General features: G+C 45.4%; 1 protein-coding gene across 7 annotated transcripts; it reads left to right on the top strand.

Annotated features, from left to right (window-relative positions):
- Nucleotides 1-10,627: 10,627 nt before the first annotated feature.
- STAMBPL1 (STAM binding protein like 1) lies at nt 10,628-59,478 on the top strand. Of its 7 annotated transcripts, none has more exons than XM_032312607.1 (11): nt 10,628-10,867; nt 36,154-36,236; nt 40,801-41,018; nt 43,968-44,043; nt 46,953-47,048; nt 49,099-49,456; nt 50,300-50,424; nt 52,669-52,812; nt 57,162-57,274; nt 58,325-58,424; nt 59,158-59,478. In XM_032312607.1, exons 2-11 carry the CDS (start codon nt 36,207-36,209, stop codon nt 59,212-59,214), a joined length of 1,317 nt encoding a protein of 438 aa, XP_032168498.1. In that variant the 5' UTR covers nt 10,628-10,867; nt 36,154-36,206; the 3' UTR covers nt 59,215-59,478. The 7 variants fall into 7 exon arrangements, with proteins under 7 accessions (XP_032168498.1, XP_032168502.1, XP_032168496.1 ...); XM_032312605.1 differs by lacking the exon at nt 10,628-10,867 and adding an exon at nt 11,304-11,671; XM_032312610.1 differs by lacking the exon at nt 10,628-10,867 and adding an exon at nt 11,307-11,671 and having other exon boundaries at nt 52,669-52,806.
- The last annotated feature ends 1,860 nt before the right edge of the window (nt 59,479-61,338 follow it).

Raw genomic sequence — 61,338 nt, 5'->3', positions numbered from 1 at the left:
TATGCCCACATGCTTGCCTCCAGGTCCTCCCTTCTCCAAATCTTCTTGAACACAGTGGTCCGACTCTCCTTGCACACTGGCTTTTTACACTGGTGTGTTAGTAAGACAGGAGATGTATTTCCTTCATAACCTTTAAGTTTGTACGATCACACAAGTAATAGATGTTCTTTGCAGGAAGGTTAGGAAAAATAATATAATTAGAAAAATTACAAAGGAAGATGGGGCGCCAGGGTGGCTCAGTGGATTAAAGCCTCTACCTTCGGCTCAGGTCATGATCCCAGGGTCCTGGGATCGAGCCCCACATCAGGCTCTCTGCTCAGTGGGGAGCCTGCTTCCTCCTCCTCTCTCTCTGCCTGCCTCTCTGCCTACTTGTGATCTCCATCTGTCAAATAAATAAACAAAATCTTAAAAAAGAAAAAAAAAAGAAAAATTACAAAGGATGAGAGGAAAGCAAAGATGACACACAAATCTGTTCTCCACCATCCAGGCACGTCTGGAATTGAAATCGTTCTCTAGGCACTGACGTAACGCTAGGGGATGTTATTTCCCTTGCAACAGCTTCTGTAGGCCAGGTCAATCTAGATTTTAATCAAGCTAAGTCAGAGCTTAATGAAACATCTGCTGAAAGATGCATTTTGTCTCCTGAGTCTAGCCTGCATTGCAGACATCACTTTCTGGCTCTGATATTGGGGCTGAAAGATGAACCAGGGCTTCTAAGAAGAGCACAACATTTTCTAGGAAAGGCTGCTTGGGTATCTGCATGCTAAATGGCCTGTAAGGGCAGAGACAGGGAGGCAGACTCTGTCTCCCCCATCTTTTTCCTCGCCCAGCACACATAGCTTTGTATCACCATGTGGCTAATGAACTTGCAGGACAGCTCAGGGAGGTCTCTCCAGGTGACTCTACCCATCTATCCGACTTACTAATCGGAAATTCTCTTTTACCACTAGCCGTAATGGTTTATTTATTTATTTGAGAATTGGAGAGAAAGAGGAGGAGAGAGACCCTAAGCAGGGGGAGGGGCAGAGGGAGAGAATCTCAAGCAGACTCAGCATTCAGCTCAGAGCCTGATATGGGGCTCTGTCTCCTGACCCTGAGATCATGACCTGGGCTGAAATTAAGAGTCAGACGCCCAACTGACTGAGCCACCCAGGCATCCCTGACAATCCCTGTTTTATAGAGAGGAAAACTCAAATTCAGAGGAGTTAACTTAATGGCTCAAAGGTCACAGGGCTGCAAAGTGCTGGAACCAAGATTCGAACCAAGTCTGTCTCACTCTAAACCTATTCTCTTAACTGATCTACTTAGCAGACCCTCTCTTAGTAAATAAACTCACATTCTACAGACATGGTTCGTGTTCATGATGCTAATGGTAGAAGTACAGAGGAAAAACCTTGGACCAATACAGTGTAAGGGGTCATCCATTCAAACCTGATCTCCCTAAAGATCCTAAAATCCAATGCTGTGAAGTCAGTAACTGCTGTTTGGCTGAACACAGATGACTGTTGAATTTTTATATTTGGTAAGACAGCTCCTGGCTCCGGGAAGCACTTCTACCTTATGGAATATCAAACAAAAGAACTTCATTTGGGGGTGGTTACAATGTATCTTTGACTCCATACTTTTCATTCTTTCCTAATGTCTCAGATGAATGGTATGTGACAAGGATGCAAGTTCCTATAGGTTCTCAGGCTTCCACCATTTTCTCAGAGTTGGAGAGGTAATGGGAGGTGCTGAAAGGACCCTTGCTTGCTAAGTTAATCCTGGTTTCTCTTCCTTTGGAAGGAATCTGGGTAATGTGAGAACAGATCAGTAGGAAGAATCTAGGAAGCCTTACAGATTTAAAATAAAGAGAAGGGGCCTTGGAACAAAAGCCTTGGAATGACTGCCATTTAGAAGACAAGGGAAAAAAGGGGAAAAAATTAACATTATGAAAGCAACACTTTCAACATTTTTGTGACACACACAGCAAGGCTTTAAAATTGACATCTAAAGTTTGGATGCTGGGGCACCTGGGTGACTCAGTCAGTGAAGCCTCTGACTCTTGATTTTAGTTCAAGCCCTGATCTCAGGGTCATGAGACTGAACCCTGCACTTGGCTCTGAACTCACTGTGGGCCTGCTTGAGGTTCTCTCTCTCCTCTCCCTCTGTCCCTCCTCCTGCTCTGAATAAATACATAAAATCTTTAAAAATTTAAAAATAAAAGTTTGGATGCTGAATGGATTTTTCTTTGAATGCAAAAGATTGCTGAGAAGGAGTTACAAAGCAGGAGAACATGACTCATTTTGGTCTTCTTCCTCCTGAAAATGAATCTTCACACCTGCATTCTTGATCTCAGCCTGTCCGGATCCCTTCAGGATCTTACTCTTTTCTCTATGTCGTTCCATACTCCACAGTCTTTCATTTTCTTTTTACCACATCCTTTTTCTGCTGCCCCACCTTGGAGGCAGAAGCTGCCCGGGCTCTGAGGACCCCCGGACCCCATCTATTTCTTGCCTTCTGTTGGGCTACCTGGTCCATAGTGGGCATCCCAGCCCTGCCCCAGCATTCAGCCATTCCCGTAACCTGGTGTATGTGCTCACTCCTCTTCTGGAAACACAGCCACCTTCTGCAGCCCAGGACACGTGGACATTCATTGAGGCTCAATCTTTGGTGCTCAGGACTTTCCCGTTCACTGTCCTTCAGGCTTTCATCCATCTTCTGGGTTGTACTCATCACTCCTCAGAAGAGGACCCTAAGGTCTACATCTCAAGATTAATTTCATGGGATTACTAGGTCGACATTTCCATCTGGCTCTTCACCATCTTACTCCAACCTCCATTATTGCTTGGTTCGGCATCCCTTCTTGTGCTAGACACCGTGCTACATGCTTTCTAGATGTGATTTCATTTACTCTTCATAAGAACTTTACTGTATTTACTAGTTAAGAAACTCGGGTTTGGGAGAAGTAATCAACTTCCCTTTGAAGTCCAATCTGTCCAACTCTAAGTACCCCCATTCTTTGTGATCAATGACTTTGCCACCCAAATAGTCCACTTCCACAAACTGACTTAGCCCTTTATAATATGTAACTGATGCCCATTTGTTTCTAGGTGGCATCTGAGTCCCATTTTAACCCTGACCTTTACTGTTCCCTCGTTTGCAGATCTGCACTCTTCTCCCCATTCCTTTCTGTGTATCATTTCTAGAAAACAAGCCTTCATCCTTTGCCCTTACACAAGGCCTTCCTTTCACAGGATTGTGAAGAGAACCAATTGGCATAATGCTTGGGAAAGGACGTACGACCAATAAAGGTAAAATCTAGTCACACTAGCTCGTAGCGAGCTAATCAGTCTCCTAGCTATAATGGAACAGCCCCGTGTAGGCAACAGTGACCTTGACAGCACACCACCACCTTCTAAGATTTCCCTTTCCTCTTCTGTGAACTAAGGAGGTTGGGTCAGCTGATATCTGTGGTACCTTCTGATTCTAGAACTTGAAGATTCTCCTTGTTCAGAATGCACTCTATCTCCCACCTCAAAGAATGATAGGTTTTTCTGATTAAAAAAAAATAATAATTAAGTAAGAGAAAGGCAATATCTTCAAGCTTTTAGAATTTCTCCTTTCTGGGCACGTGCACCTGAATATTTATAGCAGCAATGTCCACAAGAGCCAAACTATGGAAAGAACCTAGATGTCCATCAACAGATGAATGGATAAAGAAGATGTGGTATGTATATATATACAATGGTAGCCTATGCAGCCATCTAAAGAAACGAAATCTTGCCATTTGCAACAAAATGGATGGAACTAGAGGATATTATGCTGAGCAAAATAAGTCGATCAGAGAAAGATAATTATCATATGCCCTCCCTGATATGAGGAAGTTGAGAGGCAACGTGGAAGGTTTGGGGGGTAGGAAAGGAATAAATGAAACAAGATGGGATTGGGAGGAAGACAAACCATAAGAGACTCTTAATCTCACAAAACAAACTGAGGGTGGCCGGGGGGAGGGGATAAGGAAGAGGGTGTTCGGGTTATGGACTTTGGGGAAGGTATGTGCTATGGTGAGTGCTATGAAGTATGTAAACCTAGCGATTCACAGACCTGTACCCCTGGGGCTAATAATACATTATATGTTAATTAAAAAAATTAAAAAAATCTGAAAGAATTTCCCCCTTCTCTTTCTGGAGGAAGGGGTATTTCCTTGGGTTCATCTGAGTCTCTCAAAACTAAGTCATGTGCTATGACAGAGTACCTATGATGGCAAAGTTTTGACATTTAGTCAGAGAAACTGAATAAATCATTGTGTGTTATGACACACTCATGATTATTTTGTCCCTTGGAGTACAATGAATCCTGTAGTTTCTAAGAGACACATAGGAAACTATAAGGTTTCATTCGTGGTTTATTTTGTACTTATGTTTAAACAGCAAATAAGATCTATGGATCATTCCCCCCGAATCTCACATGTTGATGGTCTAACTCCCAGTATGACCATATTTGGAGCAGGATTCCAGGAGATAATCGAGTTTAAATAAGGTCATGAGGTTGGGGTCCTAATCCTACAGGGTTGGTGGCCTTATAAGAAGAGAAGGAGATGGGTTGGGATGCCTGGCTGGCTCAGTCGATGGCATGTGTGACTCTTAATCTCAAGGTTGTGGGTTCGAGCCCCACGCTGGGTATAGAGATTACTTAAAAATAAAATAAAATCTGGGATGTTTCGGTGGCTCGATCGGTTAAGGGCTTGACTCTTGGTTTCGTCTGTCCTGGTCTCAGCATTGTGAGATCGAGCCCCACAGCAGGCTCTGCACTTAGCAGGGATCTCCTTGAGACTCTCTCTCTTCCTCTCTCCTCCTGCCCCTCCCCCTGCTGGCATGCTCTCTCTCTCTCTTTCTCCCTCTTTCTCTAAAATACATAAATAAATCTTAAAAAAAAAAAAGTTAAATAAAATCTTAAAAAATAAACAAGAGGAAGATAGAGATCTTCCCCAGTCCCCACCCATGTGAGGACACAGTAAGAAGCCAGGAGGAGAGCTCCCGGCAGGAAAGCAATCAGCCGGCCCCTTGACTGTGACTTCCAGTCTCCAGATCAGGTAGAAAAAAAATTCTGTTGTTTAAAGCCATGCAGTCTGGGTATTTGGTGGGGGCAGCCTGAGCAGGCTCAGACGTACATGTTAGCCACATTACGAGCCTGAGTTTTAAGCCCAGTAGCCCATGCCCCAATATATATTTACAGATCTGCTATTTAAACTATGTGTCCTTGGAAAAGGTCATGTCTTTGTCTACAGAGCCACACATTTAAGAAGTGTATTGTATTTTATTTTTTTTTTTAAGATTTTATTTATTTGACAGAGAGAGACACACAGAGGGAACAGAAGCAGGCAGAGTGGGACAGGGAGAAGCAGGCTTCCTGCCAAGCAGGGAGCCCAACACGGGGCTCGGTCCCAGGAACCTGGAATCATGACCTGAGCCAAAGGCAGACACTGAATGAGCCACCCAGGTACCCCAAGAATTGTATTTTAAAACAGTGTTATTCACTCTGGTAAAAACCTTAGTGGGCACTTTTTTTTCCCCCTATAACAGAAGATGACCTTCTTTCTCTGCTGACCAAAGAGATTTTTAAATTTAAAGAACCAATATCACACCATCTTGTGTGTTTTGCACTTTCTCTTTCAAAGGGATGCCCCTTGGACCTACTGAATAGCTCTTAAATAATAGTTAAAGCCTACCATGGAAGGATTTCTATTGCGTGGGAGCAGTCCCAGGGGAGATGTGACTGTTCTAGGACATGTTTTGACGGTGAAGGTCAGATGCTGTTCTATCATTAGCCTCCTCTCCCCGTTTCTGGACTTCCCCACAACCTGCAAAAAAAGATCTGTAGAAAAAAGTCCAGCAACACCCCAAACACTATTCATACACCCAACCTGGGGCTCAAACTCACAAACCCTTGATAAAGAGTCACAGGCTCTCCCCACTGAGCCCGCCAGGCGTCCCTATTAACACGTCTCTCATTTATCCACATGTCACGGGCCTAAATCCAAGGCATCAAATAGTATCAGCTCAAGAGAGAATTTACATCTTCATCACATGTCTGCCTGGGTGTTGAAATGTTTGATAGTAGCAAGTCTTCTATCTTCCAAGCACACGTGAGTTTGCAAAATGCTTGCATATTAATTCGCCTCATGACCACCTGGAGAGCTATCCGGAGCCATCATTCTTGTGTTTCTAGGGGGAAAAATGGGCTCAGGGAGATGGCTGGTAGGAGAAGACACAGCTGCAGCAATTCTGAAGCCTCACGCAGTGTACTGGCTACAGGAACACGGTGGACATAAAGTAATCCGAGCCTAGAGTAACTAACAGGAAGGGAGCACTAAAATGAATCTCACAAATGGAAAAAGTCAAAGGTGTCTGTTTTTGGAGCACTTTTGAACGCACTTCCTGTGTTCAGTGACGCGGACTAGTTGCCATAGTTATGATGAAATTCCTCAAAGAACAGGTCATTTAGAACTTACTAGCTCCATAATAGCCTAGACTGGTGGTTTGCAAACTTTTTGGTCTTGGGGGTTTTTTACACTCTTCAAATGATCTTAAAAACTATGGAGGCCCCCAGAGAGCTTCTGTTTATGTGACTTCTAACTACCCATTTGTACTGTATTAGAAAATAAAATTTTAAAATTTTAAATACCTTACTAATTTATTAAAAAATAAGAAACTGATCACATGTGAAAAGGAATATCTCATTTTCATTACAACATAACGCTGTTTTCCCAAGCAAAACAAAAATTGGTGAGAAATTGGGCGTTGTTATATACTTTTAGAAATCTCTTTCACATCTGGCTTCAGAGATCTGGCTGCATTCTCTGGTCTGGGTCTGTGTTCCAGCTGTGGTGACATCATACCTGTAGCTCTGGAAAATTCCATGGGAAGCCTATGAGAGAAGGAGAGTGAAGAAGTCAAACGATGTATTCATGTGTTTAAGAAAATCATTTTGGGGATGCCTGTGTGGCTCAGTCGGTTGGGTGGCTGCCTTCGGCTCAGGTCATGGTCCCAGCGTCCTGGGACTGAGTCCCACACTGGGCTCCTTGCTCCGCGGGAAGCCTGCTTCTCCCTCTGCCTCTGCCTGCCACTCCGCCTGCCTGTACTCTCTCTATCTCTCTGACAAATAAATAAATAAAATCTTAGAAAAAAAAAGAAAATCGTTTTGATCTTGAAATCCGTCTGAAAGGAGGTGCGGGGTCACTGAGCCATAGTTGGAGAACTATTGGAATGAACAACAGCAAACCCCTAATTTTAAGAACACATGTTTTTAAGATACAGCCTTTTTAAGCACACAATCTCTGAGATGAATATTCCTTGCAATAGAATCAACTGGGTCTTTCCCTCGACTTTAAAGATAATCCAGAGCCAGGAAACTGTAAACAAACAAGGACTCCAGTCCATCTAAACTCAGCAAGGACCACGAGTGAGGAGGTTATTACCCCAGGGACCGTCACTTTATGTGCAAACACCAAACAATTACTGGAGTCTACGAATGTAATTTTGGTCTCCTGACTTACGTAAATTCAACCCGGTCCACTTAATCCTTGTACCGTGAGTGCCAGCAAATAAGATTCTCTTAGGATGTCAACAGATGGGCTGATTAGAGGCTGTTCCAAACTCTTGGACTTTTGGAACCCCAAAGCGAAGGGCAGACCTCCATATGGCGGCCAGTCAGAGGCAAAAGGGGGCCTCCTTGTCGTGCGCACGGAGACCCTGTGGTTCTTTCACTTTCTCGGATCTCTCTCTGATGTCTGGGGACAGGAAAAAGGCTGAGCACCGGTTCCGTGTTACTCCTCCCATGAGAAAGACATTCAATGTTTTGGGGTTTTTTCCCTAAGATTTTATTTATTTATTTGACAAAGAGAGAGAGAGAGAGAGAGAGAGATCACAAGTAGGCAGAGAGGCAGGCAGAGAGAAAGAGAAGGAAGCAGGTTCCCCACTGAGCAGAGAGCCCAACGCAGGGCTCCATCCCAGGACCCTGAGGTCATGACCTGAGCTGAAGTCAGAGGTTTAACCCACTGAGTCACCCAGGCGCCCAACATTCAATGTTTTGCCACACACCACAACTGGGAAACACTTAAATGCAGTGTGACTTAATAAAGCAACTTAGGGGGCGCCTAGGGGGTATCTGCCTTCAGCTCAGGTCATGATCTCAGAGTCTTGGGATCGAGCCCCATGTTGGGCTCTGTGTTCAGCAGGGAGTCTGCTTCTCCCTCTCTCTTTGGCCCTCTTCCTGCCCATGCTCTCTCCCTCTCTCAAATAAATAAAACCTTAAAAAAATAAAATAAAGCAATTTAGAATGCACTGCCTTGTTTCTATATATGCCATCAACTAAGCGAATGACAGAGTAATTACAATCCCTTAGTTCACTGTTCTTTGTGAAACAATGTGACCCTCTTCTTTTCCTCCTTCCCTCCCTTCGTTCTTACCTTAAATATTGATTATGTACCCAGTATGAACAAGGCACTGTGTTCTGGCTACCAATTCTGTATATTTGTCATTGTTAAATATTCTTTTTTCCTAAGTAAGAATGCCCAGTATAAGACATTAAAATTATAGTAAAATGTAAAGAAGGCAAGTATAATTGTCAATAGCTAATTTCTAGGAATAATTTTAATAAATTCTAGATTTTTTCCCTGTGGTTTCACCTAGTTGAGATTATATGTGGACACCATTTTATACCCTGATTTGTTTAACATTGGATCACACTGGATCACCAGCAGCTTCAATGTTATTTAAAACTCATCATAAACCTAACTTTAATGCCTAAAGGTGATGATCAACATCTCAGTGGAGAAATCCTACTTCTCACTTCAGAATTCCTGAGAACCAGCTCCCTCCTGGAGGTGGAATTACTTGGGGGGAAAGGCTATATTTCATAGCTTCTGTTAACACACTGAAGAATTCCTTTCCTTGGCTGTGTATAAAATGATACCACAGACAAAGGGGTCATTTCATGGCACCCTCACTGGTATTGAGGGCAATGGTTATTAAAACACAATCTTTGCTAATATGATTAGTAAGGGGGGAAAATCCTATCTTTTTAAAAAAATTGTACATTGGATTCATAGTAAAATAAAATCTTTAAAAGTGTTAGTAAAGGGCCACCTGAGTGGACCAGTGAATTGAGCATCTGACTTCTGCTCTGGCTGGTTGTGGTCCTGAGCTCAGGGCTGGGAATCTGCCGGATTCATTGGGGGGTGTAGAGGGTGATCTGCTTGTCCCTCTTCCTCTGCCCCTTCCCCTGCCTGGCTCGTGGCTCATGTAAAATCTTTTTTTTTTTTTTTAAGTGCAGATAAAATTATAGCACACTTAAAAATTCCAAGATAAAAGCAGAATGAAGACACTGGTGCCCACTTTTCATTAATTCAATTAGTGAAAGGAAGACAGACCTGGATCGTCCCAAAAGTCCCTAGATCAGAGTTTTGGTGGCAAACACTGAAACCAATTCTGATCACTTAATCGGAAGAGAGATGTCTCGGAAGGCCAGCAGGTAGCAAACCAAAAGAGACAGGAAGGCTGAAGAATCAAGTCCATCAAACAGGTAGGGTAGTTGGTATTGCCACTGGACATGTCCAACTGTCAGCTCTGGCCCTTGCTGCCTATGACCACAAACATCACTTCATAGAGAATGACATTATTTTTAGAATGTCTCCTGTTTGTGTCACAGACCTCTGAACTGAAGTCATAGGATGATTCCGGGGATGCCAGAGGGTGGAGACAGTGAGTACTGGGACATTTTGGCTTTTATGAGAGTTTGGATTCTAGGTAGATCTTTTATCAATGATCTTATTATCATAGATCTTTATCAATGACCACCATAAATGCTCACATGAAATTCTTTGTTTCATAGTATTTTTAGGAACCTGGTTGATCTTCTTAACTACAACTGAATTTTTAGATTGTCTAGTAGGTCATGAGATTATCTAGTCTGGAACTGCACACTCCAATGTCTATCCTATCTTCAAAGGTCAGTGGGGTGGGGGCATACGGGAGTGGTGGGGACTATGGAAAACTGAAGAGCATCATCCCAGGGTCAAAGGGACACCTCCGACTTGGCTCCAGCTGATGGGTGCTGGAACCCACCATGAACCAAACGTTGCCAGTTCTTTCAACTTCTCAGAACGCACCAAAAGTCTGCGTTTCCCTTAAATTTCCTGATTTTAAACTTGGGAACTAAATTCAAAGTGAGATAAACAATGACACCATCGCTTTTCAAAAATCAGAGCTGCAGGCCGCCTTCAAGAGTCAAACCTTTTCATCCCGAAACACCAACACAAGGAGAGGAGAGACCTAAGAAGGTGGGACATGCCGAGGCCCAGCAGCTCAGCTGGGGGCAGAGCCAGGACCGGAAGTTTGGTCTCCCCAAGAAAAGCAGGTTAAGAAAAGTCTAACCTTTTCTCACTCCCCATCTCTGCAATCACTTCTCTTGGAAATAGCCTCCTCCCTAAATTGTGGAACAGTGTCTGTGGTGGTTCAGCAGCAGCAGTGTTTGTAAGATGTTTATAAATTCGTAAAACCTGCCGGGCCCACAGAAAGAAATACCGCGTAGTGACGTCATCTCAGAATTTAAATCTTAACTTGTACTACTTTCTAAGTGGGTACCCGGGGACAAATTGTTTCTCCGGGTCGCAGTCGTGGGAACCGTGAGAGCCCTTTTCATCAGGCTGTGGAGAGGATAAAATAAGATTTCATACCGAGGGTGCCCGGCACCCTGCGCCAGGACCATACTAAGAAACACTGCCCAGGATAATAACACGATACCCAGAAGGTGGCTGACTCGATCGCGTCACCCGAGTACGCGAGGCAGGGAGGGGAGGAAGAGGACTAACGTGTTGCACGGTGGGGTGAGTTGTGCATGAACCTCCAGGCGGAATATCTAACACGAGGACGAGTGGGTTTTGCACCCACGCGCCGGCCTTCCTCGGACTCCAGTGCGAGTTTCACGGCCACGGCCAGCTGCATGGGGCGCGCGTGCACCGCGCCGTTCGGAGCCACCCTCTCGGGGCCATCGGTGAAGCTGATGGTGGAGCGCACGCCGGTCCCAGGGGCTCCAGGCTAGGGAGGGGACGCGCAGCGTTTCAGAGGAGAAAGTGGCAGCGGGCGGTTTCCCCGGCGCTCTAGGCCGCCGCGGGGACTCGCTGCCACCTGCGAGCTTTCTCTGCAGAATGCGGGAGCCCGCGCGGCGGAGGAGGGGCGGAGGCAGGGGCGGAGGCTGCCCCCGGGGGCCGGGGCCGGGGAGGCCGGGACCATCGCAGAGCCAATTTCTGTTACGGCAGCAGCGGCGGCGGGGACGCCTGCAGGCTCGGGTCGGCCGGCCTGCGCGCGGGTTCTCCGGGGACCTGCTCGGCGCTGCTTCTGGGGAGCGCGGCCGCCGAGGGGCGGAGGAGGAGAGGGAGAGCCGGGCGCGGGCTCGGCGCAAGCGGACGGAGCAGGGACACCGTGCCGCGCGGCGGAGCAGCGTGGCGGGCACGGCCCAGGCCGGCGAGCGGGCGCTCCTGGCGCATCACCCGGCCGCAGGGCCTTCCAGCGACAGCCACCGCGGCCTGGGCTGCAGCGGCCAGACGGATGCCAAGGCCACACGGCAGGCAGGCGCGGGGACAGCCGCCGCAGCCGCCGTCCCACGCGGGCTCCGGACACCGGGGTTGCTGGTGAGTGTGAGCGCGCGCTTGAGTGTGAGCGCGCTCCGGCCCGGGCGAAGGTGCACGCCGGGTGCCTGTGGCCGCAGGCCCCCTCTCCCGCCGGCTGCCTCCGGCCGCGGGCTTCGCTCGGCGGGAGAAGAGGCGCGCTGCCGGGGCTCACTTCCTTCCTGCCGGTGCGCGGCCCCCGCCGGCCCCTAGGGGTTACTTTCACCTTGATGGGGAAGGCAGGAAGCGGCGGCTCCCGGTGGCGGGGCGGGACTCCGGCGGCGACCTAGGCGCGTGGGCTTCTGATTCCCACTCGGGGTGCAGCTCTGGCGAGGGTGCCGGCGCTCGGAAGGACCCCCGCTCGGCTTCTGGGGCGCGCGGGGCGGGGCAGGCGGGGCAGGCGACGCGAGGGCAGGACAAACAGACCTTCACCCCTGCGGGACGCGGGACGCGCTTTTCTAGGTGGTGTTGACTTTTGTGCCTTCTCTGCGCGACTCTTAAGACGCGTCCCCTCTCCTGGAGCATGGAAGCCTTAACCCAACCCTTTTAATGAAGTCCACAAAGGAAGTGGAATGTCGCCAAGACATAATTTTCCAAAACTCTCTAACACAACCCCCGCTGCTGATCCAAGAGCCGAAGGTGCTCTAATTACTGAAGAAAAAAAAATTACAATTGTATAAGTAGTACATTGTTTAGGAAGCAGAACCAGATTGAGAGAATTGAAGAAAGTCTTGTGTTTGGGCGGCGTGGGGGTGGGGACGGCTTTCTGGAAATCAGTGTTTGATGTAAGTACAACAGACATCATTCAAAGGAAGCTCCCGCGAGCGCCCTGCTTTGCAAACATCCTGCTAATCTCTAAGAATGAAAATGAAGTGCTAGGTTTTAGGGGTGTCCAAAATGATCGAGGCTATCACTAGGGTGCGGATTTGTGATCTCCTGATTCAAGGCCCTGTCAAGGTCAATATGGCAGGTGTGTTCCAGCAGTTAAATTACACCTGTATGTTTGATTTCCTTTTCTAAGATTGGGGGAGGGGAGGTAAAGCTGCTTTTTCTGTGGTTGTTTCACACAGAGATGAAGCCACTGTGTTGTTTCTTTCCAGAGCTTGTTTCCGTTTGCAGTCTTGTATTTGTCGCGTGGATGCTCATTTAAACTTAACAGGTGTGCTCGGCCAGTGCATCCTAGCCGGGGTCCTGTAGTCACCCTCTAAACACCTCTGCTTCTTTCTAGTACACGTTAGTGCCTTTGAGAGAGAGTCCCCTCTTGTTTATCATTTTCTCCAACCCGTGTCTTCATTCAAAGACATGAAATGTTCTGGAGTCTTCCTAGAAAATGAACGGGCTGCTTTTTTTTTCTGTCCAAGCATATAGATGGCACATAGTTTGCTGCTTGGGAAGCTGCTTTTGCATACGCTTCAGCTGTCCTTTCTGTAGGAGCCGGTTCTTGGGAATTTGAAGAAGAAATGTGTTGTCTTATGCTGTTTTGTAAGGTAAGTACTATTGAATTGATCAGGCAGAGAACCCTAGCCCTTTATTCATATTGCCAGCTTCTGGGGGCCAGTTTCTTGCCTACTTTGGGGCCTTTGGGGAGGATCATTAGGAGTGAGAGGCCTTCTTGTCTGATCTCAGATGCTAAGCAGGGTCGGTCCTGGTTAGTACTCGGATGGGAGAAGTGAGAGGCTTGAAGGAAGAAATGGTAGAATCATGGCCCCAGGGCATCTTCCGCAGAGAGGTTTCTTTTGGAGAGGAGAATGTCTCTGGGTTTGGGTCCTGAGAAGACTGTTAAAAATAGTTAAGGAATTGTTAATAATAGCTACTTCTTTTTACACACAGCACATAGCTTGATTCGTATTCCTCCTCTAAGGACCCTTCCCAAGCCTACTTACATTTACAATCCAGAAAGTGAGAATGCCCTTTACAGGGAAGAAAACCCTGGTACTTCATGCTCAGAATATGAGGGGGCAGGAGGAATGTGAGAGGAGCCCAGGAATCCCAGCTGCCTACCTGGAAGGATACATTTACCAATTAGACTACATTTTAATCCACTGGGTTTATGATTGTGTCCAAGGCGCTGTAGGGGATTTGTAAGTCACTTGGGTTGAAACTATGAGAAATGACTCATGGTCATCCTTGAGAATATGTGAGTCAGCTTTTGGTCCCTTAGGCTAATGGATTGCAGCTGCCCAATGAATATTTGTTACATGAATAGCAATTCTAAAATGTTTATCTTCCCAACTTAGCTCCTCTATCCATGTCTAGTATGACGTATTTTTAGCCATAACTTGTTATGAATATTCAATCATTTCATCCAGTCAAAGCCCAGTGGGTACATTCAACCAAGACTGATTTCCTCAACCAAAGGAATGGTAAAAGTGCCTCCAAAACAAAACGGAAACAAACAAACAGCATTGTGTTGGCACCTGTTGACTCGCTCAGGCCAGCTATCAGAATTGTCCAGTCGGACATGTGAGTGGACATTCAGAAACCCTGAGTTGACAGCAGAATGTTCAGCTCAGGAATACTCTGGATGTAGCTGTATCCAGACGTGGCTTTTGTCAGATATGACTGGCATTTCTAAGCAAATCCCGTGAACTTCTGGCACATTCCTCTATCTCCTCATGCTAAGTGGAGGAGCCAATTAAACATTTGGCAAATTGCTAAATCTTCAGAGCACGTGTTGATTTTTTAAGTTTTAAATTAAATCTGTGTTATGTTTGTCCATTAATGTGATTGACTTAGAGGTTATTAATTTGGCCTGCTGGTTACTAAGTAACTTAGAGTTATTAAAATCTAGCCACTGGATATAAATACAAATAATTCATATGTTCTGATTTGCTCTAGCAAATTAGCCTCTCAAGGTACTCTTGGAAACGGGTGCATTCGCTGATACTGAATATTAAGGATATTATACCTTTCTTTTCTTTCATTTTTTTTTCTTTTAATACAGTGACTTTCCATCCCTAGTCATTAGAAGTTTAACCTGTGGTTCATGATCCAGTTTCAGGATGAGAGATTAGAAAGCCACCTGAAATTTACCTGGATATTAACATGAGAGTGCACATTAATAATGCACATATTCTCTTTGATATCCTTCCCTTTATGTCTTTCAGTCAAGCTCATTTCATTCTGAACAAAAGTCAGATGAGATCCTTCAACATTTAAAATTTTTTTAATTGGGCTATGTTAAAAATCAATGTATAAAATAAAACATGGCTTATTACTGTTTTGAAGTAACATCAACACTGCTATTCTCTGCATAATGAAGCATGGTCATGCTTATTGGGGTCATTCTTATTGGGGATTTGTTTAGTAAGTAGGCACGTGAGCCTTTGAACCTGACTTAAAGGCGTGTCTGGTCCATGTCTTACTAAGGCCTCTTGTTAAGCCAGGGTGTACAGTTCCGATTAGATGAGGTGGCCAGTTCTAGGTAGGTTCCTTAAAAGGAGTAAGTGTCAAAAGTGTCCTTTTAGAAGAGTTTTTGGCACTTGGCTGTTTGGCACTTGATTGGATTCGTAGAAGGGAGTTGGGATGGAATCTATTGTCGGCTAACGATGGCCTGACCAGGGAGCATCACAGTGACACTGAATGGAGAAGGAAGAATGTCAGGCAGGCAGACCGATGTCATTATGTGGAAGAGGGTCAGTGCACTTGACCGTGACCATGACCATGACCGCTCCCTTGTTCCCCATCCAGTGGGTCACAACGTCCGCTCCTGCCGAACCCTGGTGTAACCTCAGAGTCTTGCACACACTGGCTAGATATTAATTAATTAATTATTATATTATTTATAATATATATTAATTAATAAATATTAGTTCTTTTGTACAGTACCAGACACTGTACAAAAACTTACAAAACCTTAACACGTGTTATCTGATGGATGACAGAGTGGTTAGGAGCATGGGTTCTTTATGCCATTGACGAGCTGTGTGTCCTCGGGCAAGTCCACTGATTTCTCTGGGCCTTGGTTTCTTCCTTTTTCAGTTGGGATATTCATTTCTGTCTCATAAGGTTTGGAGCAGGCTTAAATGGATAAAGTAGGTATAAATGAAAAGTGGTTGGAAGTTTCAGGCAAAAACATTAAGAGCTGTATGTTTTGTTATTATTACTTCATAAAACAACTTCATGCAATAGGTATCATTTTTTGCAGAGTAAAAATTGAGTGCAAAGAGGGTCGTGGTCGTAGCTGGGAGTGAAACACAGACTCTGGTACCTGTTTTCCTAACGTGTACGCAGGGCCGTCTGCTATACCGTGTACGCGGTGCTAGGAACGCTGCTTGGGGCAGGAAACGTGAGCGCTGGTCCCATGTCGATTCAGGGCGCCAGTCATTTCCAGTGTGGAACTGGCTATCTCCAATAGAGAATGAGTAACCAGATCGTCCTACAAAATTTTTGCTCATTTTCCTGGATGTTGTGCTCTTTTGCAGATTGTGTTTTTCATGAAGTTCTTTATTAAGAAGGGTTCCAGTTTTTGTTTTCACATGTGCATGAGAAACACGCTGTTTTTTTGTTTCTGACCGTTGACATACGTAGTGCATATCCATTTGGTACATCTCCTTATACTCATCGTTCTTTGCTGGAGGCAGAGAGGATATGTCTCCCTAATGAATGCATAATACCCGACTATATCCATTATATATTATTTATGTACTGTAATACTGTGTATTTTTTTAACATAGGGTATACAAGGTTTGTACAACGTACATAGTATATATATTATAAGACATGTATTATACATTTCTATACGTTATATAATATATATTATATCATACATTATGTCAGGGAGACGCAGTATATGTAAGGAGTCACTGGGTATGAGGAGAGATGTCACTGATGTGTATGTGTATATTGCATTATTGAGTAAATATCAGCATTCTATTAAACGCCATCCACCATCTATGCCATACACCTCTCTCTACACCCCCAGAGTCTCACATGTCTTTCATTCCTGAGCCATCATGGACTTATGATGACATTTCATAGCCAGGGTTGTTCAGGGGACCTCTGGGGAGCTCAGTTGGTTAAGTGTCTGGCTCAGATCATGATCTCAGGGTCCTGGGCTCGAGCCCAGCATCAGGCTCCGTCCATGCTTAGCACTGAGTCTGTTTGAGATTCTCTCTGCTCCTCTCCCTCACCCACTGGCTCTCTCTCACTCTAAAATCAATCAGTCTTTAAAACAATAACCATTTTTATTCAGAGCATCTTCCAGAATAACGGCAAAAAATTTTTAGCTATTTCCTGACTTGTTGAAGTAATTATGTTTAATTATAAGAGGCCACATTTTAATTTTTGGTGGAAAACTGCCAGAGCAACAAAGAGGAAAAAATCCAGAATTCCGCCAGAGCTTCTTTCAGGGGGAACATGTCGTCACTGACTTCAATATTTTACCATTACGTTCGTTCTCGTAATTCTTTGTTCTCATAATTCTTTGTTCTCCTACGTAGCTTCCAGAAGTCTGTAACTGGTATTGCTTTTTTCTTTTTCTTTTTTTTAAATTTTTTATTTTTTATAAACATATATTTTTATCCCCAGGGGTACAGGTCTGTGAATCACCAGGTTTACACACTTCACAGCACTCACCAAAGCACATACCCTCCCCAATGTCCATAATCCCACCCCCTTCTCCCAAACCCCCTCCCCCCAGCAACCCTCAGTTTGTTTTGTGAGATTAAGAGTCACTTATGGTTTGTCTCCCTCCCAATCCCATCTTGTTTCATTGATTCTTCTCCTACCCACTTAAGCCCCCATGTTGCATCACCACTTCCTCATATCAGGGAGATCATATGGATATTGCTTTTTTCTAAGGAGGTAAAAGCTTTCCCTGGTCTTGTGAAAAGTTAATGGGTTGAGAATTTTTAAATTTCGTCTTTAAAAAAAAATTGTCTGCATTCTTCGATTTAATTTTTCGTAGTAATTACACATTATTGTTTAACTAAAGTTCAATGCCTTTTAAAGGAGCTGTTTTTAAATTTTGTGAGTTTAAACCTGGTTTAAAGAAAATACAGATGGGATCTCCCAAAGGTCTCCAGCCATGGCCGTGCTCAGCCTGGAAGGCTTCCTACTGTGGTTTGATCCCGGGGAGCCCTGTGGGTTGGGAGGAGCTGGACAGGTGCATGCTTTGTTCCTCACCACACCTGCCCTCCTGTTTCTAACACATTCAGTAGGCGTGAATCGTGGACCAGGCTGGCTTCTCCATCCCTCTTTCAGTAGCTTAGGGTTATCAAGCAAGTCAGGAGGTTGAGCGAGATGCCCTGTGGCCCTATTCCCCAGGGGAGTGTAAGAGCACCAGAGAAAAATGTTTTCTAAATTTAAAGAAAAAAAAAAAAAAGGTCCTTATTAAAAGAATTTGAGTTGCAGTGGATTTGGTGTTTTGTTTTTTAAACCTTTGCTACACCTTCGTCTCAGTGGGATCATAGTAACCAAACGAGAGGTTCAACTCAGCCTCCTACAAGAGGTATCTGTTCAGGGACACGTCAGGAATTACTCATTTCGATTGTTTGACTTGATGAAATTTCTGGGTAATTTGGAAACAGGAGGCCAGTGAGGACTCATTATTAACCCTTCATGGCTCGGAGTGAACATGGCCAATCTGTTTTCCTTGGTGGGTGCTCAGGAAGCAACTGCAGTGCGGGTCTCTTATGAGAGAGTAACATTTCTGACGCGAGTGGCTTGGGACAGCAATCAGCTGTGCCTTTTAGTTAAAGGCAGCAAGAAAACTAGAACCAGTAATCGCCATTATGGTTGCATTTAGCTCATCTAAGGACCATGTGCTTCTATTCATCCTGTGGCTAGACCAGAGCTTTTAACACCGGAAATGTGCATTTCAACCACAAAGGAGAGATGTAGAGAGAGGCGTAAAGCCCGTGGGTTCATGCTGCCATCTTCTGATAGGTTGACTCAGGTTCTTTCTCCCATCTTTCGTCCTTGAAAGGCTGGCTTATGAACTGTTCCCCAAGATCAGTTTTCTTTATTAGACGCAAATAGACATGATGGGTGGAATAAAATTAGAAGGGAGAGGCCTGAAATCAGTGCTTTTTTGTAAAATTGGGTCAGAGAAATGGCTCCTTGAATCAAGCGAGTACCAAACAAAAAAGATTATCACTTGGAATCATGAGTGGGGGTGGAACTTTGTTTTTCTAATTAATAGAAAATCCATGAGATTAAAATACAGGTTTGTAGACATGTAGATGGGTGTCCCGTTCTTATGGCATAAAGGTCATTTTTCTGTTGCCAAGTATAAGGTTACTGAAAGATTTAGAGAGATAACTGGGGGAGGCGTCTCCAACCAGTCTCCCAAAACCAAAGGCCTCCAGCCCCCAATTTATAATTCAGGAAATTTGGGTGGGGTCGGGGAGCCTTCATTTTAACCACCTTTGCAGAGGATTCTGATGTGCAAGCGGTCAGTAAACCACACTTGGAGAGAAAAGAAACCCAAAGAGCTAGATCTGATTTCATATTCAGATTTGTGTTTCTAGTTTTAAGTAATAACAGATACAGGAAGGCCGTCTTGGAGTTTTTATAATGGCACTATATCCTGTGTTTTGTTTTCTCACTAATTTTGGACGATGGAATCAGAAGACTGTGGGATTGATGGGCGTGTCTAGAAGGAGCTTCACACGTCCTGAGTGTCAGGTGTTGGCATGGAGCAGAGAGGGTTTGATCAAAGAGGGAAGTAGGGGGGAAACAGACACTGGGGGGCAACGGAATACAAAGTCTCTTTGTGCCCAAGAAAAGGGATCAGCACATCTCTGGCCCTCGAGTGCCTCCAAGGAAAGGTGTTTAGACCTCTTCTGGTAGGCACGAGGTTACCAGTGTGCCTTGTTGAGCAGGGGGCTAACCTGATGCAGACAAGTGTGACACGCGCGATCCCGACACACAGCGTCTGGTCCGGAAACAGAGGGTTAAGGGAGAGATGGGCCAAGCCAACTGGTTTGTCACCATAACGGCAGAAGGGAGTAAGGGGGGGGGGGCGCTTAGGGTCTTGAACTTGGCAGAACTGACACTAAAGGTTTATGCAGCAGGTTCTCTGGGTTTCTGGAGGTCTGTAGCCAGTTCCCTCCTCTTTGCAGCAGCTCCGTGTGATGTGTGTAACCCTGAGCTCCCCCAGCTCCGCCATCATGCCAGACCAGCTCCTCTGGATTTAGAAGGCCTCTGAGTAACTACTACAGTTATCCACTGCCTTAGAAATATTGTGCACGAAGAAGGACACAATGAAGCTCTGTTTGGACCGGAGGAACAGATTCAGAGAGTAATTTACCAAAATTTGCACATCTGCAACCTGGCAGGGCGAGGGTTAAAATCTGGAGCTAGCTACTCAACATTGATAGGTATCATGAAAGTCTAACTTGTCAGGTTATGAAGGGATACCTCCCAGGAACAAACTGTACAGAAATGAATGAATGGAACGTGAAAGACCTTCATGATCCCGTCCTCGAGAGAACAGCTGGGAGAAATTCAGTGTATGTGTTGTTCAGACTTTTTTCTTGCCAATGTCGGTCTACATCAACTGCTTAAGTGTGAGTGTCACAAGGACGGAGTCATGCTTTGTATGCTACTCTACTGCAATTGTCTTTTTCCCACTTAATAATGCTAGCTCTTAGACATCTTCTTGGGGTGGTGTATGTAGATGTAAGCCCTTTCTAATGGCTTCATCAACTAGAGATAGTCTTTATTTTAAGTAACACCCTTTTGATGGCTATTTTTACTTCCTAAATTTTCATATTTTTAAACCATGCTGAGATATGAGAGAGAGAGAGAGAGGAATGTGTGTGTGTGTGTGTGTGTGTGTGTGACATTATTTGGCCCAAGGGGAAATCTCAGATATGGAATTGCTTGGTTAACAGGAACGCATATTATTTAAAAAATGACAATTTTTCTTCCAATCCTCATTACCATTTAGTATCAATCCTGTAAACTTTCTTCAATCCAATAAATGAAGATACCTTGTTCAGATGTGTGGTTTCTTAATTAATAGTCAAATGAAGCATTTTTCACATTACTTAGTCCTTTATGTTCCTCTTGTGATTTGTTTATTCCATTTGCTTATTTTTATTGAACTCCGTCTCTTTCTTATTTTTCTGCAAATGCTCCGTACGCTTTAGAAGCAATTGATGTTATAACTGTTGCAAGGGATGGAGACTCTTCCTTTTGTTGTTTTTTTTCCTTTCTGAGGGATTTTTAACGTACTAATTGAGCATTAAAAACAATGCTTTAAAATAATGTCAGACTTTATTTTTATTTTTTTCTAAGATTTTATTTATTTATTTGTCAGAAAGAGAGAGCACACAAAGCAAGGGGACTGGGAGAGGGAGAAGCAGGCTTCCTGCTGAGCAGGGAGCCAGATGTGGGGCTCGATCCCAGGACCCTGAGATCATGATCTGAGTCGATGGCAGGTGCTTAACTGATTTCACCACCCAGGCATCCCAATAACATTTATTTATTGAAAATAAATAAATAAATAAATAAATAAAATTATGTCAGACTTCGGAGAAATTGCAAAAATAGTACATGGTTTTCTGTATATCCTTCTCCCCTTTCCCCCAAATATTCACAGCTTCCATAATCACAGTAGTTCTCAAAATCTGGAAAGTAATACTGTCCCATTGCTGCTATTTAATGCACAGCTCTTACTCACATTTCCTCCGAGTCCGAATGGTCCAGGATCGTGCCTGGCATCTTGTGGTCTTGTCTCTGTGTTCTCTTTTAATTTGAAACTGTTCCTCAGTGTTTCTGTCTTTCATCATCTTGACACTTTGTAAGAGCAATAGCCAGTTGTTTTTGTTTTTGTTTTTTTGAAAGACTTATTTATTTGACAGCGAGAGGGAACACAAGCAGGGGGAGTGGGAGAGGGAGAAGCAGGCAGGCTTCCTGCTGAGCAGGGAGCCAGTTGTGGGGTTCAGATCCCAGGACCCTGAGATCATGACCTGAGGTGAAGGCCGATGCTTAACGACCGAGACCCCCAGGTGCCCTGAGCAATAGCCATTTGTTTTATGGAAACTCCCTCCCTTTGGGTGGGTCTGACGTTTCTCCATGAGCGTGCATGCATGTGTGCACGTGTGTGTGTGCGTGTGTGCACGTGTGTGTGTGCGCACACGTGTGTGTATGTGCGGTGGCAGACTAACTGTGGACTTCAGGCGCAGACCCAAGGGGTCTATTTCCAGGTCTCGCCAGGTGTTTTGCAATTGATTAGATGTTGATGCCGTTCGTTGAGGTGAGGGAGAAGCTTCCTCTTTGCAAGTCAGAAGCACAGGCCGTCTGCCATTCCTGTCAGTGCCAGAATGGATCGTATCTTTGCCTGCTTGTGCTCCCATGCCTCGGTGTGTTCACTTACCTTCCAAGGTCTACGTCTTCTCCTCAGAATCTCCCTCAGTAACCATTTATCCTTCTCCAATCCTTTCACTGCTCAGTTCAGATCTGGGGTTCCGCATCCATGGTTGCCTACCATCCCATGGGGTGCCAGTTCCTGTTCTCTATGACTTTATCCATTGCTGCTAGACTTTTGTTTCTTTCAGCTTATTGAAGTATAACTGGCAGAGACTACTTTAATTTATTTTAATTTTTTTTGAGATTTTGTTTATTTACTTGACAGAGAGAGAGATAACAAGTAGGCAGAGAGGCAGGTGGTGAGGGGGGAAGAAGGCTCCCCGCTGAGCAGAGACCCTGGGATCATGACCTGAGCCGAAGGCAGAGGCTTAACCCACCGAGACACCCAGGCACCCCAAGAATACTTTAATTTAATACCTAAGTACTAAGTGCCTAGTTTGGGAAGATCACCTTAGGGGGCAGAGTTGCAATTTAAATAAGAAGCTAAGTGTGATCAAGGAGATTCAGGGCCATTTCACCTAGTGGTAAAAGAAAACTGTAGCCTTGTCTTACTCTTTACAAAAACTAATTCCACACAGGTCAAAGGCTATTGGTCTATTTATGCAGAAATATCCAGCCATAAAATTACTGAAGGAAAAGATTGATAAACACATTTTTTGGAGTTTTTTGGGCATTCGTGAATTTGGTGGCTCAGTCAGTTGAGTGTCTGCCTTCAGCTCGGGTCACGATTTCAGGGTCCTAGGATCGAGTCACTCATTAGGATTCTTGCTCAGTGGGGGAGTCTGCTTCCCCCTCTCCCTCTGCCTCCTCTCCACTGCTCATGCTGTCTCTGTCTCTGTCAAAAAGACAAATAAAATCTTTTTTAAAAACGATGAAAAATCCGGATACAATAAAGAAGAGATGGAACCATTTAACAGGCTGAAATTAAAGCATTTTGTACAAAAACTAAACAATGTTCAGCCAAAAATGCCACCTAAACTAAGAAATGTCGAAGGGAGGATGGAAATAGAAAATTCACTATTTTCAGATGCCAGAGTAATCATTGTTAAGGCAAGAATCATCTTGGATGCTATAATTAGTGTGCCAAGGTGTATTTGCAGGTTCTCTAAGTAATTCCCTACAAGACACTATGTAATTACAAAGGAAAAAATAGTATCTTTACAGGGAAGAAGGCTGGCAGACTTGATTCAAACAAGAGATCAAAGTTGACATCAATAATAATGGAGCAAAACACTGCCTCCCCCTGCACAGAGGAAGACACACTGTTGTGTCTTAGGTATCTTTTGGGCGGGGGGGGGGGGGGAAGCAAGCACAACTATCTCTTTTTCCTGTATTTTGTCTTTGTAGCAGTTCCCACACGCCTCTGCCTCACCCTGCCCCTAGCAGATTGTTCATGTCCTAAGATCAGATATGATCAGTCTCTTTAGTCACTGTTGTAACTCCAACTCCTAGCACAGCCTATCAGCGAATAAATAATGTTGTACAAATACATAAAAGGCTGGATTTACTTGGAGCCAACACTATTTGTATGAAAGATGTGAGAAAGCACAGTTGGGTGTCCTCGCAGAAGGGGATGGAAGACATTTGAAGACAGTGCGAATACTCGAATGCAGTGTCAGTTTGAGTCATGAAAAAACATGTCTCATGAGATAAAGATACGTTAACGGAAAAGACAGAAAATTAATAGTTGAGAGCAGGGTGAGGAAAGGTATGGGACACCTCCACATCACAGAGGAGACACTCGGTCTGCAGTAGGGAATAGGCAGCTGATGAAGGCCAGGTTTTTAGGAGGGTGTTGGTAGCCATTTTACAGCAGTTTAATCTGATGTAGTTAGCCTCAGGTTTCCTTGTGCATCTCCTAGGCTGCTTGATAAAAATAGAGATTTGTGGGGCAGTCTCCTCAGGAAATCTGACTGGGTGGCATCCGGAAATCTGTTTTCTTGTGACAGACACTCTCCTTCTCTACCAAGGAATTACAGTGCAGGTGGCCCAGGAACCACACTCAGGGGAAACTTCCCATCAGGGTAGAGGATGTTGGCGACAAGGCCGGAAACTAGGAAGTGAGTGAGTGGTGAGCCCACAGGCCCAGCAGCCAGCCGGTGCTTGCTAACCACATTGGCAGCATGAGGGGCTCCTTAAACATTTTAAAATGGACCACCAGGCATGGCTATGGAAGGACACAGCCGGTTTCGCTTTGGTCTACTGCACCGAAGAGACTGTCTAGAACAAAACCGAAAATGTGATTGCTGCTATCCACAGGAACGTGTGGAACACTTAAAATTCCTGTGGTCAGGGAATGTCGGAGAAATGCTTGTCAAGAAATATTCGAGGACAGACTTTGCTTTTGAGTAGAAGTGCCAGGCTTGATTCATCCTGGTCACTGACTGTCCTTAGGAAACTTAGGAAAATTAAATAAAATGGATTCGTAATGCCCAAGGACTGACCTTATAGCTCCGAGCTTCAGGCGACTGGCAGGCAAGAAAATGAAGTTATTTTAAAAATTTATTCTGACTCATTATGCTTCATAGAATTAGATAACTCCTGGATAGTATTTTGTTGCAGGCTTATTGCAGGGGAAAAAAAAAAAAGGAAGCATGTTAAAGGATTCATTAAAGCTTAGTGACAGCTTATTTTTATTTATTTATTTATTTTTGGAGAGCTTATTTTTTGTAGGGATGATTTCCAGGAAATTTTAGTACCTCAACAGCAGAATAACAAAATTAATGTGCTCATACGGATTTAAGACGACAAAATAATTGTGTAAAAATGTGGATTTTTCCCCGACACCCAGATTCATTTTCTAAGTGTTTTATGATGCATATTAATTGGATCATCTCATTAAGAGGAAAAAAAAACCCAGAATCTGAAATTAGCACATTTATGAGCACGTGAAATGCCTTTTGAATACCACAATTTAGAACTTAAATTAAAAACCAGCACATATTCTGAATGGAACTGTGTCTTGGTAGAATAATTCTGTGTCTGAATATCTCAACTCCATATTCCAGGTGGTCAGCCCACAGACTAGAAAACAAGTGAAGGGAATGAATGCCCTTTTCTTTCTTTGGCAGAGAGAAGATTATGAATCAGGTATTTGTAATGCCGAAGTAAAATTTCATTTCTCTCTTTTCTCTGCTTAAATACACTTGCAGAAAAATCATAAACTGTAGAAAACAAGGAACAATCCTCAGGAAACTAGAAATGAAGTGGTATCTTAATTCTAAAGATGGTGAAAGTAATGAAGTAATAAAAATAAGAACAGAAATTAATCAAATAAGATTGCAAGGATAAACCAACCCAGAAGGTGATTCTTTGGAAATCATCGATGAAGTAGCGAAATTTCTGACAATGTTAACCCAGAAAGAAAGAGGAAAACTCACAAATAATTTATATTAGGAAAGAAAAGGGAGCTATAATTACCAACCAATTAATTAATTAATTAATTGTTTTGAAATGATTTTATTTATTTACTTATTTGAGAAAGCAGGGAGGAGGGGGAGGGGGACAGGCAGAAGTGGGGGCAGAGGGAGAAGGAGAGTATCTAAAACAGACTCCGAGCTGAGCATGGAGCACAACATGGGGTTTGAACTCACAACCTTGAGATCAGGACCTGAGCCAAAACCAGAAGTCTGACACCTAACCGACTGAGACACCCAGGCACCCCAGGACCCATTAATAATTTAAAACACCCAAAGAGAACACTGACTATCCACATTTGACAAACAGATGAAACGGGGGAAAAAAATAGAAAACTTTAGCTACTAAAACAGACTCCAGGAGGAAACAGAAAACCCTAATATTCCAGGAACCATTAAAACAATCCAATCTGTAGTTAGAAGTTTCTCCCCAGTTCCCCCAACTCTCCACACCACCAGCCACCCCCATCTCTATGTGTGGCTTACATTATTTCAAAGGCATGAGTTTTCATTTCTGCAGTAAATCCTACCATCCTTATCCAAGCCCCAAGAATCTGACCTTGCCCTGATTTTCACCATCAACTACGGCATGCTGCTTGACCTTGAACTCAGGGATCCTGTGCACCTAGTCCTGAGTCCCCGCCCCACCACTTGCTCAGTTGCTTACCTGTTCTGGGCTCTTGATGCCGCATCTGTAACATGTAGGTAACGGTGTGGTCGTTCTTCAGCACCAAGCATCGTGCTCTCTGTTTGACGGTTATCAAGAGCTTTTTCCTTTCTTACTGTCTCAACCCCACTTTGCAGCTGCAGAAGCTGTGACCCTACATTTAGTGGTTGGAGTCAGAATATGAACCCAGGTGGTCTGACCCTGGAGTTTGCATGTCTGATCCCTAGGCTCAAATGCCCTCTATCTGTTCGGGCTTTGGTGAGGGTTAGTGCTTTCTTCCAGTTACCCAGGGAAGGAAAGCTTCCTGTTCATAGTCCTTATTATGATAATGATAGCTTTTTTTGCTATATTAAAGGTGATGTATAGTGCGACAGTAATCCTCATTATATGAGGAAACCTTACTCATATAGAAGACATTGGAAGGGGGGGGGGAAAGATTCGTGTCCTTGAGACCCATGTCTAGTCTCCACTTTAATTTTACAAATAAATGTAAACTATTCATCAGTGATCTAAAACTAAAAGGACAGAAAGACCGAAGTCAGACAGAAGTTTGGTAAAGCAGTTCTTTTTTAGTTGATTTTCTAGACAAGAGCAAATGAGAAATAGGAAAGCATTGCTATGGGCAGGTACACTGAAATAAGGTTGACTCATCAAGAAAGAGTTAAACAGTAATTATATTTTAATGAGAAGATATTCGAAAGTGGTTAAATCTTACAAAACTGTGTTATTATTATTTTAGTGATACAGACTCACTACTTTTGCCATTGGAATTACAAAGCTGAAGAGTTCATTATGTTGCCAGAGTAACCCCGTATCACTTAGGCAATATCTTACAGAATCCTGGGAGTGTCCCAGACAATGACGCTTACATCTTATGTGGTGACAGTTCAGAGGAGGATAGTTATAGGGTAAAACTCAGCAGCTCAACAGCTGATGTTCTGTAATAGAACTTCTGTTTACTACCTTGTGTTTTACCTTAATGTATATATTTCTCAAATATTTAAGCTCAGCTGAGTTCTTCTAGAAGGCTGTTCTTTTCCCACATTTAATAGAGGAAGATAAAGTACACAGAAAAGGTTATGTAAGATGTCAGAGGGGCTCCCGGGTGGCTCAGTCGGTTAAGTGGCTGCCTTCGGCTCAGGTCATGAGCCCAGAGTCCTGGAATCGAGTCCCGCTTCGGGCTTCCTGCTCAGCGGGGAGTTTGCTTCTCCCTCTCCCTCTGCCTCTCCCCACCTGCTTGTGCTGTCCCTTGAATAAATACAATCTTTAAAAAAAAAAAGATGTCATAGCAATTCCAACTAATAAATGGTGGAAACTGGGTTCTCCTACTGGTGTATATGGCCCCAAAGCCCAAGCTGTGGGTGCTAAAGGTCCCCGCCCCTTCCTTCTGGTGTCAGGATCAAAATCCTATTATGTTATGAGACATAATTACTTTATGACCAAAGTGAGACTTGATAGCTTTCAATGTAGCCTAGACTTATCTTGAAGTAATGTAAAACATGTATTGGAGCCGTAATTTATTTAATCACTTTTCCTGTAGCAACTGCATTCTTGCTGATTGATCTAATCTAAACCACACTGTTGTGTGTTTAATCTGGACTATCCCTCTAGGGGTAAGAGAGGAGCACCTGACATCTGGTAGGTACTCCCATAGGGAACTTAACAAATACAGGGGGAAAATGCAATAAAGCAATTTCTAATATTCTTATCAGATTTCATATTTATCTTCTCCGTGTTTCAGAACAAATAAGGTGTCGTCTTATTTGTGAAGACCTGTATCAGCCTTTTTTATTTTTTAAATGTATCAGCCTTTTGTAAAGACAATGTATCAGCATATTTCTGATTTGCAGATACTAACCGAGGAGGATAAGAGAAAGTAATCTTTGGTTTTACAGCCTGAATTTTTAAATCTTCTAAAGTGAACAGCGCGTGTGGATCTCGGTCATTTCCTTTCTAAAGCCGGTCCCAACCCGCCAAGAGAATGACTTGGGAGACTCCTCTCTCTGCCCCTGTCCTTTGAGGCGTGAGAATGACCCTGTATCACCTTTTATCTAAATCAGATGCTGACGCAGCAGCTCACAGCCTCGCTTACGAGCACTTCCTTTATTTCCCTCCGCCACAGTAAATTGCACCCTGTCGTGTCGTTCCTGAAAAACATGAACTCTAACCCAGCGGGGACCAGAAAGGCTGCTGGTTGGCCAATTAGAAGTGAGACCCTGGGAGGTGGCTCGAGGCGCTCCCAGCCTCTCTCCCCAGCCGCCAGGGCGCTCCTGCTTTTCCGGTTGGTCCGCGCCAGCGCCCTCCGGCAAAGGACACGCCCGGGAGCTCACCTCGCTGCCTCTTCCGCGGGCTGGCTCCGGGAGGAGGCTGCTCACTGTCCGGTAGACACCCCCGGTATTCGGGAAAATACGGTTGTGTGCATGGAAGTGGATCAGAATTCTGAGCTTAGCCACAAAAAAAGCCCCCCCTAAAAAAGGAAAAAAAGAAAGAAAAGGAAAGTTAAAGGCATTCAAGTAAAAGGTCATGAGATAAACACTGTGCTAGGCAAGATATTTTCTCCTTCATTCTTGGCATTATCTGTGGCTGGTTTTTATTTTCGGTTATTTACTTATTTTTAAATTATTTCTTTATTTGAGAGAGCGAGAGAGCATAAGCTGGGTGAAGAGAGGAGAAAGAAGCAGGCTCCCCACGGAGCAGGGATCCGGATGTGGGACTTGATCCTGGGACCCTGAGATCATGGCCAGAGCCAAAGGGAGATGCTTCATCGCTGAGTCCCCCAGAGCCCCCAGCAGCTGGTTTTTAAAGCAAAGGCAGCATCAGTAGAGCTGCTTTCACACTGCCTTGCAGGGGTGGGGGAGGGGGAAATTGAGATTGGGAGACATCCCATTGGGACCCCAAATTCAAAAGGAATTCTGCTCCTGGGCTGTAAATCTGTGGGCACAGAGAGAGAATAAACTCTCACAAACTCAGAGCTGTGACGCATCAGGTAGGAAAGGGTCCTGCCCCCTCCCAGGCCACTTCTAAGTGAGACCCGCTTTCTGTCCCATCCGCCCTGGGCGTGGTTGGGAATTGTTTCCTTGGTTCCAGGAGGTCCCCCTTAGCTGAGCAGCAGGGATAGGAGTTGGCCTCCATGTGTTCAGTGAATATATAGGTTTTGGTTTTTTTTAAAGATTTTATTTATTTATTTGACAGACAGAGATCACAAGCAGGCAGAGAGGCAGGCAGAGAGAGAGAGGGAAGCAGGCTCCCTGCCGAGCAGAGAACCCGATGCAGGACTCAACCCCAGGACCCTGGGATCATGACCTGAGCCAAAGGCAGAGGCTTTAACCCACTGAGCCACCCAGGCACCCCAGTATATATGGTTTTGACCAGTTCCCCAATCCCTTGCATGCCCAGATTCACAGAAGTCAGAAACTCCCCCTCAACTTCTTTAAAAAGTCATGGGAAGAGGGAAATGGTGTGTCCTTGGAGGCTACAGTGAGGAAAAGGGCCTGGAGATCTGGGCAAGAAGACAGGGGGCTCTAAAACAGAAAGAATTCTCAAGGGGCCTGCTTCACTTTAAAATATATCTGTGGCCTATGGTTCAGATTTACGAAGTCACAGAAATGTGCCCCCACCCCGGGGTGGAGGGAGGCTAGGGAGCACGTTGGGATTGAATCGGGCCTTCCTGGTGAATGTTGGCAACTGGTGGTGGGCCCCTCCGAAGTGATGAGCCCAGTTGTGCATGAAGAAGGTGAGAATGGGAGGGCCCAGGAAGGATGAGTGGCAAGAGGACGATGCAGCCAGGACCCCCAGCTAGGCCGACCACAGAGGCTGCCTTTGCTCTGTGCCCCTGGAGCCCCCACTTCCAAAGGGAACTTAGGTGTTACTGGTGCATGATGCCGAGTACTTCCCTTCTGCCTTAGACATTCTCTGCTGTTTATTTCTGATCCTCCAAATTCCAGTGTTTATCTTATCTTTAGCACCTAAAGTCATTATTGGCCTGCTTCCTACAATCCTTGCTGACAGGTGAGGAGCACAAGAACGTGGTGCGGCCAGCATCAGGCTGGCCGGCCACTCCAGCCAGCTGCCTTGCTCTTACTCAAGCACGTGATGCTTCTGCCTCAGGGTCTTTGCACCATCTCTCTCCTTTCCCTCATCTCCTACAAGTCCTTGCTTCATTTTTGGCTTCAGATAAGACCTACTGTGAAAATTCCGTTTCATACTGTCATCTGCTGCCCAGCTTACCCCCTCCACAGAGCTCCTCATTCCCTTTGCTCTTTTTCTTTTTTCAAAAGCACATATTACCTTCTAACTTATTATACAATGTATTTAAAATGTTTATTGTTTACCTGTCTCTTCCAATGAGAATGTAAACTCTACAAGGGGCAGGAATCTTTGCCAGTTTTGTTCATGCATGCCTGGAAAAATGCCTGGTATATCCTAGATGTCCAGTTGATGGTTGTTGAACGAATATGTGACTGAATTAATGAACAGATGTGTATTAAGAGAATTAAATGAGCTACCTGTAAATTCTTGAAGGCTGGTGCATTTGAGGGACATATTTTTTTTATAAAGATTTTATTTATTTATTTGACAGAGAGAGACACAAGGAGAGAGTAAACACAAGCGGGGGAGTGAGAGAGAGAAGCAGGCTTCCCGCTGAGCAGGGAGCCCCATGTAGGTCTCGATCCCAAGACCCCAGGATCACGACCTGAGCCAAAGGCAGCCGCTTAATGATTGAGCCACCCAGGTGCTTGGGGGACATATTTTAGCACAGATTTAGATCCAAAAATTTACCAAATTTTTGTTATATGTCTGGGAATGTGGTGGAGAGTATACTCTAGACTTTAAGGGAACTGCTTCCTCATTCACACAACAAATATGTATACATAGCAGGTACTGTTCTAAACTCACGATAGAAGATAAAAACAAATGTCCCAAGTACTGGGCCCAGTGGTGCCTGATCCTCTGTGGTTTTTTTTTTTAAGGAGAAGCTAAAACCTGAATTTTTATATGAAATCTCCCCATTTTTAAAATATTAATAACTAACTTGGAATTTTTAAAGTTTTCTGTAACAACAAAATTAAGCATTTATAACAGTCAAATGTTGTCTTCGGGGCTGGAGCTTAATATCTAAAGAAGTTTGAAGTCTAAAGAAGTATGCAGGCTCTCCCCGGCTGGGCAGGATTTGGGTGAGTTGTGAGGTCCCAGGAGGGAGGAGGGTGTTTCTGCCACTGCTTGCAAAGGCGTGGAGGCAGCCAAGCCGGCTGTTGGGGATGTGATGGAGGACGTGATCCCCCTGATGGAGGATACCTGTGTCCTTACCGGTGTCGGCCACGGTCTCCCTTGGGCCTCGCTGCATCACCCTTTCTAGGTTAAACTATGGCATTTGTCGGCATGCACGTCCAGCTGCCTAAACAGGACACGGTATTGCACAAGACAGACCTTTGTCTCTGTCCCGGTCTGAGCATGAGCAGCAGCCTAGAGGGCTTCCTCTCTCTTCTTGCTTTGCCGTGCCTTGGGCTCCTGTGCTCGTGCACCTGCGTGGCCGCGTCAGCGGGCAGGAAGGGCCCCAGTGGGTGGGGGAGGCCGGCTCCCTTTCTCTAGGGGCAGGATCCAGACTTTGATCACAGTACTTCCGCTCACACTCCCTGGCAGGGCCTGGGGACATGGCCACATCTAAGGCCAAGGCAGGCTGGAAAAATGTAGGTTTTTACTGGGGCCACTATATAGTAGCTAACAATTGTATTTTTCTTTGAGAAAAAGAGTGGATATCGCAAATACTGGCAGTCTGTGGCATTTGCTTTTCTGGGTCGCAGGGTCTATGAGGTCAGGCACCTCCCACGGTGCCCTCAGTTTTCTTTGTCTTTTTTTAAGATTTATATATTTATTTTAGAGAGGAGAAGGGCCAAGGGAGGGGGGATCAGAGCCGACACAGAGCCCGACTCGATTCCACGGCCCTGTGATCACGACCGAAACCTAAGTCAACGGTCGGACACTTTGCCGACTGAGCCACCCAGCAGCCCCTGCCCTCAGTTTTTAAAATTATTTTAGTAGGACCGCAGTAGCACCAACGGAAGGTGACACTCAGCATGTACTTTTTCCTTTTAGATTCTTCTGGACCACACTTTTGGTGTTTAGATTGAAGTCACATGGCGAGGTTTTGTTTTGTTTTGTTTGCATGGTTGGTCTAGAGCAGTGTTTTTCAATAAGCATTTTTTTTCAAGATTTTATTTATTTATTTGACAGACAGAGAGTAGGCAGAGAGGCAGGCAGAGAGAGAGGAGGAAGCAGACTCCCCACTGAGCAGAGAGCCCGATGCGGGGCTCGATCCCAGGACCCTGAGATCATGACCTGAATTGAAGGCAGAGGCTTAACCCACTGAGGCACCCAGCCACCCCTAAAGCAGTGTTTTTCAAACGTCTTGGACTTGGGACCCCTTTGCCCTCTTAAAAATTACGAAGGATACTCACAAGCTTTGCCTGTATGGTCTTTATGGATTGATATTTATTGTATTAAAAACTGAAACGACGTTGACAGGGATATGCAAATAAGCCATCCCCCCTCTGGACGTCTCCGCTGCAGAACCGTGACAGATAGATGGTAAAGGAGCAAATAACGTCTGAGGGATAGTATGAAAATAATGCTGACCTCGCACACCGCTCACTGGGGTCTTGGGGATCCTGCCGCACAGCTGAACTGCTACTGGTCTAGAGAACGTCACTGGCTATGTTGACTTGGGTAACAGATTGTGTTGGAAATAATAGATGCTAGGATTAGTGGTTAAAAAACAAATTCAGACAAGACCGCTCCCTCTGAGGAGTGCATGGTCCAAAGAAATGAGTTGACCGACCCATCTATAAACTTCTTTCATCTTACATTTGAGGGGAGTCAGTTTCTATTGGTGAATTACAGGTAAGTTTATGTGTGGGCGTTAATAGTGATGGGTTTGCATCTATGGCAAGGTAATAAAAGCCCATGTTCGGGACACCTGGGTGGCTCAGTCGGTTAAGCCGCTGCCTTCTGCTGAGGTCATGATCCCAGGGTCCTGGGATCGAGTCCCGCATCGGGGTCCTTGCTCAGGGGGGAGCCTGCTTCTTTCTCTGCTTCTACCTGCCACTTTGCCTGCTCGTCCTCTCTCTCTCTGACAAATAAATAAATAAACTCTTTAAATAAATAAATAAATAAAAGCCCATTTCAAGATCTATTGAATTATGCATTTTGTACATTCAGAAGATCATTACAGAAAAGTTGGTTTGAGTCTTGTGCCAGCTGGTCATTGTTTTTGGGCACCTAGGCCTGGCCACCAGGAACCTTCTCTCACTGGGCCCATCCCACTGCCTCCCGTGGAAGTGTCAAGTGCTGGGCATTTGCATTTTCCGGTGCCTGGCTGTGGGCATGTGACCTAGGCTCCGCCAGCCACAGAACTCCATCTCATACTTTGAACTAGAAACTGGTGACATCAAACAAGACACGGCAGCTGGTGGCTGTGCTGGAAGCTGGGGGACCCGCTTCCACTCACACCAGTGCTGCTGAGTGATTTGGGGGGATTACATAGCCTCCAATCCCCATTTCCCAGGCCCTCCTGGAAATCTGTGATCTTCCCATTTTCTTATGAATTCAAGAGTGGGTGCCTTCGCTTGCAGCGAGGGGCCCTGCTTGATGCGTTCCCAAAGACAGCGTCCCTGCAACTATTATTTGGAAACCTCACATGTCAGATTTCCCCAGGCCGTGTCCTAACCATCAGTGCTGCTTGGTGGGCTCACAACGGCTGGATACAGAAGCCCTGTGGGTGAGTTCTAGGAATCTGCATTTTAAATAAGCCCCAGGCTGGCATAACTTTTAGATACAGTAAAGTTTAAGAAGCACTGTTGCAGTGTTTTTAATTTTTTAAAATTGTTTGTTCTCCATGTAAGGATCTGAGCAACCCCTAAAAAATAGCTCTAGGCTTCTGCAAGACCCTAGTCAATGACTAACTAGTGTTTCATTGTCTCCTTCCCTCCCTTCCCCCCACCCAGCCCCAAATTTCCCATAAGCCTTTTTGTTCTGTCTCTTTAACTGTTTTAATGTCTTTCTTTCTCTTCCTTCCTTCCCTCCTTCCTTCCTCTCTCTCTTCCTTCCTTCTTTTCTCTTCTTTCCTTTCCCTGGTGTATTTCTTCTTACCAAGGACTCGTAATTCTCCCAAATAATGTTGCCTGCATTCTGAGATACCAGAATACCAGAATTAATTAAGGTTTTAAGCTACACTGTGACTGTGCCCCCCCCCCCCCAGGTCGTTACTTTCTCGGCCATTCCTGCAGGCGACAAGCTTAAATCTCCCTGTCTAGGGGTCCCTGGGTGGCTCAGTGGGTTGAGCTTCTGCCTTCAGCTCGGGTTGTGGTCTCGGGGTCCTGGGATCCAGCCGCGCGTTGGGCTCTCTGCTCAGTGGGAGGCCTGCTTCCCCCTCTCCTTCTGCCTGCCTCTCTGCCTGCTTGTGGTTTCTGTCAGATAAGTCAATAAAATCTTAAAAAAAAAAACAAAAAAAGCCAACTTCCTGTCTACTCCAGGAATCACTAGAGAAGATGAAGGATGCCACGTGACCTTCTGTGGAGGGTTTCTAACCTCCTGTGGAGGGTTTCTTGGGCATGGATTCAGGCCAGAAAAAAAGCCGGAAGGGTTGAATGGTCAATGGGTGAGATTTCTAGAATCACAGAATGCTATGATCAGAATGAATGAATGTAGGTTAAACTCCCCCCCCCCCCCCCCCGTCATGAGTAAGGAACTGAAGAGAAGTTGTGTCCAGCAACACATAAATGATCTGTGGAGTAAAGAGCCAAAATAAATTTAGAAGTGGGAAGTGGTGTCATGGAGTGGGAGCCCAAGTAGTGTCAGAGAGGAGAGAATATTCGTGGAGGGACTGTTTGAACCCGAGCACATTCACGTAACTCCGAGCCTCAGGTTCTACAACTGCAAACTAAAGACCCTCGTAAGAGCGGACACTTCTGTAGTCTTGACTGTGCTAGGAACTATACCAAGCACTTCCTCTGCTAACTCATCTCATCCTTATCGCATCGATATGACATAGGTCACATTATTTCCCCCAACAACACTTGTCCACAAAAGGCCATATAATGTACGTAAAGTCTCATAGCTGACACACCTGTTTTCTTGTGCTGCTTTACAAGTCACCACAAGCGTCATGGCCTTAGAGGCCATACACTTATTACCGCCGAGTTTTGTGGGTTTGGTGTCTGGGCACAGCATAACCCAGCTCCTCGGCTCAGGAGCTCACAGGGCAGCAAGGGAGGTGCTGCCCTGGGTTAGGGACTCATCTGAGGCTCGGGCTGCTCTTCCAAACTGACATGATTTCCAGCAGAATTCTTGTCCCTGCAGCTGTGGTTATTTATGGCGGCTGAGTCTTCCAGGCCAGTGGGAGACTGTCTCAATCTTTGAAAGGTCTCGCCTGATTAGGCCAGGCCCACCCAGGGTCATCTTTCTTTGGATTGCTTCAGTGCCGGCTGGTCAGATGTCTTTATCTATCTACAGAACTCTTCATCCTTGCTACGTGACATAACGTGAACATGGGAGAAGTATTCCCTCACCTCTGTTGTGTTCTGTGGATTAGAAGTCGGTTATAGGTCTCCTGCACACTCAAAGGGAGCCTGGAGACTGAGGAGCAGGAGTCTGAGAGCTGTCTTACAATTCTGCCTTCCACAACTAGAATAGCTTAGCCTAGGCCCAGACGGACTCCACCCAGCATAGGAGGCCACCGCCCCAGCGTCCAAGCTCTTCACGGCAAAAACAAAGTAAACCCACTTCACAACCCTGCGTGGAGTTCTGAGTAAGAAAACCCCCAGAAGACACACCGCGCACTAGGCAATCACGAAGTCTCGTCCCACCCCCGTTTTCAAAGGTCTGCTTTCAAGGAAACCGAGCCACCTGCCGTTTTGTTTTTTTCGGGAGATTTCCAAAGTCTCTCTAAAAACTCAGGTTATGTAAGTCGATTTGAAGTGTTTATATTCTGAGCCAGAAATAACCCGGGGTTTGAGAGTTGAGACTCAGATTCTCTAAAAATAAATAAATAAATAAATAAGAATAATAATAAATAATAACCATAGCTCTTCTTTTTGTCTTTGAAACAGATGAAGTGATTGAGAAGAGACAGTGAACCCCTTCATTCTGCGGACAGGACAAGATGGATCAGCCGTTTACTGTGAATTCTCTGGTAGGTAGCGCCAACCCATACCTTCCACACGGCCTGAAAACCCGAAAAGAAGAACAGAAACATATCACATGGGAAATGAGTCACCCTCCCTTCACGAAGTTGAGCACTTGTCGCTTCTTATCCATCTGTGCGGTCCCCTCCTATGAGGAAGTGACTAATAAAGCCCTCTTCACTGGAACTAAAAATAATTCTTTTTGTCCACAAAAGTGTGAAATTTTAATCTCTCTGGTTAGATTCCAAGAGGGTGGGGGAGGGGCACTTGAGAATCGACTTTGTAAGCAGGGACTTCATCCTTTGTGCCTCCACTTCTTCAAGGAGAATACCTGGAAGCTTCTCTGGTGTGGGAACGACCAAGGGAGACATTCTACATACAACAGGTCCATGTTGCTCTGGGATCCAGTGCAAAGGTCCGCACGCTCAAAACTCTCATTCTCCCTTCTCTGGCTACATCTTAGGAGGGGTGACAGGAGCCCTGGGATCGCAGGGACATATTGTGTGTCCCAGATCATTCTCAGGGTGAGAATGTAGGCACATTATGTAACCTTCATGGCCCCGTTTTTCTACTTTGCACATTACAACCATTGGGAACAATATTTTTAAGGTTCGCAGCCAATCATGGGGGCTTGATCAGGGGAAGCTGTTATGATCATTAGCCTTCTCTGATAGCCAGCACCTGCCCGTGCAAAGCTTTAGCCCCAGATCATAGAGAAATGGAGGGGGCATCCAGGTGGCTCAGTGGTTAAGCATCTGCCTTCGGCTCAGGTCATGATCCCAGGGTCCTGGGGTCGAGCCCTGCATGGGGGGGGGGGTGGAGGTCGCTGCTCAGCAGGGAGTCTGCTTCTCTCTCTCTCCCACTCCCCCTGTTTGTGCTTGCTCTCTCTCTGTCAAATAAGTAAATCTTTAAAAAAAAACAAAGAAAGAAAGAAATGGAGGGCCTGGTTCTTGCTCTCAAATAGGTTATGGCCCAGGTCCTCTTTGCCAGGAACGTCCTTCACAGAGGCTTGGTTGCTTTGAGAGGATGAGGAGTGGAGAACTGTAGGAACTTCTTTGTTTTCAGACCCCATGCTGTCGGGGCGCTGTGGGGGGGATCCCACCCACAGAGGAAGGGATCATCCTTTTGGAGTGTCTCACGTGTTTTCCATGTCTTACGTGTTAGCCACGATTAAAATGTTAGTAGACATGACAGTGTCAAACGAACACTATGGCTTTTTCATCGGGATATTTTGTATTTTGTAAGATATCACAAACCCGACTTGATAGATCGATGAAGACAGGAGGCTCTTTCCTCATTTATTCTGAGATCAATTTTGAATTTGGAAAGGATAGGACCGTTCAACAGAGGAAAAATAAATCTTATTTTCACGTCCAAGTAAAATCTAGTTATAATCACAATGCACCTGTTTCCTTCTTCCTCCTTTATTTGGTAAATGTATTGATTATTGTCTGTGCTGCAAGGAATATGCTACATCCTGAGGGAACATGGACACTGCATACAAATAATTATAATTCAGTGCAGACTGTTTAGTAATAAAGAGTGGACCAATTACTTTTGCACGTGTAGGAACCTGGAAACCCTCTTTGGAAAATGGGCTAATTTCCATAGGTTTTTTTTTTTCTCCTCATTTTTTGATGCCATTGATGCCTTTATCTGTCGTCGAATAGCAGCATTTTCCCCGGGTGCTGCCGGGAGCGACAGGTGCGCGTGGCGTGGCTGCCACGTCCCGGGCTTCTCCCTTGGACGAGATGCCCGCACTCAGGCCTGAGGCTGAGACGCCGCAAGCTTCCATTCCTGCTTCTGAGGAGGGGAAGCCTCCAGCAGCTTCTCAGAAATTAGAAAGTCTTTTCGAAAACTGTAGGAGCAGCCCAGCAGGGTCTGGCTAGAAGGAAGTGTGCCTTTGCGTAAGGTGAGGTCCCGGAGGCGGGGCTGGGTGTTGTGTGCGGTCACACCTCCCTCTTCTCACGATTCTGGACCCAGTGAGAACTGATTGAAGACGCCGAGGTCGAAAATCCAGTGTCTGCTTTATTCTTTATCACTTGGCCCTGGAGACAGACTCCGGGAGACTCGCAAGTCTCCTTATCCCTTCCGCTCTAAACTGAACTTGCCACCTTGTCACGGGAGGGATCGCTGGAGACTTCCGGGCTAGGAAGCCCAGGCCCTGAGGACCCCAGCCTCCTCGGGGAGAAGGAAACAGGGAAGAGAACAGGTTTATGCCTCTGTGGCTGGTTGTAGATTTCCCCTTTAGAAATAAGAATCAGGGTGCCTGGGTGGCTCAGTGGGTTCAGCATCTGCCTTCGGCTCAGGTCATGATTTCAGGGTCCTGGGATGGAGCTGGTCATGACTGCAGGGTCCTGGGATCAAGCCCCGCCATCGGCTCTCTCAAATAAATAAATAAAATCTTAAAAAAAACAAAAAAGAAGAAAACAAAAAAATAATTCCAGGTCTCTAGGGTTCTGTCTGCTACAGAATTACCACCACGGTGGCCCCCTCCCCAGGCATGGAAAGAGCTATACACACGGGACTCTGTAGCCTGTCCTGATGGCTTGGATCCATCCTTCCTGGCCAGACTAAAATCCATTCCACCTGGATTTCTTTTTTTAAGTTTCTACAGACCTTTTAATGGAAGGCGCTGCCCTTGACTGACAGAGGCAGTTCCGGGAGCTAAATTTGCTCTGGGCTAATTCCTTTCCTATTGATCAAAGGATGCTAGAGGGGTCTAAGGCAGCGTTTCCCAAACAGGCAGCACGGGGCAGTGCCTCGGGGAACATAAATTCAACCCTGGGTTCTTCAAGCCCGCCTCTAATCTGTCAATGCCAGGGGAGGCCTGTTGGGAATTTTTTTTTTTTTTTAATTAAGAAACGTACTTTATTTTTTTAAATTTATTTTTAATTTTCAGCATAACAGTATTCATTATTTTTGCACCACACCTAGTGCTCCATGCAATCTGTGCCCTCTATAATACCCACCACCTGGTACCCCGACCTCCGACCCCCCGCCCCTTCAAAACCCTTAGATTGTTTTTCAGAGTCCATAGTCTCTCATGGTTCACCTCCCCTTCCAATTTCCCCCAACTCCCTTCTCTCTAACTCCCCATGTCCTCCATGCTATTTGTTACGCTGAATACCCAACTTTTGTAGCAACATGGACGGGACTGGAGGAGATTATGCTGAGTGAAATCAGTCAAGCAGAGAGAGTCAACTATCATATGGTTTCACTTATTTTTGTAGCATAACAAATAGCATGAAGGGCATGGGGAATTTTTTTTTTTTTAAAAAACACTTTGTTAAAGGTTTTATTTATTTACTTAGAGAGAGAGAGAAAGCGAGAGAAATCAGGAGCAGGGGGAGGGGCAGAGGGAGAAGCAGCCTCCCCGCTGAGCAGGAAGCTGGTCTTGGAGCTCCATCCCAGGACCTGGGACCATGACCTGAGCTAGAAGCAGACGCTTAACCCACTCAGCCACCTAGGCACCTGGGGACTCTGTACTTTGAAGAAACTCCCAGTTGATGCTGGCAGTGCTGGTGCATAGAGTGCGCTTGGAGATGCAGTGGTCTAGAGCTGGGGTCAGCAGACGGGGGTGTGAGCGCCAAAGTCACGCACTTGTTTTTAAAACAGAACCAGGATCCTTTGCTTACATGTTGTGTGTGGCCGTTTGTCCCTCAGCAGAGCTTAAGTAGTTGTGGTGGGGACTCTAGGGCCTACAAAGCCCCAAATATTTGCTCTACGGCCTTTAACAAGAAAAAGAAGTTGACATTTTTGCCTTTCCGAAGCACTGACCTTTCCGCTGAATCACAGAACAGTTATCCTGAATGCATACGTTCTGTTTTTTCCCCAAATGTGTACAGATGCTATTTTCATGAATAAAATACAAATGTATGCCTTAACATCACTGACTTTTTCTTAGTAATGACTTTCATTATTTTCTCAGTCAGGGACTAATTAGCCGTGCCTGTTAATGTACTTTATTACGTGCAGGTCCAAGAGTCTTTTTATGTTAAAAAGAAATGGGAGGTATCCATGGGCTTGAAGAGGACTTACTGGTGGGGTTTCATTCACTGGGTGAAGAAGCACAGAGGTCCTAAAATCTTCTTATTAAACGGGATATGTTCTGGAAGAGAACTGAATCAAAGAGTAACTTTGAATACAGGCCATCTCTTGGAGACCCTTCAGAGCGGAAGGACATGAGCCCTACGCAGGCAAGAGTCTGCCTGTTGGCCTGTTTCACGTGGGCCAGAATGGAAATAGCCATGAAGACACAAATCTTAGTGATACTTTACCTAAAATAACCTAAAACATTTGCATACCCAGGAACTGGCACAGCATGGTACCCTGAACCCTAAAGGAGATTTTGCCCCCAACACAAAGGTGTGTCTATCCTAGAGATGCATGTCTTTTTGGTGTGAAGCCCATGTGTTTCTGGCCAAAGGTTTCACTTTCATCATTACCATGAACTCTTACTAAACGCCTTCCTTAGGTACTGGTATCGGGGATTGAGTACAGAAAATACACCTGTCATTTCAGTCCTGTTCATTTCCTATGTCTACTCAGATTTCATTTTTTGCTTTGCAGAAAAAGTTAGCTGCTATGCCTGACCACACGGATGTTTCCCTGAGTCCAGAAGAGCGAGTCCGAGCCCTCAGCAAGCTTGGCTGTAACATTACCATCACGGAAGACATCACTCCGCGCCGTTATTTTAGATCTGGAGTGGAGATGGAGAGGATGGCGTCGGTGTATTTGGAAGAAGGAAATTTGGAAAATGCCTTCGTCCTCTATAATAAATTTATAACGTAAGTCTTTTTTTTTTTTTTTGGTAGGGAGAGGTCTTTGAAATGAGAAAAATGGGGGGAAATATTTACGTGCTATTTCAGTGAGATGGTTTGGGCTCCAGGAACATTGTCATATTCGGGCCAGTTTTGCAATCTCCAAAAGCATTAACTGTCCCAGGTTTTTCAGTTACCAAGTAATGTGTTCAAAGGCGTCCCCGCAGCATCCCTGAGGCTCAGGCATGGAGGGAGTCTCGGGGACAGGAGCGCAGGGTATTGACGTGTGTGTGCCTGTCTTTGTCACTCTTCACCAAGAATATGTCATTTTGTGCCATCCTCCCCCCCCCACAGGAATGTAGGCTTCATGAGAGCAGGAGCCATATTAAGCTCTGTCCACAGCGCCTGGAACAGACCATTAAGGGTTTTAAAATTTGACTTGTTGGCTTGAGAAGGGGAAGTTAAAAGAAGATTTGACTCAGGGATAGAAAGCAGCAGTCAGTTTCGCTTTGTAGTTCGTATTTTTCTTTAAGATTTCTGTATTTATTTGAGAGAGAGAGCAGGAGGAGAGAGGGGGAGAGAGAATCTCAAGCATACTCCCCGCTGAGCTTGGAGCCCCCCCACCATGGGGCTCTATCCCAGGACCCTGAGATCATCACCTGAGCCGAAATCAAGCCGTGGCCACTTAACCAACTGAGCCACCCAGGCATCCCTACTTAGTATTTTAAGGCAATTTATTGGGACACCTGGGTGGCTCAGTTGGTTAAGCGTCTGCCTTTGGCTCAGGTCATGATCCCAGGGTCCTGGGATCAAGTCCTGCATCAGGCTCCTTGCTCAGCAGGGCGCCTGCTTCTCCCTCTGCCATTTCTCTCTGCTCATGCTCGCGCTCTCTCTCTGTCTCTCAAATAAATGAATAGGATCTTTTTTTTTTTTTTTAAAGAGGTAATTTATTTAGCGGTGCAATAGTGCTATGTATAAAAGAGAGTCAAACTGTTGAAAAAATACCCTACTTTCCATCAGACACATGCTTGTAACTGACATAGTCCTGAACCCCATACACTGACTTTATTTAAAAGTCGCATGATGATTGACATCCCTCGTTCAGTCGGGGACCTAACCTGAGAACTTCTGAGAAAGCCGATGGCTGGCAACACTCAGCCTACCTGGGGAAACCGCTGGTTTCTAGAGAGCTAACGATAAATACGGAATTGGAAGCTGTTCGACATCAGTGATAGCACACATATCCCAAAAACGTTGATTTCTGAACTCTGAGTCACCATTCACTAAAATTTGTTTTGTCCTCTGCTGGTGTTTTTCATCCACGTTCATGGAAGGGGGGGCATCGACGGTAAGTAAGTGTGGTAAGGCGAACAGCCCCTGTACTGTCTGCGTTAGCGAATCACTGGAATGTTGGAATTCCCTTCCATCATTTACCACGTGACAATTTGTAATTCTCTGCCCCGTGGGCCTCAGTTCCTTATTACAAATGGAAGACGTAAGGGCAGAAATCTCTCTTACCTCCAAATGGAAGACTTCTCTAAGCTCTCTTTAACTCCCAACTTTGTGTCTTTATTCCATTTAGAAAGAAGAGTGACTTTAGGCAACTAACAATTTATGTAGCCTCCTTAAACCGTAATTTTCTCACCCAAGAAATGAGTTATTTTACCATCCCCATGCCCCGTAGGGCAATGTGACAAGAGCATGTGTGATCTGTGAGCGAGAAGGCACCAGTAATTATAAGGTATTGCATATCAGTTGATCATAAATAGTATTGATAGCCCGTCATGGTCTATCAAGGAAGGACTTTTTTTTAAATTAACAAATATTTACTGAGCATACATCATGAGCTGGACATAGTTCTACCAGCTAGGGAGACATCAGTAAGGAAAAAAAAAAACCACCACCAACAAAAACCAAGAATTCCCTGCCCTTTGGAAAGCAAAATCTTCATTTTACATGGAAGTGGTGAATCCGGTTTGGTCTAAGGATTTCCCTTTACCTCTGCTGCCCCTTGTTCCTCAAAAAGGTGAGGAAAAATAATGAATTCCTAATTAGCACCTCCTCGGATCCACTAGGGATTCTGACTGTCATTTCTCTCAGCTGTGAATTTGCAGTTAAGAATTTTTGATATCAGGGCACCTGGGTGGCTCGGTGGGTGAAGCCTCTCTCTGCCTTTGGTCAGGTTGTGATCCCGGGGTCCTGGGATCGAGCCCCGCGTCGTGCTCCTTGCTTCTCTACGCCACTCTCATTCTCCCTCTCTCTCTCACACACACACGCATAAATAAATAAAATCTTTTAAAAAATGAATGTTTGATAGAGACACACAGACACAATGGCACTCCTGACTTATCAGTGGTCCTTTGAGTCTTTTTCAACTGTGAGAAGGGATTATGTTGATCTTTCTAATTCTCAACATTTTTACACCATCCTCCGTGTTGCCGGCAGGGCACGCAAGAGAGCTAGGGCTCTGGAGGATTGGGCACCCAGGACCCAAGAAGGACTGAAGTGACAGGGTCTGTTAGGGAGGGTCCTGAGCCTCTTAACCTCAGCGCTCCATCTGCCAGGCTTACTACCCTGGAATGCCAAAACCATGATCTTGCCAGCCCTTGGTGGAAAGGCTGATGGAAAGAATGTAGGTTAAATAATAATGGATTAAGCACGTCCTTTTTGAAAAGGAGTTTCCTCCTTGTATTAGAAACCGTCACTGATGGGGGTACCTGGTTGGCTCAGTCAGTTCCACGTTCGACTCTTGATTTTGGCTCAGGTCATGATCTCAGGGTCATGGGATGGAGCCCCCCACTGGGCTCCACACTCGGCAGAATCTACTCCTCTCCCTCTCCTTCTCCTTCTGCCCTTCCTCCTGCTCATGCATGCGCTCTCTCTTTCTCTCACTAAAAATGAATAAAATTTTAAAAAAAAGAAACCATCGCTGAGCTTTTTCTGCCCTGTAACACTAAGATGTACTTTCTCTTCTAGCTTGTTTGTAGAAAAGCTTCCCAGCCATCGAGATTACCAGCAATGTGCAGTCCCAGAAAAGCAGGATATTATGAAGGTATTGTGGGGTTGATTCTCCCCCGGGGGATCCAGTGCTCCATACATCTCCATTATCAATCTCCTCCTCCTCCCTCCCTCCCTCTCATCCTCTGGAGAGTTTGAGCACAGAAAATTCATTCCATTAGCCAAGCAAGATGTTTCGATTTCTTCTTGGAACCTTTAAACATTGTTACAGAGCCAGTGTGGGATGTCTAATTGGAACTGGAAGGGGCAGAAAAGGAAAATGATCAAGAATGTGCTCAATCTCTCTGTGGTATGAAGACAGCATTATTCCCCGTTCCTCCCAGGGATTGGAGGGAAAGGTGGTCCAATTCCCCAGATTTGTATGAGAGTCATTTGGGCTGGTTTTGATTCTTCCATACAGTCCTGAACCCCAAAACTGAAAATTAGTGTTGATTATTAAAGTGGCCCCGAAGTTCTAGTTCTTTTTCTTGTACTACGTGGAAAAGCAGGCTATTATGAAGGTATTATGGGGTACTAGCTTAAGGCATAATCAAGTGTTTAAGGGTAAGCGGTGGCTTGAAATAGCCTCAAGGAAAAGGAAGACAGTTGCTGAAAAGTTATGTATTCGCCGTCAACCTTGGCAACCTGATAGAGTGAGCGGTATTTTTAGCTGAGAATATATATACTTTTAAATAACATTTTAAAAATGTTTCCTGTGTATCTGTGTTACGTAGTTTGGGTTGATCTTACATGGAGGAAAATAAAATGGTATATACAAAGCCAATTGCAACATGAAATTTTAAGTAACTCTCCAAAGATGCTTGACCATCTAATGGAGAAAAGGCTGTCTTACCAGTAAGTCTGGCCTGAGGCTGCCTGTAAGAACTCAGGTTTTGTCAAATGGTCATCTACATTAAAAAAAAATTTCTATACACCCTCATCTGAAGGGCCACTCACTGCCATTCCTTGTGTAGCAATTTCCATGGAATTCTCTTGTTCATTCAGACTCAGGCTGTTCTGTATGGGACTTGAGGGGGCCCAGCTGCCCAGCTGACTCTTTTGCTCTGATTTAGTTTTATTCTTTTTTTTTTTTCTCATGGTAAACCATTCTCCAAAATCATATACATTTTCTTTGTTTATGCTTGCTGAATAAATGGATGGATGGGAGGGTGGATGGGTGGATGGATGGGAGGATGGATGGGTGGATGGATGGATGGGAGGATGAATGGGAGGATGGATGGGTGGATGGATGGATGGGAGGATGGATGGATGGGAGGATGGATGGGAGGATGGATGGATGGATGAATGGGAGGATGAATGGGAGGATGGATGGGTGGATGGATGGATGGGTGGATGGATGGGTGGATGGATGGGAGGATGGATGGGTGGATGGATGGATGGGAGGATGAATGGGAGGATGGATGGGTGGATGGATGGATGGGTGGATGGATGGGAGGATGGATGGGAGGATGGATGGATGGGAGGATGGATGGGTGGATGGGAGGATGGATGGGTGGATGGATGAGAGGATGGATGGATGGATGGAGGATGGATGATGGATGGATGGATGGGATGGATGGATGGGAGGATGGATGGGAGGATGGATGGGTGGATGGATGGATGGATGGATGGGTGGATGGACGGGAGGATGGATGGGTGGATGGATGGGAGGATGGATGGGTGGATGGACGGGAGGATGGATGGGTGGATGGATGGGTGGATGGATAGATGGATGAATGGGAGGATGGATGGATGGATGGGAGGATGGATGGGTGGATGGATGGGAGGATGGGTGGATGGATGGATGGATAGGAGGACAGATGGGTGGATGGATGGATGGATGGATGGATGGGTGGGTGGATGGGTGGATGGATGGGAGGATGGATGGGTGGATGGGAGGATGGATGGGTGGATGGATGAGAGGATGGATGGATGGATGGGAGGATGGATGGATGGATGGATGGGAGGATGGATGGGTGGATGGATGGGAGGATGGGTGGATGGATGGATGGATGGGAGGATGGATGGGAGGATGGATGGGAGATGGATGGGTGGACGGATGGATGAATAGGAGGACAGATGGGTGGATGGATGGATGGATGGGTGGGTGGATGGGTGGATGGGAGGATGGATGGGAGGATGTGAGGATGGATGGGTGGATGGATGGATGGATGGGTGGATGGATGGAAAGGAGAATGGATGGGAGGATGGATGGATGAGAGGATGGAGGGGTGGATGGATGGGAGGATGGATGGATGGATGGATGGATGGATGGATGGATGACAGAAGATTAAAAAAATAGAAATTTCAGTGAAAAAGCCTGGCCAGAGTCAGAACATTTGGATTCTAGTCATAATGGGGCCACTAGCTAGTTGTCCTTCTAATCTCTATAGGCTTTGTTCCCTCATCTCTGAAATGGAGGGTTTGGCTAAATCAGGTTCCCCAGATTTTCTGGCCATTAAGAAGAATGACTGAGAATTTGTTTGAGATCCACATTCCCTAACCTCTTCTCTAGACCTGTGGGTTCAGGGGAACCTGGAGGAGGCCCGGGAATCTGCATTTGTATGCACAGTGCCTCGGCCTCTTTTTTATAGTCAAGCCCAGCAGTCCCTACCTACCTTCTCCAGTGTCCCTTCCAACTATGATGCCATAACATTTGCCCACAGTGGAATGTGCAGTTACAAGCCCACTGCTTAAAAACGGGGGTACCTCCCTAGAGAGAATGCTTATCTAACTACTGGAGTCCATGGAGCTCTTACAAAAGGGATAATGGTTTCCCTTCCCTACTGAAAAGTGGTGTTTTGGAGCCATAGCGAAGAGAGGTTTCTATGTCCACCATCATCTTTGGTTACTCGTGTCTTGATTTCTAATACACATGGCAGCTGTTTTTCTTTCTCAGCTGATGATCTGAAAGACTATACTGAGAATCCCACTAATCAATGTGTATATATATATTTTTAAAAGAAACTGAAGGAGATTGCATTCCCAAGGACAGATGAATTGAAAAAGGACCTTTTAAAGAAATATAACGTAGAATACCAGGAATATTTGCAAAGCAAAGTAAGTTCCATTGGTACATTTATCTCGTGACTGTTTTGTGTGCAGATATTTTTTTGAGTTTCATGTTCATGTGAGTTTTTCGAATGTCATGTCCATTTAAATTAAAAATTAAAGACGCAGTGATGTAAAAGCAATAAAAAAATCATGTTGAGATACAGGTTAAGCACTTGCACCAAAGATGTGGTATCTTTATTTCCTTGCAACGTCTAATCATGTGATGCATTGGAAAACAAATTTCCTACAGTGATTTAAAGGCAGCTTTTTCACCAACTCTTGCCACTTTAACCTTAAGACAGATGACCTCTTTTGGTGATGAACAGAGTCGGTAGGAGATAGGGAGAACAGTATATAATTTCTGATTTATCTTATTATGTAGGCTTTGGAAATGTGAATTCAATTCTTCGATCTTACAGTCAATATTACATTGAGAGGAAATAATAGCTAACCATGTGAGCAAAATGTAATTGTATCACCAATGGATGGTGGTTTCTGGATCATTATTACAGAAAGAGTAGCAATGGTAATGATGTCTAAGAGAGGAATGGCATTAAGAGAAAAAAAATTGATCCGTCTCTAGGACCTCAAGTTCAAAACTCGAATTCTTAAAGTCTTTAGCATTGTTATAAAAATGGCTTTGCCTTTCTTGTTCAATTGCGTATTTATGTGCTTTGGAATTATCACTCATTCTGACTCTCGCTGGAGTTCAGTCTTGTGAGCTCTGAATGTGGCACAGGGCTCCCGGTGTCCCGTGGGCGTAGCTGGAAGTCAGCATTGAGTGCAGCCTTTAGACCAAGGGACTGAGGGAATGTGGCAGTCTGAACATTCCCTCAAGTGCAACTATTGATCATTTGGATTTGACTTGAACTATGATACATGAGAATGACCTTGGGCGCTCAAACAAACCAACAGCAAAGGAAAGAAGAGTCCAGGCCAGTCTTCATCCTGTCTGCAACACTCCTGGGGTTGTCCTCTCAGGGTCTCCCAGGAAGGGACCGCCTGGTCTACCTTTAATGACACCAGTTTGGTCCCAGGTGGCAACAGTGTCCCAAAGTATAGGTCATGGAGATATCTCTGTGGAGATAGAGTGGCAGCCTTTACGCCTGGGATATGGGCATGCCCGTCAGTGAGCCCTTGCTGTAGGCAGGACAGGCATCACTGGGAGCTTTTTAGAAGTGCAGACTCTCACGCCACGCCCCACTCCTGCTGGGTCGGCTTCCACACTTCTGCCCAGACTCTGGGGGATTCATGGGCACCCCCAATGTGCGCTGTAAGCTGTGCCCCCACCCCAGCCCTACCAAAGCTACTTTTTCTCAAAACAACTTGAGGGGCTTATTAAAGATTTGTAGTCTTTAACCTAATAATGCCTAGATTTTTTTTTTTTTAAGACTGGGGAGCCTGGGAATCTTCATTTTAACAAGTTCCTGGCTCATCCTGATGGAGATGATTGCGCCATATTTTGAGGACCGATTCCTTGTGGTTCCCCCTTCTCCGTAAAGTTCTGGCTGTCTGAGTTCTAGAGTCTAGGGCAAGAGGTTCTAGGGCAACACTGACCAACAGAACTTCCTCCTGCGGTAGAAATGTTCCGTGTGGGAGCTGCTAGCCACATGGTATTAAAAGGTGGCTGGCAGGAAGGACTGCGGAACTCAGTGTCTAATGTCATTTCATTTAAATTAATTTAAACGTAAGTAGCCCACGGGGCTGGGCATTACCATATTGGACAGTGAAGTCTAGAGCGACAGAACCATTTCTGAGATGGTCCACTCTGGTTCTCAGTCAGGCAGGCCAAGTAGCCAACCCTGACCTTGGTTTTCTGGTATTTGTTTAAAGCGCAGGGGAATGGAGGGAACTTGACTGTCGTGGCCCGCCCCTGGTAACAGTGGACTCAGAGCCACTGTCTCGGGCAGACCAAGGGGCTATGGCGCCCGTGTCCCTGTGGGCACATGGCCTTGTCTGCCTCTCTCCGCCCGCGTCTAGCCAGGAAGGGTCTCATCCCAGCTGGCTGGGGTTGCCATGGAAACTAACCTCCTATTCCGGCCACCGCCTTTTCCAGAACAAATACAACGCGGAAATTCTGAAACAACGGGAGCATCAGAGCCTGATCGAGGCCGAGAGGAAGCGGGTGGCTCGGATGCGCCAGCAGCAGCTGGAGTCGGAGCAGTTCCTGTTCTTTGAAGACCAGCTCAAGAAGCAAGAACTAGCGCGGGGTCAGATGCGGAGCCAGGAGAGCAGGGCGCTGTCGGAGCAGATTGACGGGAGCGCTCTGTCGTGTTTGCCGGCGCCGAGGACCAGCGCGCTGCTGAACGTGCTCGCAGACCAGCCTCCGAGGAGCGAGGCGGCCCGGGATGCCAGCCACTCTCCTCCCGTGAACAGGGCTCTGAAGCCCGCGGCGGCACTGAGCGCCGTGCAGAGTAAGTGACCGGCTGCCTCCCGGCCTCGCTTCGGACCCAGCCTCCTGGCTCCGTCCGGGGACCCGTGGGAGGGGCTCCTCTTCCCGTCATCCGCGGTGGTAGTGCCGCGGCAGGATGGGGTGTGAATTTCAGGGCCATCCGGCTCACCCCTCGTCCCCTGCAACCTTCACATTCAGGCAGCGTGATTTGCCCCCCATAGAGCAGCAGCCTTCTCATAAACGGGGCCCTATGGGGTCATGGGGCCGAGATTTGAAAAGAGAATTCCAAGAATTTTTTTTTTTCATTCTTGTATTTTCACCAAAGAAACCACCTGAATCCTAAAGGGAAACACGTACACTGCAAAGAAGATGCCCAGAAAATGGTTGGCGCAGAAATTGGCTTAAAAACGTAAATGTTTCGCGTGTTGCTGCCGCAGGAGGGTCTGGCGCAGAGGGGGTGGCCAACCTCCAGGCAGATTCTGTGCTTCTGCCAACAGTTAGTGCGGCTTGGGGGCAGCTCTGTGACCCCCAGCAGGGCCCAAATCCAAAGGCAGACACAGTCGGATGGCATCTTGTGTCCATTTATTTTAAAAGAGTTACGCTAGACAGCCATTTTATAAATCACCCATCGCGAAGCTGGCACCTTCCCCCTTGCTCATGAACCAGTTTGTAGATAAAGGGGAATTTTACCTTCCTTCGCCTTGATGCCCGCTGTTAAGACTTTTAAAAATAAAACAGAAAGCGGAGCACCTGATAATTTCATCTTTTATGTTTCGATTGCCCTGCAGTTGCTTGCCAAAATCAGTTCTGGTGGTGGGGTGTAAGATTTGTTTCTTTAGCTGGTTCTTCCTTTCCTATTTCTTAGATCTAGTGGTCGAAGGACTGCGGTGTGTAGTTTTACCAAGAGACCTTTGCCACAGATTTCTGCTGCTCGCAGAATCTAATACAGTGAGAGGAATAGAAACCTGCGGGATACTCTGTGGAAAACTGGTATGGCCTTTGTTTCATGTCTCTCTGCCCACGATATGTTCTGATGTCGTGACTTTCTTATCATTAGCAAAACAGAATAAAGGCATCCTAAGATCCCTAAGATGGCAGCCTAAGATATCATCCTAAGGCAATCCATAATTGCAAAAATTATGAAGATGCCTTTATCTAGATTAATGAACACAAAAAACTACTGTTGTTTTTAATGGAATGATCCTTCTAGGAAATGAGTTGTAAAATTTTAGGATACTGTATCAGTTGGTTGTAGAGAATGAATCAAACCACATGCTAAACCTTTGTTTAGAAAAATAACTGTTTGGGGCACCCGATTGGCCCATTTGGTTAAGCATCCGACTCTTGGTTTCAGCTCAGGTGATAATCTCAGTGTTGTGAGCTCGAGCCCCGAGTCCAGCTTCATGCTCAGTGTGGAATCTGCTTGAGATTCTTTCTCTCCCTCTGTCCCTCCTCCCTGCTCTCTCTCTCAAATAAATAAAATCTTAAAAAGACAAAGAAAGAAAAATGATGGATTACAGGTCTCCAGATTTCCAAAGCCATCTAGTTTTCTGAATCAGATTTCCACGGCAGTTGTTAATTTCCCATATATTTACCTAATTAACTCTACCCATTCTGATCTGGGGTAAGATCGGAGGTCTGTCATCTCGCCAACCTTTTGCAGACCCGCGTGGAATAAAACTAGGGTTCTCTTGTTTTCTTTGGTTTCATACAGTAGTTTCAACAAGCTGAAATCTTATGGCACAGGTCCCATTTACTTATGGAAGAGTCTATCAGAAATATATGATGAAAGACAGTGTCAAAATAGAAGGAGGACGAAAGAGAGGAGATGAGTTTAGTTTGCTACTTGCAAGAAGGATGAAAACTGTCTTGTGGAATGTGCCCTTGGGTCTAGGCACATTTTCCATCTAAACATTTAGCCTGGGAACTGTTGCTTCATGGCTGTGGTCTACTCAGCCCACATTCTCCCTGCCGTAGTTCGTTCTGAGTATTCACTTGTCCTCCAGGAGAGAGAAAGCACAGATGACCAACACAGGAGCATGACCCACCATGTTCTCTCGGTCACCTTGTTTGTCTGTCAGGAGCAATGTGTTCTGGATGCTTCCTCAAGACCATATATTGTACCCAGTTTGATTGATTGATTGATTGATTGATTCATTCATTCATTCATTCATTCCTTCATCAGACAGATGTGTGCTGAGTATTAGATGTGTTAGGCACTGCCCTTGGTGTCGGCATTCTGTAACCTCCAACAGCCATAGTCTTTGCCATACAGGGCTCACATCATGCCTCTGAAGGACCAGCCAGACGATCCCCAGTTGGTGGGGAAAGCCCTGAGACCGGAGAGAAGGTGGTGCTTGTGGAGAGCGGACCGCTCCTCCCAGCACAAGCATCTCCTCCCTGAGCATCCCATCACCTCTTCCCAGACCCCTTCCTTCATCTCTTCCCTTGACCTGAAGGGAGTATTGTGTTTTTCCTTTTTCGTTTTCTAAATGCAAACCCAAAACATCACCTTAATTATGGAAGATCTCAGTGAGTTCCCCCAATGGCAGGAGAGAAATTAGGTCTGGATGTGAAATAAAGTACAATGAATAAAATAAAATACACAAGGCCATCAACCTCCACAAACCTTAGAAATGTCCTTCAGTAAATCCACAAAACCGTTTCACTGGTATCTCCCCCTCCAGATAAACCTGATGCTGTGTTGTCTGGATCTCTTCCCCTGCACATGTACTATATCGAGGCATTGCTTATTAACTGATGATAGTGGAGCAGCCCTGGTGAAAGTGTTAAAAACTTTCTTTTTTTTTTTTTTATTCAAGATTTTATTTATTTATTGGACAACAGAGATCACCAGTAGGCAGAGAGGCAGGCAGAGAGAGAGAGGAAGGGAAGCAGACTCCCTGCTGAGTAGACAACCCGATGTGGGGCTCCATCCCAGGACCCTGGGATCATGACCTGAGCCGAAGGCAGAGGCTTTAACCCACTGAGCCACGCAGGCGCCCCTGTTAAACATTTTCTATCGTGAAAAGAGGTTTTGAGGTCCAGAGAGCTGCCTCACCTTTTTGGCAGATAACTCATTTTTAAGTGTGAGACTTTGATTTTGTGGACGCGGCGGGTGGGGTACTCTCTAGTCTTCCCGCAAAACGCTATGCTTCCAGCTCAGGCTGTGGTTTTGTGGGTCCCCCCCGCCCCCCAGATGCTTGTTACTCTTTTTTGCTGATTGTTTTTTAGACACATAATGAATTTACTATCACCCATGTGATCGTGCCAAAGCAGTCAGCGGGGCCGGACTACTGTGACGTGGAGAACGTGGAGGAGTTATTCGGTGTGCAGGACCAACATGGCCTCCTCACGCTGGGATGGATCCACGTACGTGTGAGCGTTGGGTTTCGGTGTCTCTCCCGTGGGGTGCTGCTTTCCTCCCTGAGGAAATTGAGCTTCCTTTAAATCGTTTCTTCTTCTTGATTTTTGTTTTCAAGTGGAATAAATGTCATCATAGTAAAGCATTCTCTCCAATGGTAGGCCAGGTCTAAGTCTGTCAAGTCCAGATTTGGACAAGGCAATAGTATCTTTTTTTCTGACCATCCAGCGTTAAAGGAGAGAGAAACATTTGGAAATTGGATGACTTGCTTTGATGATTTTCTGTAGTCTAATGAAGACCTAGTCAGATTTTTAACTAATTTAACGAGACCATTATTAATGTTCTCTTTCTCTTTGCCATGGGTCAGAAGTGGAATATTTTAAGAAAATTCCTAAAAATGTTTCTTTGAAACAGATGTTTTTATATATCAAACAGGGACCATAGATTTTGCCATGTCTCCCCAACAGGCCAAGGAGGAATTTATCACTGCATAAACAGCCACGGTGGGGCCAAAAATACTGGGTTCCAACAACCCCCGGGCCATCATAGGAGCGAGAAAGGGCTTACTAATTAAAAGCCATGAGTTTAAATCTTAGCTCTGCTAAAAATTCCTTACAGGAATGTTGGTAAATTATGTAAGCAATCTGGGCATCAGCTTTATCATCCACAGAACAGATGTCATAAGAATTGACTTCCTGCAGTGGTTTGCGTTAAATGAGATAATGTCAGTGAATTTCATAGTACATTTTTCTAGGAACTCAGAAAATCGTGGCCACTGGTTTTGGCGATGACGCTCAACTTTTCCTATCCATGGTTCAATCAATTTTTCCATTCAGTCTTATACATGTGGACCTGGGGTAGGAATAAGTCATCCCACTATCATGGGATGATGGCCAAGATTTTCAGAGAGAATGTGGAATAATTCAAGGACCCTTGAAGAGAGATGGGTGACCATTTTTCATTTTATTTGCTTTATAGGGATGCACTGAAGAGGGGCGGGACACATGCTTAGATTCTTCTACCCTCCCCACACACAAAATCAGCAAGCATTTGGTGTTAATGTAATTTCAGAGATAGAGGAGACCTTAGTCCCAGCTCCACCTAGGTTCTTTTTTTTTTCCCCCCAAGATTTTATTTATTTATTTGAGAGACAGAGAGGGAGAGCATGAGCAGGGAGAGGGACAGAGGGGGAGGGAGAAGCAGACTCCCTACTGAGCAGGGAGCCAGATGTGGGGCTCGATCCCAGGACCCTGAGATCATGACCTGACCTAAAGGCCCCCAGACACCTTTCCACCTCGGTTTCTATGTGTCCTTTGTCATCTCTGCTTCCGGGTGTCCCCACTGACCAGGTGGGGCTAATGAGTGCCCCCTCTCCCTCACTGGTTGTGTGTGAGCCATAAACAAGACATCGAGTATGAAAGCTCTTTGAAAAATATAAACCGCCTGTCAAACACAAGAAATGATTTATGATGAAGAGTTTTCAAAACTTCCCATATGTCTGTTTTCCTTAACAGTAAGTATTGTGCCTTACTGGGTGCTTAGAAATTACTGAATGTTCAAGGTATTCTGCAGTTGAATGTGATTTTCTGCCACAGGGAAGCATTTTAAAGCAAAATAAATTGTAGCCAAAGAAATAACACAAACTGAGAAAGAATGATACCCCATGAAGTTTTACTTACACCGAGGAGTCAATGTTAGTTTATAGTTCGTTTACTTCTTATAAAATGTTTTCCACATTAAAAACAGGTTTTCCCTTAGGACCTGTGTATGTAATACATGCAGTAATGAGGTTAAGCCGTGAATTTGGCAAAATTTTAAAATTTCAGGATTTTGCTTTTTTGTTTCTTTCACCATTGCAAGTCATTGTGGTTTGATGAACACCCTAAATCGTTGTATTTCTAAATTTTTATGGTTGTAAATGACATTTTACGATTTTTTTTAATTAACATAATAGTAGCAAAAAATTCCAGAGCTAGCTTTTTTCAGATGTAAGCTAGTCCTCGGAAGGAAGGGCGGAATCAGAGTCTAACAGGACTGGGTTCTCATGTGGACTTCCCAGCTTAAACGGCCCCCTGCACGACCCTTGTGCTTACCTCAGTCTTCACATCTGTAAAATGGGGATGGTAATAGCGCTTTGCTTCTGTCCAATGAGTCAGTGCCTGAGCGAGTGGCACCTGCAGCCATCGTCATCATCATGGTCGTGGCCACGGTCATGGTCATTTTTATTTCCCAAGAGGGAGCGGGGTTGGAGCGCCATTCTCCCGCGAAGAGCTATTATTGGCCAAGTAGAAGCGATGCCTCTTGCCAGAAATGAAGGGCTCGGGATGCTCGCGGTGTGCCTTCTGTCTGCAAAGAAATGGGGCGGGCAAGTGGCGATGGGTCTGTTTGACAGTCTGCTGGTTGCCTCCACGGTTCTGGAGTCCCTCTGAGCAAATTCTTACTTTCTCTCTGAGGCATAGATAGTTCTATGTAATAACAGAAGGTTTGTACTGAATCAGATGGACAGGCAGTCAGGCCCTCCCAGTCATTCCCTCACTAAAGCTTTGGGTTTTTTAAACGGTGGGATAATTTCCAGTCCTCAGCTGACCTACGTCTTTGCAGACCAAGACCGGGAGTTATTTTTTCTTTGCAGTATATGTATTTTCTGTGAATAGAGATCAACGGCTTTTCCCCTCATTCTGTTATATCTGTTAAATAAAGTGGAAATGAGCTGTGAAATCTTGCATTTCTTTTTTTTTTTTTTTTTAAGATTTTATTTATTTATTTGACAGAGGGAGAGATCCTACGTAGGCAGAGAGGCAGGCAGAGAGACGGGGGAAGTAGTCTCACTGCTGAGCAGAGAGCCTGATGCAGGGCTCGATCCCAGGACCCCAAGATCCTGACCTGAGCCGAAAGCAGAGGCTTAACCCACTGAGCCACTCATGTGCCCCAAATCTTGCATTTCTTTAGCAGACCATAGTTAAGTGCAAAGCTGTTTTTATGGGTCCGTGCCCTTTAGATAATAATGACAATATTGGGGCACCTGGGGGGGCTCAGTCGGTTAAGCCTCCAACTCTTGGTTGTGGTTCAAGTCACGATCTCAGAATTGTGAGATCGAGCCCCACGTGGGCTTCTGTGCTCAGTAGGGAGTCTGCTTGAGATTCTCTCCTCCTTCTCCCCATGGCCCCCATCTCAAAAAACAAACAAACAAAAAAAGACAGTCTTAAAATAACAATAGCAGGGGCGCCTGGGTGGCTCAGTGGGTTAACCCTCTGCCTTCGGCTCACGTCATGATCTCAGGGTCCTGGGATTGAGCCCTGCCTCGGCTCTCTGCTCAAGGGGGAGCCTGCTTCCCCCTCCTCTCTCTGCCTGCCTCTCTGCCTACTTGTGATCTCTGTCTGTCAAATAAATAAATGAAATCTTTAAAAAAAATAACAACAGCAATAACACGGGGAATAATTGTGATTCTTCTCTGTGCTAGGCACTGTTGTAAGAATTTTACGTGGATCGTCTCATTAATTTTAATGTAGCAGCCCCATGAAGAAAATGATTACTGTCCTTATTTTAAGGCTGATGAAATGGCATGAGGGGGTTAAGTAATCTTCTCAGTGTCATACAGCCAGTGAGCGATGGGCCCAGGACCCAGGCCGTACACCCAAGGACCTTGGTTTCATGATTAAAGTGGTCACATTCCTTTCTCAAGGGTAACTGAGGTTGACTGTGAATTTTAAAATCATGGTGGGTGCATGTGTTTTTCCTATTCGAGTGTGAACCTCTAGTGTGTCTCTTGTGAACACAAGTTTGTTTATAGCCCAAAACTTGGAAGATACAGCTCTCGGTTTATAATCTCCCCTTCCTTCTCATCATATGGGTATTTACTTGCTGTGGAGGACGAGTCCCAAACGCCTCCGACACCCTGGAGAGTTCTGCTCTTCTATTTGTAGGCAATGATGATCCACGGGAGGACACACAGGAAAATGGAGTAAATTCACTGAAAAAGTTCCATTCGTGTCCATGGTTTTATATAAACTATCTCTGGGCTCCCTCGGGATCCCGTGTGTGGAATTAAGATGCCAACAGGAGGGTCTCCTAGCTGCGTTGTGACACGAGTCTAATTAATAATTCCCAGTCCTGTCTGTCCTAATAAGCAGAAAGCGCATGGACACTTCCAGGAGCCTCTTCTCGGGCTTGTGGTTATTCCCAGGGTACACCAGGGGAGGGATTGTGCCAGGGACACAGTTTATTAAACCCTGGTTTTATTAATCAATGATGGTTTAAAAAAAAAAAAGAAAAGAAAAGAAAAAGCCGGCTATGAGAGATTTCTCGAACAGGCTGCGGCCTTGGCAAAGTCCTCCAGTAAGACTGTCCTCTTTCCCGTTTACAGACGCATCCGACCCAAACTGCGTTCTTGTCCAGTGTGGATCTCCACACGCACTGTTCCTATCAGCTCATGCTGCCGGAGGCAGTCGCCATTGTTTGTTCACCAAAGCATAAAGAGTAAGTGGCCCTGGGGACCGGGTCCAAGTGAGGCGTTGTCTGGGGCTGTTGGGTTCAAGTGCGTCCACATGGCAGGGGGTGGCACTTGGACAGGCAGGCACCCCGGGCCCTCGGGAGGCTGGGCTTGGTGCCGGCCAGCTCCCTTTTACCTTTACCTCTGTAGTCATAGGGCTTTTAAGGTCCTTTTATAGTAGAATTACCAGTTCTCTTTACTTAGGGAGCATGATCTCCAAGTGGATAAGCTGGACGTTATTTCAGTTTGCCTTTTGAGTTCCTCATTCTCCTGTCCTGCCTCGTGTTGTAAGAAAATTTCCAGCTTCCACTTAATGACCTTCAAAGCCTTTCTAGATTTGGGAGACAATGATGAGAGAGTGATGATGAGCAGAGGAGTCAGATACACTTAAGAGTGGAATCCTAGCTCCAGCTTCAGATGGTGTGTGACTGGCAGGATTCCTGACCACTATGATCCTCAGTCTCTTTATCCTTGACACCTGCCCATCTGGACTGATGTGAAGAGGAACCTGAATGGCAGTCTGTAGAAAGGGCTTAGCAATGGTGTCTGGCCCCACAGTTAGCACTTGATAAATATTTGCTGTTTCTTTAAACAGTGTCTATGTTATTAGAAAAAGTAGAAATATCTGCCACCTGTCATTTCCTCCCATGGCCCCTCCGTTTTGCATTCCGGTCTCAAGGGACAAGTTCAGCTGCCTCTTCCCCATTGCAGCCCAGCAGGTGCATGGAGTTGGCTTTGGCCCCTCGGGAGTTTCTCTCCTCTGGGCCACTTATTGCAAAACTGGTTTAAAAGATCACTGTGGAGGGGCGCCTGGGTGGCTCAGTCGGTTAAGCATCCAACTCTTGATTTCAGCTCAGGTCGTGATGTCAGGGTGGTAAGATCAAGCCCTGCATCAGGCTCTGCACTGAGCTCGGTGTCTGCTTAAGATTCTCTCTCTCTCTCCCACTCTGTCCCCTGCCACCCACCCCTCCCCCCGCTCGCTCTGGAAATACAGATGATCTTTAATTTTTCCACCTTTTGTTTTCACCCCGGAACAGCACCGGCATTTTCCGACTCACCAATGCCGGCATGCTCGAGGTTTCTGCTTGTAAAAAGAAGGGCTTTCATCCGCACACCAAGGACCCCAGGCTGTTCAGTGTGAGTAGACTCTGCTGGCTATTTTCTTTTTTCTTCAGATACTTATTTTCTACCTGTTCATTTCCTCCTACCCCCTTGAAGGAGAGAAACAGCAGCAGTGTAATATGGGATAAAACACTGCTTAGTTTGGGGTTTTCTTATCCTGAAAATTCATCAAGCTTTTTAGTTACTTCTGATTTCTTTGCACGATTATTTTATTTACAGGAGAATGCCAGTGTTTCTGTAGCACAGTTCATTGTGCATAAAGTTGCCTTTCCATTTATGGATCTATGGGATACTTAAAGAAATGCAGTTTTCCTCAGACTCTAACTAAGCAGACAATGAAAGAAAATGATATTTATTTTCTCATGACTTCTTTCCACTTGATGTGGCCAGATTAATTTTGTCATAACAGTTCATTGGAAACTGTAATCATATTTCTGGGGTAGCCACAGATAGCCCCAAAGAAACACCATTTGACTATATCTTTTCTTTCTAACTGCTTGCCCGGTGGTTCTCCAGCAGTAACATCAGAGAAACGTTGCTTTGAAGTTAGAATCTACTTAAAGTGACAATTAACTTGGCAACCTCTGTCTGTGTGTTTTTGCTAGAAATGAATCAGTCCGATTCTCTCTGTTCTGATCGGAAACATCTTCAAAATTAGAAATGTTTCTAAGTTCGGAAGTCCATATTCCCTTTCTGCGGAGAAACAGGGTAAAATATCATGATGTAAAACCAGTTTTTTCTCACCTAGATATGCAAACATGTGTTGGTAAAAGACATAAAAATAACCACACTGGACCTGAGGTGATGTGTTCTGAAGACGAGCCCGTCGACACGACTCCTCCCCGTGGACGTGCGGTAGCCAGATTTTCTTAACACGTTTCCTGAAGTGACTGATATTTTATATTTATACATTTTAGATCAGAAAGTTTGATATTTATTGTTCTTGCCCACTTTGAAGTTTTCTTTTTGGGTTGCTCTGTCTCCGGAGAGGTCACCGTTGTGTTACGTCAATAGTGTGAATCCCCCAGATACAACAACCACACAATAAATAATGCTGCAAACAACGGTATGTCTGGTGTTCGGAGAGGTCTCCGCGTGCGTTTTCAGTTTTCAATGCTTTGCTGTATTTTCTTCGTCGTTCCTATCAAAGGCAATTCCAAACAAAAGATCCTGAGTGCTCGGGGGTCTGCCAGACGGGCCATCGGGTCCTGCCACCCTTCCTATGGTCGAAGATGGGCAGTTACCACGTGGGAGAAGACACCTAGCTGCACACAGGAGAGCCGTCTGGCGTTCAATGTCAAGCTCAGAGCGTTGTGAGCGGCCGATACCAGACAGGGAGCTTCTACTCAGGGAGCAGGTGCCAAAGGGCTTGGGGGAGCAGACAGTTCATTAACCTGATGGAGAGGAGTCCGAGCAGGGACGCTTGCGGAGAGAAGAATGAAAAAAGACTCAGATAAAAGCGTACAGCTTGTTACTGTGAAAGTTAATAGAGGTTAATAGAAGAAATGAGGTATAGGAAATAACTGATAATTCTCAGCCCAAGAGAATTAAAAAGAAAATCACTTGCAAAGTGCACTTGCAATGAAAAGGATCTAGCTATAAATCAAGGAACAGGGAACATGAAGAGAAATACCTTTAAGCTGAGTAAGGCGACATAAAGACAACATTACCGAGGCTTGGACTGGGGTTTGCAACTGGTATCTGGATAATTCACGCTTTTACTTGGATCAAATGCAGGGGGGAGTGGGAGGTTTGTGGACGATGTTGGTTGAATTAGAAGGAAAAACATTGTGGAGACAGAATGTGACTGTCTTCAGAGGTAGAACATTTAAAGAGGTTTAAGGTAAAATGAGGACACTAGAGGGCCCTCATCCCATCTGGCTGGGGTCCTTATGTGGAGGAGAGATGAGGAGGCCGACACAGGGAAATCAAGAGGGGACACAGGGAGGTCTTCTCTGTCTGGCCGTCTACAAGGAAAGATGCTTCCAAAGAAACCAGACCTGACCACACCTTGATCTCAGACTTCCAGGCTCCAGAACTGTGAGAAAATAAATTTCTGCCATTTGAACCACTCTACCTGTGGTATTTTATTACGGCCGTCCACCAAACTCATACAGTACTTAACACTTACTGAGGTTGTTTTCTCTTGTTCTCACGGACAGAACTGGAAACGACGTTCTCTGTTCTGCAGAAATTACTGTCTTCTCCACAGACCTTGTCAGTTATCGAAGAGCAAGGTGGGTAGTGTGTGGGTTGTGCTCAGCTCCTGAAGTGGCTCCCGGATTCTTGTGAGAAGTGTTTTGTTTGCAGAACGATCGGCATATATTTGAGATGCGGTGGCGGCGAACGCCATATCCCAGGGTTGGCTCCATGTCTCCCCCTGCTTCATCCCACGCCACAGACACGCAGGTCGTGCTGGGAAGACTGTGGTATTTCAGTTGCTTGGACTGAGACGAAGGTTTGCGTTGGGGAACCAGCCACAGTGACCCCAACACGTGGACAGCAGATGTTTCTCACTTGGCCCGTCTAACAGAATTATGTAACCGGAGAGTGTTTTAGGTGATGAGGATGCTTGAGGAATGTCGTGTGTTCGGCACCGATCAAGAAAGAGAGGAAAACGTTCAGCTCCTTGTTCTTCTTAGAATTTAGTGTGTTATTTGTCATGAAGACAACAAATATGCAAAAAACTCTCCTTTGTTCCCTCAAGAGACGTGTTTCCTTTTCTAGCCTCTTGGCTCTTCATGAGGCAAGAACATCTTTCCTTGGGGACAGCCACATTAGTGGCACTGAGAGAGTCATCATACTGAGTCAAGAGTCCAAGAGGACTCTTTTTTTTAGTTATCGAAAGGCATGTCTTTGTTTATGTTGTTCTGACTAAAATACCACAAACTGGGTGGCTTAAACAACAGACATTTATTTCTCTCAGTTC

The sequence above is a fragment of the Mustela erminea genome, chromosome 14 (assembly GCF_009829155.1).
Source record: "Mustela erminea isolate mMusErm1 chromosome 14, mMusErm1.Pri, whole genome shotgun sequence".
NCBI lineage: Eukaryota > Metazoa > Chordata > Mammalia > Carnivora > Mustelidae > Mustela > Mustela erminea.
This window is presented reverse-complemented; position numbering and strand designations above follow the sequence as displayed.

Coding starts and splice junctions, on each gene's coding strand:
- STAMBPL1 (XM_032312607.1), top strand. CDS start 36,207: ATGGATCAGCCGTTTACTGTGAATTCTCTG. Junction 41,019..43,967: donor CTCTATAATAAATTTATAAC/GTAAGTCTTTTT, acceptor TTTCTCTTCTAG/CTTGTTTGTAGAAAAGCTTC. Junction 58,425..59,157: donor AGGACCCCAGGCTGTTCAGT/GTGAGTAGACTC, acceptor TTTCTCACCTAG/ATATGCAAACATGTGTTGGT.